The sequence below is a fragment of the Colletotrichum navitas genome (assembly GCF_030913465.1).
Source record: "Colletotrichum navitas strain CBS 125086 chromosome Unknown LY79scaffold_170, whole genome shotgun sequence".
Classification (NCBI taxonomy): domain Eukaryota; kingdom Fungi; phylum Ascomycota; class Sordariomycetes; order Glomerellales; family Glomerellaceae; genus Colletotrichum; species Colletotrichum navitas.
In genome coordinates this window covers 1-53,918 of record NW_026850716.1, presented here as the reverse complement: position 1 = coordinate 53,918, position 53,918 = coordinate 1, and the positions used below count along the sequence as shown (strand labels likewise).

Genomic DNA, 53,918 nt, shown 5'->3' with positions numbered 1-53,918 from the left:
GTTAAAAAACCTAATTCTTTCTAGTTCTAATATAGGTCTTTATATATTACTACCTTATATATATAGTAAAGTAGAAGTATATAAGTAAGAAGAAAGTATAAAAACAATAGTAAGGTAGAAGTGCATAAGTAAAAAGAAAGTATAAAAATAATAGTAAGGTAAGAGTACATAAGTAAAAAGAAAGTATAAAAATAATAGTAAAGTAGGAGTACATAAGTAAGAAAAAAGTATAAAAACACTAGGATCTTATAAGCCTTTTCTATTTAAGTAAGCAACTTATTAGGCCTACTAATTACTACTTTAGGAGATATATAAGTTTTATAATAATTATAAAATTTTAAGTTTTTTATTTTTTTTTTAAAAATATATATATAATATAAGGTTAAAGTTAATATATATAGTAATACTAAAATAATAATTATATTTTAGTAAAGTATAGTACTTTTTTATATTAAGACTTATATTCTTTATTTACTTTAAATATCTTATAATATAATATTTTAAATATTTATATATTATAATATACTTTATATAGCTTATAACTATATAGTATAGTTATAAGCTATATAATTCTATAAGGTTATAAGTTATAAGTTATAAAAAGATTAAGTAAAAGTAGTTTATAATAGTATAGTATATATAATAAAACTATGTATATAACTATATAGTATAGTTATAAATTATATAATTTTATAAGGTTATACCTTAAAAGTTATAAAAAACTTAAGGATAATTAGTTTATAGTAGTATAAAATATATAATATAACTATATATAGTTTATATTATTGTTAGTAACACCAAGGGATAGGTTAATATAGTTAACTATATATATTAGTAGTAATTAATAAATAATAGGGGTAACTATAGTTCTCTATTATATATAAAGAAAAAAAGGATAATTATTATAGGTTAGTTAGTTAAATAACTAACTTATTACCTATAAATCCTTAGAGAATCTATAGCTAAATATCTAAGGATTTACTAGTAATAAGTCATTAGGGTTAACCTAATAACTCTAATATTTATCTATAATAGTTAATATTATAACACTAGTAACTTTCTATAGTGCTAGAAATCCCCTATTATTTATATCTAAAAGAATAGCTAAAAAACATAATAAAAATAAAAAGCTAAAATTAATACTTTTTGCTTATATAGTCTATTATATACAAGAAACCTATTATTTATTTATTATATCTTTAACTACCTATTACTAACTAGCTTTTCTAATATATTATTTAGTAATAACTTTATAAATTTATCTACTAGGTTATTACTACTATAAATCTATTATATCTTAAAAATCTTATAGCGTTTATATAACTAGTAAAGGGCTATAATATCTATTATAAGTTACTTCTCCTTTATAGTACTAAGCTTTATAAGGCACTTATAAAGTAAGTATAAGTTAGTGTAAAGTATTATAAGTATTTATAGTAGCTTAAGGTAGTTAGTAATTATTATAAAAGTAGTACTAATTATATAGGTAACGTTAGTACTAGTAACTATCCTATAGACCTTAGAGGTAAGTATACTATATATAACTCTTTTATACTTTATTAAACTAAAGTAAATAATATTACTAGTTAACTTAAAGCTTTTACTATTAGTAGTAGGTTACTTAATAATTTATTTATTAGTAAAACTATATAAAGCTAAGTTAAAAGTAAAGTTATAGTTATTTATAAATAAGCTATTAATAAATATAAAGAGCTTAGTAGTTATAAGGTTAATAGTAAGAATTATAGGCTATAGTTAAGGTTATTAATTTACTATTTAATTTAGTAGTTTAAAGCTTTAATCCTTTCTACTATAGGTAATTAGTGTTAGACAGTAACTAAATAGTTAAAGTAGGCTTTAGGTTAATAAATAAAAGTAATATATATACTATAGTATATTATAGATATAATCTTACTAAGCAGTAGGTAATTTCTTGTTAATAAGTTAAAGCTTTTTACCTTAGCCTTTTTAATAAAGAGTAAGCTTATATTAGTAGTAATAGATAATATACTACTATTAAAGATAATAAAGTTATTAGCTATAAGTAACTACTTAGGTTTTACTATAAAAGTAGCCTTCTTAAGCTTCTTCTCTTTATAAGTAAAGAATTTACTATCTATAAGGCTAATTATATTATCTATTTATAGACTAATTAATCTAAAGTTACTATTATTAGGTAATAATATTAATAGGCAAAGGTTAAAAGTTAATAAATCTATCTAGAGATTCTCTTTATAATAGTAGTTATAAGTTACCTACTAGTAGGTTTCTGCCTCTATAATACTATATAATAGCTTAGTTACTATTATTATTATATTTACTAGGTAAAATAGTAAATTTATATAGGCAAGTAGATAAAAATAATATAATTTAGTAGTATTACTAATTAAGTATACGCTTAGGTAATATTATATAACTAAAGGAGAAATCTATATTAAAGTAGTAAAGGGTAAAAGTAAAGATTAATTACTAGGCTATTTACTAGATAGTAAGTAACTATATAAGAATTATTTCTTTACTATTATCTATATAACCTTAGATAATAAGCTATAATTTCTTATAAAGCTACTTATTTTTACCTTTTACTTTATAGACTATATATAATTTAAATATATAGGTGTTACTATAGGATTTTTATTATAGGTAATAATATAAAATATACTATAGTTAACAAGGGCTTTTACTTTTACCTTATTAAATTCTTTAAAGGGTTTACTAGGTATAGTAATAATCCCTTTCTTATATAGCTTAATAGTAAATATATATCTACTTCCTCTTTTATAGTTAAGAATACTATAGTTATAGTAGAGTATATTTTATAAAGAATATAAGTATTAGGCTCTTTTATAAGTAACTATAGTATTATTATAGTAGTTTATTATTAATAGTAATAGTATTATATACTTCCTCTTTAGTGTTAAGTATCTATATAAGGTCTTTTATACTTATATAATATATATAGGATTATTTTCTACTTATATAGAGTAGCTAGTAGGTTTATTTAGTGTAAGAGGTCTAGTTAACCTTTCTCTATATAGTAAGGTTTTACTATAGTAATCCTAAAGTTATATAGGCTATAAGGTAAATTAATAGTATAAGTAGTACTATTATTATAATAAGGTAAAATAGGCCTTACTAGCTATATTTTTTATACTATATATAAATAAAGGATTAAAGGGTAAAGTAATAGTATTAGTTAAATCTAGGCTATTATATATAGTAGTACTTTATATACCTATTATTTATATAGATCTAGTGTACTATATTATTACTTTCTTAATTACTTTAGTGTACTATATAGTAGTTATAGTAGGTAGTAACTTATTAGTTATTTAAGGGTATACACTAAAAACAAAGAGAGTTAGGATAAGGCTGTCTAGGCTAGTAGTATTATTAATTACTTTAATAGTAAGTAAAGGTAACTTTAGGTTTAGTGCTAGTTTTTTATAAATAATCTTATAGGTATAGTAAAAGGGTATATAATAGTACTTAACTTTACTAATACTATAATAGGCTTTAATAAGTACTTTTTTTACTTTAATAGATAACCTATAGGCAGTATATTTAAACTTACTAAAGTAAAAATTTAGGCTAACGTTAGTTATTATTTAATTAAGTAAGCTAAGATATATATTAATTTAGTATATCTATAGTGCTTTTATATATACTCTATAGTAATAGATTATAAGAATCTTACTATATTAAACGCTATTACTATATTAACTATATAAAGTACTAGTTTATTACTATTAAATATATTATATTAATAAAGATCTTATAGTTAAACTTATTATTATTATATAGTATAAACTTAAAGTAACTAAAGGCTTTAGAGTATAATTAGTAGTAGTAGTAGTACTTATTAATAGCTTTAATTAATAAGAGAGAGGTGTTTTCTTTAGTATATTTAAGTAACTTATAAAGTTACTAAATAGTTAGGTAGCTAAATTACTAGTAGATTTAGTATAATTTATTATCTATTAGGTGTTACCTAGTAATACTCTTCTCTAGTAGTTATAGAAGTATCTATAGGTAGCTAAATTAGTAAATAATAAGTATAACGTTATTACCTTAGATTAGCTAGTTAGTAAGGTTATTAAATTTTACACTATAATAGTCTATATCCTTTAAGTAAAAGAGAAATAAAGTATTAGTAGTTATTATATAAAAAACAAGGTTACTAAGTAGTATAAGTATATTAATTACCCCTAGGGATTTAAAGTAATTACTACTACTAAAGTAAATACTTACTTTATTTACTTAGGTAGTATTTATAGGTATTTTTTTACCTAAGTAATACTAAAGAGTAAGGTATTACTTATAGCTAGTAGTTAATTTCTTAGCTACACTAGTGTTAAGTATAATACTATAAAAAGTTACTACTAAATAGTGCTTATTAAGTATAAATATTTTATTAGTTTTTATAGTCTTACTAAGTAATAGCTTCTTTAGTAGGTTCTTATAAGTAAGTGCATAGGTAGTTACCTAGTTATATAACTTAGAGAATATAGTTAGGCTATTAATTAATAGTTATATAAAAAAAGTAGTAAAAGTAAAGAATACTATATTTATATAGTTATTATTATTACTAATAGGTTATTTATTACTATTACTTGCTTCTTAAAGATAACTTATATTATAACCTCTATAGTTAAGAAGAAAGTAGTTAAAGTAGCTAGTAAAGCTTATATAAAGTAGGTGCTTTTATACTAGTTAAATAAAGATTACTACTTTTCTTTAGTATATTTAGTTAACTAATAACTAGGCTTACTATAGATAAAGTACTTCTTAGTTAATTTATTACTATACTAGTTTTTACTATAGTAGTTACTTTATAAAGAACCTTATATTTACTATAGATTAGTATAATTATTATAGCTACTATTATACTTATAGTTAACCTAAAATTACTTATCCTTTATAGTAGATTTATCTATAAGGTATTATATAGGTAGCTTATAGTAAAGTAAAGTATTTACTACTCTATTATATAGTTATATATAGAGGCTATAGAATATAGCTAGTAGGTTAAAGAAGCTATAGTATACTTAGGTATACTATAGTAATAAGTAATAAGGTATTTATAATAATCTTTATCCTTAGGTAGGCTATTATAAGTAGTTACCTTAACTAGCTTAGTAACCCTTTTAATAAGTAACTTAAGGATCTTAAGCTTATTTTTACTATAGTTTTTATAGGTAATTAAGTTAAATAATATATAGTAAAGCTTAGTAATATAGGCTAAGTATACCTTATTACCTTTAAATTATTCTTTAAGCTTTATTATTAGAGCATTAAAATTACTTACTTATTAGTAAAAGGTAAAAGTATAATACTTTTATAGTTTACCTTAGAGTATTACTTAAATTACTACTCTATAGTAGTTTTATATTATACTTACTTAGATATAAAGGTTATAGAATAATAGTAATTTTAAGTTAATAGTCTTATACTAGCTACTAGTGTACTTTATAGCCTAGTTATTAGAGTATATCTTTATAAAGTTACTTATTTACTTTAGTATTAGCCCTAATGTTACTATTAGTGTTACTATAGTTAATAAAAGCTCCTGTAGTAGTATAGTAGTTATTATATATAGGCTATTAATTTTAGCTATTATATAGGGTTTTAGTATTAATAAAGGTAGTAGTAAAGTAAAGGTTAAGTTATTATAAGAAGTCTAATAGGTAATTACTAGTAATAGGTGTATTTTAGCTAGTTTTTTACTATATAGGATTATATTATAACCTTAGATATTCTTAATAAAATTAAGGTCTTTAAGGTATAGTTTAAAGTTATATAATAATCTTTTAATAATAGTAATTATCTTATTAGTCTAGTAGGCACCTTCCTCTTGTTAAAGAGTATTAAATATATATTAAGTAATTAATAGGTGTTTACTATAGTTAACCTATACACTATAATTAATAAGGAAGTTATATAGGCTTATTAGGACCTTCTAGTTAATTACCTTAAAGTTATTTATAGACTATTTACTAAAATCCTTATAGGTATAGTAAAGTAATTTACTACTAATATAGTTATAGTACTTATAATAACTAATATAAAATATAGTAATAGTATTAAGCGTAAAAGCTTATTACTTACTTATAAGGTTAGTTAGTAACTTCTTAATATAGTCTTTTTCTTATTACTATAAAAGGATATACTATATAAGGTTAATAAGTATAGTAAATATATTATTAATTACTACTACTTACTACCTTACGTTAAGTAGTATATTATACTTACTATAAACTTCTTCTTATTACCTTATAAGTAAAGGTATAGTAACCTATAAGCCTTACTTACTTATAAGCTTATTATATTTACTTATCTTAGCTTAGGTCTTCTGCTTATAGGCGTAGTGTTATTTACTATTGCCCTCTATTAGCCTAATAACCTCTTAAACATAGGTGTTTCTTTTAGTAGACTAGAAGGTATATATATTTATTAGAGGGATTACTACTAGTAGTATAGATAGCTAGAGAAAAATACACTCTTATAGGTAAATAACTTAGGGAAAAATAATAGGCTATTATATTAGCTACTTATTAACACTATTAGTTAGTAGAAGGAGAAGAAATAATAGGCTATTATATTAGTAACTTATTAATACTATTAGTTAGTAAAAGAAGTATATATATAGGAAAAAGAAGTTAGTAAGCTAAAGAGCTTATAATAAATAGGATATAGTAAATAATTACTAGTTAGCTATAGGTATATAAAGTAAGGGGTTTTTTATAGTTAAGAGTGCTTCTCTAAAGGTAATAAAGCTTATATAATAGACGTAAATTAATAAGGTTTTTACTAGTTAAGGGGACTAGTTATAGATCTATTAATTAACCTATTATAATAGGTAATTAGTATAAACTATTATAGTAAGGGTATTTATAAAGGTATTTTCTAGTACTTGCCTACTCTAGGCGTATAAATAATTAACTAGTAATAATTACCTCTTCTTATAGTCCTTACTAATCTATAGTTTAGACAGTAAAGTTAACCTATATAGTTAATAGTAAAGTTAACTACTAATTAGTGTTAGTAATACTAAGGGATAGGTTAATATAGTTAATAATATATATTAGTAGTAATTAATAAATAATAGGGGGTAACTATAGTTCTCTATTATATGTAAAGAAAAGAAAGAAAACTATTATAGGTTAGTTAGTTAAATAACTAACTTATTAGCTATAAATCCTTAGAGAATCTTATAGCTAAATATCTAAGGATTTGCTAGCAATAAGTCATTAGGGTTAATCTAATAACTCTAATATTTATCTGCAATAGTCAACATTACAACAGTAACTTCTAGTCTTTTATTTAGTATATACTATAGCTATAAGATATTATCTATATATAGCTACTACTATTATACTATATAACCTTTTATAGGCTTATTCTTAAAAATACTACTTCTTCTTATAAATATCTTAAGTAGAATATTTATTAGCTTTATTTAACTAGTGCCTTTACTTTACTTATTAGCTTAGTAATACTACTATTAATTATCTATATTAGCTTATTTTAGATCTATAAATTATCTTATAAGTTAAATAATCTATTTTATATACCTATAATTAAGAAAAAGAAATATAAAATAAAAAGAGAGGTTAAAAATTAAAAAGAAATATATATATACTTAATAAATCTTAGTGTATTTTTACTACTTTAAGAAAGGCTTTTAAGGTCTATTTTATTTTTTATAAATTAGTCTATAAGAGTATATAGCTACTATATCTTTTACTAGTTCTACTATTAATTAAGTAGAAGTATTACTAAATATTAATAATATATTATATTTATATTTTTATTAACTATAAATTTATTATAACTATATAAGAGAGCCTATCTATAGTCTAGTATAAAAAACCTATACTAAAGAAGTAGATTTACTTTTAGGCACTATTAAGAAAGGGTAAAGTATCTAGGCTACCTAATAAAGGAAAAAAGAAATAGTAAAATATAAAAAAACTACCTACACTATAATAACATCTAATAATAATAATATATATATTAATTAATAGGTCTTATAATTCTTAGACCTAATCTATAAAGAAATTAAAATAATAGTATAAATTAACAAAGTAATTATAAAAAAAGTATATTCTTACTAAATAAATAAAAGTATAGTAATAACTTGTAGTATATTTCTATATAGAGTATTAAGGCTAATAATAACAACTATATATTAATATTATTATATCCCTTCTAATCCCCTCTTAGGTCTATGAATCCCTTTTTTAATAGGTAGGTCACAGGTGGCCTTTTTATTAATCTATCCCTTAAGTTAACTACCACATGATTCCTAGGACTATACTACCTAACCCTACTACACTAGCCTATACTAGACTAACTTATTTAGCTAAATCTACTATACTTTTAGCTACTACTATTACTAACCCTTACTTTAATAACTTTACTTTTTTATTTTTCTTTATACTTCTTTATATTAGTTATTTTACCTCTTTATATATTATAGCTACTACTATTAAAGCTACTATTAATTAAAGCCCTTAAATAATAATAACAAAGCTACTAGCTATAGCCTTACTATAAGTATAGTACTAGATTCCCTTTAAGATCTATACTTTTCTATTATATATATACTAATAACTATAGTTAATAATATTACTATTAACTTTATAATAAAACATTATATCTTAGAATACTTTTTCTTACTATTTACTAGACTATAAGCCCTTATTACTACTATACTTATTACCTTTATTAATTTTACTATTACTACTATTATTAATAACTATCTTTTTATTACCTTTTCTACTTATAAGTAAATAGTCTATATTACTAGTAGTACTAACTTTCCTTTTAGCTATAAAGTTTTATACTACTATTATTACTTTTTAGTTTTATACACCCTTGTAATACTAACAATAGGGATTACTTTAGTTACTAAGGATAGGACCTAAACACCTAGAGGGATTAATTCTAAGATTACCTACTACTAACCCTACAAGAGATTATAAACAACAGAAGGAGTATTAATTAAGGTTAACATAGACATAAACAGACTTTATATATAGGCTTATTTAAGACTAGGGTAAACACTTAATAAGGAGGTATATTACATAGTTATAAGACCTATTTATAGCTTAGCTAGGGCGTAATAAACTAGGTGTATATAAATACAGTACATGCTATATTCTTAGCCTGAGGTGATATGCATGTGCAGTCTCGATTTTGTGAACTTAATTATGTCCGATTGGCTCAACATATATACCGCACGACATTTAGGTGCCTGTTTCTTAGGTATCTTTCCAAAGATACTGGCCTAACTCTAGCCGCAAGCTCAATCTTGCTAGGAATCAACATTAAGATCTGTCAGCCATTCTACAGCTGCGTGCGAATTTAGTATTCTCTTCACACTATTCGAGATTTGGGCGCTCAAGACGATAGTGGAGCTGAGCGGACCATGGCTATCTCGGAAAGGACTTTGATGGTCGTGTATATATGACAGAAGTAAGGACTTGGGCGTCCCCTTATGAGTCTCTTAGAATCAGGTTATACGAAGGTTTCAGACAGCGCCCGCCAAAATCAAAACAACCCCAACAAATGTAAAAGTCTCCACCACAGCAAGAATTGCATTGATAGAAAATGCCGCTCTTCTAGATGTCGAAAGTGCAGATGGCGCACCATCTAGATGGCGTATCATGAGATGCCCAGTCTGCCTCCACAGTCCCTTCATGGTGACCTGATGATAGGTCTTTGTCCCTTTGACAAGCAACTAAAAGCTTGACAATTTCGGAGTGGCCACGTTGTCCAGCCCACCAGAGCGATCTCTTGCCGAAAGAGTCCTGACTATCAGTCTTGATTGATTCTCTCGACAACAACAACTTGACAATGCTTGTATGGCCTTTTCTAGAGACCGCTGAAAGAGGTAATATGCTGTAATAGTTCTCTGCCATAACATCAGCTCCCTTGTCGAGAAGCAGCTTGACCACGTCGATATGGCCATTCTCTAACGCCGAGTCTATTGACGTCCACCCATCGTTGCTGCCGATACTCGCATCCGCCCCGTTCTATGACAAAAGTTTATGATTTGATGTATAGGCTAAAGACTATTATTAAATAGCTATGGTAGAAAAAGGGGTAGTAGCACGCATGTAAGCCGCGTCACGGTTTTTATAACGCAAAGATTAAATTAACCACGTAGACTCTGTAGATTAAATATGGAAGAGGGCTAAATAATTTACTCTACTTTAACTGTAACTTTCCTGCTTGATGAACTAGCGCTTCTACCATCTTGCCCAACAGAAATATTAACCATATGCCCGCGGATGTTAACTCTTTTAACAGTTCCTGCTGGAACTTCCTCCCAACCAATTCTCACGCCTTTGTAATAAATAGTGACCTCTGTGGCCACGATGCCAATAGCTTGCATTGCAAGAAGGACAATTGTAATAAGGCTGGTACATATAATGGCGGTTGTTCTGTTTATATAGTTAGTAACATTTTTATTACAATAGATTAATGCAAGGGGGTTTACTACCTTTAGATAGCAATAGAATAATAAGATATGTTTAGGATATAATTAAGTAGTGTGTTTTAGATTAGATTATAGAAAGAAAATAGTTGTCTCTGTTCTAGAAAAATTAGCTATATTTATATATTTCTAGATAGCAGGAATTATAATTAATTATATAAGTTTATAGCAATATAAAATTATAATTACATATTATGCGTATAACTACCTTGCTCTACATAAAAAGTATCCCTACATCTAGACTACTCTTACTACCTATTATTACTATTTTTACTACTTATTTCCTTAGGCTTACTGCTTACCTATATTATATAACTAACTAGACAACGCATAACTACTTAAATTAGTAAAAGCTCTAGGGAATCTCAGAAACTAAAAAGGGTTTAATTTCTATTGTAATGTAATATTACTATATTTTATTATAGGAATTGATACGGACGCTCCGTCCTTACGGACACTCCGTCCTTGTGGACGCTCCGCTATTTGCCCTTCTGATTGGTCTAAAAAATTCTTGTTAGTGTAACTATATTCTGCTAGGCCCACAGGAGGTAGCCTATCGCAGCCCATTAAGGCAGCCCATCACAGCCCATTAAGGCAGCCCATCGCAGCCCATTAAGGCAGCCCATCGCAGCCCATTAAGGCAGCCTATCGCAGCCCATTAAGGCAGCCCATCGCAGCAGCCCATTGCAGCCCATCGCGGCAGCCCAAGGGGGTCCTTTTTGCGGCCGTGAAGAGTGCCCCTTGAAGAGCTAGGTATAGGTGTTAGTGCAATTGCCCTCACCGCCTTTGTAGGGATGTACTGTTTTTTTAGACCAATTAGAAGAGCAAATAGTAGAGCGTCTATAAGGACAGAGCATCTGTATTAATTCCAGGAGCATCCCTATTAATTCCCTTTATTATTAAGTAGAGACCTAAATTATTAGAAAGAATAGTACTACATGTAATAGGTATATTTAACCAGATAGTCAGGTATTACTCTACAACAGGGGCTTAGACAGATAGCTAGCAAGGGGGTGAAAATGGCTGACATAAGCGCAACGCATCTAAATTAATTAATTTCTATAGGCAAAGTTAATACTTAATATATAACCTATTAGCCTTAATTACTGCCTTATATTAATCTAGTATAGTTATAAGAAGGTTAAATAAGAAGTCCTCTAGAAGAGCCTCTTAGGCCTCTTTTACCTATATACAAAGGGTATTATATAATAGGTTCTTATTATTACCTACTAGCTCTTAGATATAGTCCTTTATTTAGTCTTAATATATCTTAATTAGGTTAAAGTTAGGTAAAAAAGGTAGCTAATAGATAACCTAGATACCTTAGTTATAGAGGTCTTATAGGGTCTCCTCTGCTAAGTGTACTAGAGTACTATCTTATATAAAGATAAGGTTATTACTAAATTATTACTAGTATAGATAGATTTATCTATAGATAATAAGAATAGTCTACTGTTAATAGGACTTAGCCTTAATACTGCCCTAATTCTTCTCCTAGAAGATGCCTAGCCCTTTTTAATCCCTAGAGAAATATCCCTAGAATATCTAACCCTACTTACATTAATACCTCTTAATAATATAAGTTAGATCTTACTCTTTACTAGACTAACAGGTTATATAGATCTTTATATAGTAACCACTAGTTACCTATATTTTATCTATCTATAGAACCTTTTTCTAGTCCTTAAGGCTCTAATAGAGGTACTCTTAGGCCTAAGTAAGATATTGTTGTTAGTTAACTTTAGAGATAAGGGGTTTTTGCTGTGTAGTCTATTGCCTAAAGCTAAGCCACTAAAGAGCTACTTAAATTACATAAGCACTAAATTTAGAGAAAAAAAGGTATATAGATAGGCATAAAAAGGAGGCCTAGTAGCCCTCCTTTAAAGAGGTAATGTACTTAATAAGCTGCTCTTCTTGTTAGGTTATTATAACCCTTAGCTGGCCTAACTAGTAGGCAACAGCTGCTACTAGGGCCTAGATTACTATATAGACTTAGTGCTTTAAAAATCTAGTAATATTAGCTATCTTTGGCTATAATAGCTTTACGTTAGTATAAAGGGTGTATATCTGTTGCTAATTAGCCTTTATAAGGTGCTTTGTGTTACTGCTAGCTAGCTAGACTATATTAGTAATATAGGTAGGTTAGTTAGTTAGTTAGGTTATTACAAGAGGAAAAAAAAAAGGAGAAAAAATTACTACTAGTAATAGGTGGATTAGTTAGATAGATATAGGACCTCTAATTGGCTAGTTAAGTGGGTATATGCTGCCCCATAGGTACTTGCCTAGGGGGTTAAACTTTAGCCTAACACCGTAGTAGAAGCCACAGATAATATTAGTTCTAGACTTACTCCCTGGTTACAGTTAACTGCCGTGCAGGCGATCAGGTATCTAAGAAAATAAAGTTTGAGTCCAAGATACCTAACCCTAAGGATATAGTTAGCGACAGCTAGACATATATATTACGAGTTTATAGGAACCTTAGGCTCTTGCTATTGAATTATGCCAATAGAGTTAATAACGTATATTAATAGGAGCTCTGCTGCCCTATATTACTTCTTAGGTAACCTACAGGAAATGTTTACTGCTCTTAATATTATAGATTATTAAATAACTTACATTATAACCCTTCCTGTCTTCTGTCGCAGCAAGGTCCTTGCCCTTATTATTGCCTAACGAATTAGCCACGACGTTACTTTTAGCAAGGCCGCCTATAACTAACTTTAAACTATAGCACTGTTAACGCTGTTGACTATGCGCCTGTGTCTGTCCTTCACTTCGCCAGTTAATCTAAGCAATCTGGCGATCACCACTGACAGATGTTTACTGATCTACTCCTCTAAGTTTATAGCCTCCTGCTATATAGCAAATAATAAAGCACTAGGCATTAAAATTAGCAAGGACAGCTTTAGTAATAAGGACAACTAATAGAACGCTTTAGCGTTAGTGTTAGTAGAAGTAGTAGCCTATGTTAACAACTAAAGGGTTACACGCTAACAACATAGAATAGGCAAAGCGTACACTGAACCCACGTTATTACTACAGCAGAAGTTATTACATAGGACATCTTAGCTGCCTATGGCTTCTAGATGCTACTAAGCAACCCCTTTATGTACACTATCTCTAGATTACATATAACGCGTAGGCTAGCAGCTACAGTAGAGCTAGAATCAGTATTAAGTCAGTAATTTACATCTTTAGCCTTAATCTAAGGGGACTTTTGTAATAGACTTCTGCTATACCTACTACAACACAGTAAGTTGCCTTAAGACTAAGATAATTATTAGTGTTAGCGTTAACTAAACACTACAGCTATTATAAGTCTTAGGCATTAGCTAGCCTCTTAACCTCTTAGGTGTAAACCTCTGATTTTCTTACTAAATTAAGTAATTAAACTAGCTAATAGGTGTTTAAAAATACAAGGAGTCACTTTCCAACCAAGCGATCATAACCCTCTTTTCTAGTTACGCATAATAGACTATTGGTATTTACCCCCTATATTCGTCACTTGCCACCCGATACGTACGGTTAACCGTATCACAACTAACCCTTGTGATCCCAACACTGATCAGTGGTTAAATATCACCATCTGGTTGAATATCACCACTGGAGTAGTCTTCTTCACTGAAATCACTACTCGGCGAAGATACCGCAGATCAGCAAGGTTTCAACAAAAGAGACGAGAAGAACCAAAGTCCACCGGATTTCACGCTACTTTCGCAACCCTCCTCGTGCTAATCGCCGACGACGACGTAGTCCGCTGAAAAACAGCCTACCGACTTCAGAATCGCCGGTCGTTCAGTGGCAGAATAACGGCACCCCTCGTGCTGCGGTGAAATTCTTAAGCCTAGAAACACGACCAACTCGTGGACCTCGTCGCTTTACGAGAGGTCATACTCGACTGCGGAAAACACACCAATCCGCACGCCAAAACACTATTGAAACGCGACCATGACTCGCGGCGAAGAAGAGCCCTCTATACGCGGCGAGACGATTGAATACCGCGACGAAGAAGAGGAATCCACAACTGAAAGCATTAGAAGACACGAGCTCAGGGAAGCTGTTCAAAGAACATACGTTAAGATACCCGCGGGATACGAGAAGTTCATTAACCCACGGATATGGACAATATATTCGCTCGAACAAGTGCCTGTGGATATCGAACGTATTGACGCGCTAAACACGGTTATTTGCGGTAGAATCGCAGAATATACTGCCGATAATAAATATGGCCAACAACTATGGTCCGACCTCGCTGAGGACTTTGACGAGTGGACTGGTGAAGACTTCGAAAATGCCGACAAGGGACTAATAAAGAAGTTCCGAGACTTCCTCGTCACTAATGGGGTCTACGTCAACAAGACCCAGAGGGGAACAGTAGCTTCGCGTGTGTATAACGCCATCAAGCAAGAGGAATACGACGTGTGGGACGAGAAAAGGATAGCAGATGTGATCAAGATGAATCAAGCCTTCCGCGAGCGCATGAACAACAAGGACTTCGCGGAGAATGTTACCGACTCATACGTGTGTACCTTCAAGATACCCATGAAAACCCCGCCGTCGAGCGAGGAAAGCGCAGTGGCAGCAGTAAACAACCCAGCAGAAGCGAGGTCTTCCTTGAACACGAGGCAATCTTCCTATAATAACCCGGATTTCGTTACTTCAACCGCACGAGACAGCCACCAATATACAAGGCAAAGAGAAACGACTATTCCGCCTGTTCAGTCGCTCGAGGTGCGAAGGACCGTTACGCCAGGGGAGTTACCTAACGTCAATGGTCTAACCCCGCGTCAGTTGACCGACCTTATCAAGCTTTATAGCGACGATACAGAGTCAAAGTACGGTGGAAACGCGTATGACACTATCGACTTAAAGTTGCCAGTCTTTTACGACCTTTGCGCGAGCGTCGGAATTACAAACAATTAATACGGGACCGCAATCAAAGTGATGCTTACCTTGGAACCACGGGAGTATTACTCTACTACCCTGCGTAAATACACTAACGATTTTGACGCTCTGATAGCTGGAATCAAGTCGAGATTTGAAGGCGAAGAAGTCCACTGGGCTTGGGCAACTGAGCTACGCCGACTTACTTTTGAGTCAATTAAGCGCTAGAACAGCGGCAAAAATAAACTGGAGATACTTAACCTCCTTATCGTGAAGATCGTCAAGCTGGTAAAAGCAGCAAAGCGCCACGGACTGCCGGAGGACGAGGAATACTGGGACGCACTTATTGACTGCTGCCAAGGCATTCCGGAGTGCGCTGTGGCCCTCCTTAACCTGCCCACGACTTTCAACGCACTCTGCGCGCAACTACGCAGCGGCGTAGGGATATGATAAGTATCCGTGAGAAGAAATCACAATTTGTCAGCGAAGACCACGATGACCCCGGAGACCAATACTGGGTTGACTGTAAATACAATGGTCAACGGAATCCACGGCCACAAGTGCGCTGGGACAACCAAGGGGCAACCTGAGATAACCCCCGAGAACGGAGTACCTTTACGACGAAGAAGTGCTTTGTCTGTGGAAAACCCGGATGCTGGTCTAATAAACACCTGGACCACGAGAGGCAGAAGTCTTTTTAGAGGTACAAAAGCCAGTATTTCACAGAGACTTCGCCAGGGTTTGAACAATTTCTCGCGGAATACGAAGGGGACCACGGCCTAGATGGGAAAGACGAGGATAATGACAATGCGGCCAAAGACCACTTTAAAGACAATATCTTCTTTACATCAACAGCATTTTACGGAAAGAATACGATCAACGGCCGAGATGTCTTTACGCAACTGTGTAACCAGGCTACTTATTATGCGCTAACAAAAGAAGACTTGTGCGAAATCAGCGGATCAAACGTGAAAGCTAACGAAGGCGACGACATATTTACCTTCGAAGACCGCTATTCTGCAACAACTTTCTAAGGGATAATGCCGGATACTGGAGCAGCCTGTGTATTAATAGCTGGCTAACGACAAGTCGCTGTACTCTGTAAGCACCTATGAGCTAAAATACTGCTAGATATGGCTTGCGCAGGAGAAGCGAGTATTTGATTTGGAAGCGGCGAACACTATGAGTCTCTTGGAGCTGTGAAGATACTTACCCCGTTAGGTAAGCTTATGTTCTACGTTATGACCTTAGATATACTGTTTCTTTTTTGCCTAAAAGATATGGATTACTATGGAATACGCTTTGATAACCTTAAGAATGTGCTTATCTAAGGTAAAAACATTGTGCTAGTAATATGTAAATAGGGTCACGCGTGGATGCTCCTAGAGAAACCTAAGCGTAGCGTAGTATAATACTACCTTACTGATGTTGAACTCTGTTAAATACACTGATGGTTTGGCTACCTATTAGTAAATTGCCTCTACAAGGTGTTGTAACGCGCTGGCTAGGGGATGGAGATCTTGAATATTGAGGAGATTACTAAGTTTTGCTGTTATTGCTAGCTGAATTTGAAGGCCCCTGGAAGATTTAAGTTTACCTTTAGAGACGACCACGAGTTTAACTATGAGATCTATGTTGACGTGGTGTATCTTAATAGTAATTAGCCTACGTTATATGTTGTAGATAACGTAACAGCGTTTAATGCTGCGTGATTCCTTTGCTTAGTTACTGCGGAACACACCTTTGAGGTACTACGGATGTGCTGGATAGACGTGTATCTCGGCCCACTAGACTGGATAATAACTAACGCTGGATTGAACTTCCACGCCGCGGAATTTAAATGCGCTGCTTGAGCGCTTTTTATTGAGGTAAAAGAGGTTCTGATTGAGGCCTATAATAGCGTTGGGAAGGTTGAATGCTACTACGCTGTATTACGCTAAGCATATGCGATTATTTGCGCAGAGACCGGTGTTGAACCCGAGGTCGCTCTGCAACTGGCAGTAAAAGCAATTAATAATACTGCTGGCCCTGACAGTCTTGTGCCTATGCTCCTTGTTTTCGGAGTATATCTGCGTATATTAGACAATTTACCTCCCTTACTGTTAATAACCTAGTAAGCTGAGGGTATAAAAAAGGCTATGGAAGAAGTACGCTAGATTTACGCAAAGAGGCAGGTTAATGACGCGCTTGTAACGCGTAATGGCCTAGATACAATGATGACTGCAGCCTTACTATTGTAATCCCTTGTTTAAGTTTGGCGTGAGAAAAGCGGCTAGCAAGGCCCTTTCTGTATTATTGTGAACGATGGCACTACTTGCACGGTAGATTTACTATAAGGCCTGTGCAACTTCTGCGTCACTGTAGTGAAGCCATTCTACTAGAGCGACGAAGTTGAAGAAAGTGTACTGGCTGTGTTAACTGCTGAGGAACCTGTTGAGCCTGTTGATGAACCCGCCGCGCCTGCTGAAGAAGCTTGTGAGAGTATTACTGTCGCGCCGGAGAATCCCCCGCGACGACTGCGTGGCCAACCACGGAAAAACCTGATCACCACGTTCTTTGCCAAGGTTTTTCTTAATCTAACCGGTGATAGTTTCTTGACTGTAAAAGAAGAAACTAACTATAAGCTTGCTATAGAATTATGTAAGAAGGGCGTAATTATAACCCCTGGAAAGCTATTTGAATGATCTAACAGCGATGAGATTGATGGTCTCGCTGAGAGAGGCGTATTTTATATTGTGAATTATAATGAGAAAGATTACACTAGAATATAGATCTTTAAATTAAGGCTTATATATAAAGTTAAAGGAAAAAATAAGACACCTTATAAGATATTACGCCTAGTTATCTAAGGTTATATAGATAATAGGAAAAGCATAATACTTACGTAATCCCCTATAATATAATAGATAGCCTAGTGTATTATCCTTGTAATTACACTGTCTTTACTGTGTAATAGATATATCCTTTAGTTATAAGATATTACGTAAGTGTATATATAATCTATAACTAACCTTAACTATGTAATTCTTGCCTATCTACCTGTTAAAATACACTACCTTTACCCTATAGATGCTATTATAAAGGTAATAAAGCTATTATATAGAGTACTAGAGGCTAGAACCTATTAGTAGGTAATATATAACAACTACTATAGAAAGAATCTCTAGATAAATACATTAACTTTTGACCTCTGCTTACTGATATCTAGAAAAAATAATAAGAACTTTGTGCTTATTAGTATATAGATTAATAATACTATTAGTCTTATAGATAAAGCTTTTTCTGACTACAAAGAAACTGCTTTAAAAGACGTAACCTTTATAGTAAAGCCTAAGTAGTTCTTGACTATTAAGTAACCGCTGACCTTTAACGGTGGTGTGTTATTTCTTAATAATAACAGTAAAATAACCTTCTATTAAAAGGGTTAAGGAAAGCAACTTAAGCCTGTTAATACTGCTTTGCTGTAAGTGCACTAGTAATACGTGGAGTAATGCGCATAAGGAGCGTATATTGCCTTAATTTACTAGCCTAAAGCGTGCTTTAACTATTCTGTTGCTGTATAACACTAGTTGCCTATAGACAAAGATATTAAAGCCCTTAACTGCTAAATTATATAGTAGATAAAGAATCTTAAGTGTGGCCTTTAATTTTTGCTACTTAACCTTAAAAATATAAAACTCTTTGTCTTTATAGATAGATTATTTACTAATAACGCTAACCTTACTTTATAACTTAGCTTTATTATTATCCTTGTAAATAAAGAAAGTAATAACTATATAACTATAAGGTAGACCCCTAATAACACTGGTGTATTTACTATAACTAGAAATATTATCTATTTTAGCTTTATAAAGTGTAAAAAGGTTACTTAAAGTATACTTACCAGTGAGATATATACTATAGTCGCTGGCGCAGATATTATGTACATAATTAGAACTATACTTGCACTTATTACTGAGCGACTTGCGATTTTACTGATCCTTATGGTTATTTACACTGATTTGTACTTGCTTTACAAGTGTCTTATAAAACTTGGTACCACCAAGGAGAAGCGACTTATGATAGATATTATGGCCCTTTGCTAGTTGTACGAGCGCCGCGAAATACACGAAATATGATGGATTTACGGCAGCGATAACCCTGCTGATAGCTTCACGAAGTTGTCACTAAATAGCGCGCTAGAAGCGCTTGTTAGTGACGGGAAGGTAAAGATATAGATAAATAGATAGGTATTACGTACGTGAAAGGATACGTTACGCCTAGATAGATAGGCTTAGGTACGGCTTGTGTTTACTGTTTTTCGTCACTTTTTTATATTTGTTTTGTTGATCTTATTATTAGTGTATTTATGCTGTTTGATGGCGCTTTCTACTGCAAGAGAAAGTTGCTAGTGTTGTGATATTAATTGCCCAGAGATATTGGCTGTTACGCCGATATCTTGGCGGTAGAAGCACGGATGTTCTGCCGGTGAATTCCTCTGGAATTCACGGGTATTTAATTACTTTTTAACTAAGTGATTATAACCCTCTTTTCTAGTTATATATAATAGACTATTAGTATTTACTTTCTATATTTGTTACTTGTTACCTAATAAGTACAGTTAACTGTATTATAACTAACCCTTGTGATCCTAATAACTTCCCTAATAATAATAATAATATATAGTTATACTACTATTTATTATACTTAGGTATAAGTAAATAGATATATTTAAAGATATTCCTTTTAAGATCTCCTTTTTTAGAATTTCATTAAAAAATAAAGAAGAATTCCTTATTCTACTTATCTAGAGATTCTCTATACTATTAGCTAGAAAATAGCTAGAGACTCTCTAGCTAATTATTAGTCTATATACTAGAGAAACCTTAAGGAATTGCCTAACTAATACCTATTAATTCCTTAGGTAATTCTCCCTAAAATAACCAGTATAAGAGAAATCATTATTCTAGTAAATACTAGTATTTTATTAATTTATTATATAACAATCTATTATAAAATAGAATATTAAGGCTAGCTAGAAATAGGCTAAGTTATAGCTAGTCTCTATATATTACCCTCTATCTAACCCCTTATTATCTAAGGTATTATCTAAAGTATTATCTAGCTAATAAAAAGAGAAAAAAGGTAACTAGTAGTAAGATAAAGTTATATCTATTACCCTATAGTTAACTCCTTATAAGTCTACTAATCTATAATATTAGTTATATTAATTAACCTAGCTAGCTAAGAATAAGCTAGATACCTATACTCCTTATTACCTATCTAAAAAGATATAAAAAAGCTATAATAAGTAGGTATCTAGAGTAGCCCCTCTAGAGCAGTAAGTCTATTATCTATAAGCCTATCTAGATACCCAGTAGTTATATAAGAGGAAAGAGGTCCTATTATTACCTAATAGCACTTTTACTACTATATAGTATATCTAGTAAGCAGAAAATCCGGAATCCAGCTAAATAGATAATCTAGATAAATCCAGTATATCTAAATTATCTAGTAAGGCTGAAAGTTGTATATAGGTAGGCAGCAGACTAAGTGAAATAAGTAGTAATAGTAGTAGTAATAGTAGTAGTAATAGTAGCCTAGATATGGGGGTGGCCCAGAAGTAGGGTGGGTGGGTTAATAGAAATACCGAATGGCCATTCCAACAGCCCGGGGATCATCGTCAGGTAAGCTAAGAATGTCCTTGATGGCAGCCTGCAAGCAGTTAGCTAGATGCTTAACTTCGAGAACCAAGAGACTATAATCAACTTGAGACGCTGAGGCTCGACACTTTGCAGCAAAGTAATCGGACCTGGGGCACACAATGGCTTTATGAACTCGGTACTCAGCATCGCGACTTGCAATTATGAGATCCGAGTATTCTGCATCTTCATATAGGCTACGTTCAATAGTCAGCGTGATCATACATGTTAAAACACATACTAGATTACTGACATTTTCAAAGATGCTCTGAGCTCTTTCACAGGGTCAAGGGCAGGGGTCCGTGAACCGGTCTTGGTGCTTGACATTTTGAATGATTGTTGAATATTGACTACGGAATTGGATATTGTGCCGTCTGGCCAAGTAAAACAGACGGTGCTGAGTCCAGTATTTATGCTTCGATGCGACGCTTGAGCCTCCGTGATTTTGTCGCTGCGACAGCTCGACGCAGCCTGATCGAGCCCACCATGTTTCGACAAAGGTGGTACGGATCCGGAGATAGACCAATCGTGGAAAGTCAGGCGAGACTGTGTCGCGATGAGGCGGGCCTAACGTCTCCTTCAACCAATATGCTCGCCTTGAAAAGCACTTTGCAGGCCAGGAAAAGCGCCCGATGCACGTACTTGATTACTGCAATACGATACAGCTGTATCTCGCAGCCTCATTGTAGACACCTCTATTCTTTCTAGCTGCAATGAGGCAACCATTGCCGTTGGAGCCCAAGATGCTGGGCTGCACGACATGACCGGTAACAGCGTTGCATGAATACCTGAGAAGTGGGATAGCCAGTCAATAAGCCCTAAGTTGTGCCTCGACATAGGGTAGCAGCCGAAAACCAATGAACACAAAGAGTCAGCACACCCTTCTCCCTGAGAATGCGGGGAGAACCGTCATCAGTCCATAAACCGAGCATAATGATAACCACCAGCCGTCGTGTTTGCTAGGGACATTCATTGACTAAGATACTAAGGCCCGCTTAGTGGTAGAAGGAGGATTGTGACATCACAGTGACATACGTGTCCTAATATAGGCTCATCTAGACCCCCGAGGATTCTTCACATTTGGGCAGCCTCTCTAGTTATATAGCTACCTCAAGCGGTTACATAAACTTGGAGAAGAAACAAGAAATACCGAGACAGTGTACCATAGACACTCGCGAGATTGATAAAACGCTAATTGCCAAGGGGTATGGCAGCCGCTTTGACGGCCGCTGGAAGGGGTATAGTCTGCTAGTAGAAACAGGGATCTAGATGTAGTAAAAGCAGGGGTTAGTTATGTACATCAGCAGCAAGTTAGGTAGCAAAGGCCAGTAAATAGACTTATAGTTAGCATTAGATTTTCTTTTACCTCTCTACCTAGCTCTAGATTTCCTATGGCCTTATTAAACTATTTCTAATAGGTTACTAGACGTCTTTGCTTATAGATATATACTCTTTACTATTATTATTTATATTAACGTTAAGTATCTCTTTTTAAGTTATTTTCTCCTTAATATAGGCGTTATAGTTAAAGTTATTTTAACTACTTTATAATATCTTCTTATTTAGTATATCCTTAATCTAAATCTTGTTATTATTACTTTTATCTAGGTTACTACTAATCTTACACTAAAGAAAGGATTACTAGACTATTTTACCCCTTTTAGCTAGGTAATAGGCAGCTATTATAATAGTATAGGTAACTATAATATATTTTATTAATATAGACTACTTAATAAGTTAAATAGGTTAAATAAGTTAAATAAGTTAAATAGGTTAAATAGGTTAAATAGGCTAGCTAGGCTAGTAGGTAGTAGCTTACTCTATTTACTATATATACTTGTCTATTACTTTAGATAACTACTGCTTAAAGGGCTTATTAATAGTAGTATCTAAAGGTTAAAAAAGGAAAGTTATACCTAGTAGTATAAGGCTAGGCGTAATATAATAAAAGTAAAGTTATAATAGTATAAAAGGGGTTTTATAAAAGGTTATAATATTTATAACTAATAGGTATTTTTACTTTATTATAAAAAGAAAAAATTTATCTATTAGCTATTACCTAAGAAGATACTTATTATTATAAGCTATATTATTATATTTAACTATTACTTCTTTACTATATAAGTTACCTTTATATACCTCTATTTAGCTACTAAGGCTAATAGGCTTATTATAAAAAATAAGCTTTAGTAGTAGCTATTAGACCTTATTAGTAAAGATATAGAGGATAAGAGTAGCTTACTGCTTACTTTAGCTACTATAATTAGTCTTACTAGCTATAGTATAGGCCCCTTAGGCTACCTAAGTTAAGTTATTAAGGTACTTAAAAGGGATAAGGGTCTTATTAAAGTTAATAATATAGTTAGGTAGAAATTAGAGGCTACTAATAAGTAGTTACTACTAAGTAAGTAAAGGCTAGCTAATTTATTAGTTAAAGTAAAAGAAGTTAGTAATAATAGTAAAGTATTTAGTAAGTAGCTTTAAGGCTTACTTTATAAGCTAGTAGTATAAAATATCTTATTAAATAAGGAAGTAGCTAAATTAGCCTATAGAGAATTAAAAGAGATAAGTATAGGTAGATAGGTTACTAGCTATAAAGATATTAAGGTATTTAGTAGTAAAAAGAGCTTAGGCCTCTTACTTAAACTATCTAGTAGTAATAACTTTATTATAGGCTTATTATTACTAAAAGTAGCTATATAGTTTAGCTTTTATCTTTAGCTACTTTAGTTAGTAAATATAGAGGCTTATACTAGTAATTATATCTTATTATTAATACTACTTAGATATTATTAGGAAAAGGATTTTAAAGTAGGCAGTAGCCTCTTAAAAGGTTAGGTAGCAAAGGCTATTAGCTAGGTCTAGGGGGGTATTATTAGCCTATTACTGTTACTATTACTATAATAGATTAATTAAGTAGTAGTAGTACTTAAGGTAGGTTAATACCTCTGTTTTCTTTTACTAAGAATAAGACCTTTTAACTTATTAGATTACTTTTTTTAATATATATTATTAGCTAATAATAGGCATAGGCTTTTTACCTATTTTCTTATGTAACAGTGGTGTATTTGGGTTGACTTTGCCTAGCGGTAGGCAGTTGGGCATTGTGAAAATCGTAGTAGGTTAATGGGTTGGTTGGATGGGTTGGATGGGTTAGATGGGCTAGATAGGCTAGCTGGCAAGAAGGTAGGTGGGTTAACTATTTGACCGCTTTCTATTTAGAGCTTAGCGCAGTGGATATACACTAGCTAGATTTAGCTAGCTTATTGCCTGTAGTAGTTAGCCTTGTAATTAGCGCTTTATTAATCTCGCGAGTGTCTACGGTAGTATTAAGTTCTATAGTTCCCTAGAACTTATTTTTATTTAGTGGAGTATGGAGCTTCTAATTACAGATTAGCCTATAAAAAGACCTTGTGGAGAATACGAAGTCGCTTAATATACTATCTCCTAGGTAATAGTATTAGCTAATAGGCTCCTCTATATAAACATTGAAGTTAGTTTTATGAGTATAGCTTTTTTTAGTACCCACGGGCCACCTGTCCCTATTTCCCCTGTCTTACTACTTTCTATTATATGTACTGCCCCTGTGGTGTACCTAGTCTTACCGCCCTGCTTGCTGTTTATAATAATCCTACTAGATTAAATAAAAACGAAAATCTCTAGTCTATTATATATATTCTATAGTCATTCAACTTAATTTCCTACTCTATAGAAATAACTTAATTCTTATCTCCTAAAAAATGAAGTTCTTTTCATTTCTTATACTTTCTTCTTTATCCATTACTAGTGTTACAGCTGGTGGTCACTTCTATTGCCGGTATGTAACTTCTTACTTATATTTACTTCAGCTAACAATAGTGCAGTTGCTTGAATGGTCTCTCTTACGCTGCGAGCGCTACACGAGAGACTTGTGCCGAGATTGAAGGTGCCTATATGGTTAGCCGTAGTGGTATTAACGAATGTAAACTTTCGAGGTTGTTACCGCGCCAAACTTTATTCAAAAGAGTGAGTCACATGAAAAAACAGTTCAAGTAATTTACTAAGTGTTTTAAAGCTTTGTGAAGGCCATGATTACGCTACTCATGGAGAGTGTCAGTGGCGGAAATAGATAGCAGAGTAATATAGACAGGGATAGAGTAATTGTATACTGGAACACAGACAGTAATTGCGATTCTTTTCATATTTGACGCCATAGCGGTAAGGTCGCAGCAGTTGCCTGACTAAAACCCGCCGGTGGTTTCTTATCGCCTCTAGAATAAGCATACTCCAGCCACATGTCATGCTTGTGGGTTTCTGCATAACATGTGCTGCGGATGAGCAATACTATTTAGACTCTGATAAGTAGCAACGGTGACCTGGCTAGTAGTAGGGAATGGAGGTGCTCAAGCTAGCCTTTACGTTCATTAGGAAATATGTGACGAAGAGATTTACCTGTGACACAATAAGCTCGGGAAACAGCAATGCCCAATAAGTCACACTCCGATACAGTCACGAGTGACAGAAGATCAGACGCCAACCCAGGGACGACAGCGATAGTGACGTTCAGAGCGTTGGTTCGTAAGGGAAGATTCTTATAAATTGCTAGTCAATTGCGGTGAAGCAAGCAGGGTGCCTTTCAATACTGCTATAATAAAGAAAAGGAATGAGGAATTGGGAAAGATATCAGGGGAACATCGTCTCAGCGGTATGTCATATTGTCTTTCAGATAATTGAAATGGATACAATTGTCCCATTTCTCAAAAAAGAAAAAATAAAAAAATAAAATAAAAGCCGGATTCCGTGATTTCGGTGCGTTTGAAATGCATTGCGCTGGCTTTGTTAAGTTAGCGAGGCTAAATCACAAGTTGATTGCTGAAGAGCTATGGCAGTCTGTCCTTGAGCGTATCCAAGTGCATGCTATATGCAAGTCGGTCGTGATATATCCCTTGTGATGATTCCCTTGATCTTGTTGGTCCTAATCACTTTGCACACTCCAGTGATCGATCAGTGGATCCTGGTGATCGCTCGGTGGGTCCTGCAGAGTGATTAGCTTATGGAATCGTCACGTGGCCTGTACCATAGTTCGTCCGTGTCCGGGGAGGTCATCCGTCCCATTGTCCTTTTGCCTATACCAAGGCTGTGCCGCCTGCGTTTTCCCGCTGGCCGGTGGGGCTACCTTGCCTGTAACTTGTTGGGTCGTAACATGTAGCTCCCTAGGTCTCTTCTTTCTATCTCTAGTTCTTCAGGTCTCTGGTTCTCTACTACTCTATTCCTCTTGTTCCCTAGTCCTCTCCCTATTTACTTCTCTAGTTCTCTCCTTCTTTCTCTAGTGCTCTACTTCCCTGTTTCTCTACGTCCCTAATCCACTGAATACAACAAGCTATAGTATAGCTGGTTAAAATACTCTACTAAAAAGATGTAGAGACACTGAAGACAGAGGGTATAGCTGGTTATCTAGACAGATATTAGTAAGCTATACTCTTGTTTTTAGTAAAAGCCTATAAAAGTAGGATAAATAGAAAGTGTAGATAAGACTAACTATATACCTATACTATACTAATTAAGAAGAACATCTATGCTTATGCTTTTAGAGTTTTTATCTAGGGAAATATTCTAATGTAGTTAAGAAGAGAGTATATATAGGCTACCTAAAGGTAATTATATAATCTAACTAATATAACTATAGACTAGCTTATATAATATAGTATTCTATATTATAGTATAGTAATATCTATTTATTTACTTTTATAATTTAGGGGGTAGTTTAGGGATATAAAAACTAATAATAGTATAAGAATAATAATAAAATAGAACTATTTATTTATAATCTAATATTCTCTATTATTATTTATAAGATATACTAGTTTATAGTTATTATTAATAAGGTAAAGACTTATCTTTATATAAGATACTAATTTCTCCTAGCTACTAGGTATAGAGAGGTTATATAGGCTATCTAGGTATACTTAGCTATTATTTATAACTAAGAGGGTATTATAGTGCTTTTACTACTAGAACTAATAACTAAGCTTATTAAGTATTTTACTTTACTAAAGTATAATAGGCTTAAGTATATAATATATAGCTATATTTACTACTAGCTATAGGTTATATAGTAGTACTACTATAATAAGTATAAGTAAGTAAATAACTAAAAGAAGAGAAGTAATATAAGAAGAAAGGCTTTTAAGCTAAGGAATCTACTATAGAGAAAAAGGGTCTTATACTAGCACTTTTTCTTATTATAGGCTAGCTACTACTAGTTTTAGGTTAGCTAGACAGAGGAGGTAGACAAGGGTACCTAGCCTAGGCTAATAAAGACATTAGTATATAATATTATTATATAGATCTACTAAGAAGAGGCTAAATAAGTTAGTTCTTAAACAGAGGATATTATTTATAGTATAGATAATAAATAGGATATTAGAATAAGGCAGGATTTTAGGTTTTTCCTTAGGTAGTTTTTATACTTGTTTTTCTAGCTAGTAGAGCCTTAATTATCCTAATTAGGACATTAAATACTAATTAAGATAAATAAGATAAATAGGATATAGAATTTAATACTTATAAGTTAACCTTTACCTTTAATTATAACTTTATTACTATAGTAATAGAACTAATTCTAGACATTATTTTAATCTTATATGCTTAATTAGGCCTTTATAGCCTAGTTAAGCTCTTTACCTTCTTATATAATAATATAACTAAATATTAAGACCTTTTATATATAGTTCTATACTACTTAGTAATAATAGTATTACTAACTAAGTTTAGCTACTAATTAATAATAAATATTTAATTAATATAGCTTAGCCCTAATTAGACTAAGGTTTATTAATTAATACTACTATCTTCTTAGATAAAGGTTAGTAAGTCAACTTTATGTTTATAGGTGTTTAGAGTACACTAGTAACAAGGCCTTTAGGTATAGTTATTTAGATTAGTTATATATATACTAGCTATCTTACTACCTTATATATTAACTTTTTTACTTAGTCTTAATAGTGCCTTGTAGTAGAATTAAACTACTAATCTTCTTATTAATAGTAAAATAGTAACCTCTCTTTTATAATAAAATAATAACTAAATAATAAAAACTAATATAAAAATAATAAGAACTAACTAAACTAAGAAAAAAAGAATAAAACTAACCTAATTAAATATATAGATATATATTTAACCTTAAAAAAGACCTAACTAAATAAAAGATAAAGAAAGTAAGAATTAGTAATATTTACTAGTAGTATAAAAGATAAGACTAAGAATCTTATACACTAGTCTTCTTTTCTCCTTAATTAAGGAAAGCTACTTACTATTATAAGAGATAGTAAAGAATAAAGTTAATAAGAACTAGACTTAACTATAAAAGTACTAAGTATAGTAACTATATTACTAAGAAACTACCTTTTTAGACTAAGTTATAATACTTTAATAACTTTTATACTAAATAAATCTCTCTTTATTATATAATTTTATAGGACTATTAGCCTAATTAGGCTAAAACTAATCTTTACCTATAAAGAATAGTGTTTTATAATTAATAGGACTATAATAAAGAAGTATATATAGGCCTTTAGCCTTAATCTTAGCCTTACTTATACTATAATTTACTAGAAGATATAGAAGTAAGTAAAGCTTTATACTTAAACGGTATTATATAATACTTTTATTACCTTAATTAAAGCTATATCTTTTTAAAAATAATAATATTAGCTTTTAGTAATACCTAATACTTACTTTTCTTATAAAGACTTTTTCTTAGTTATATATTATTATTTTTTAGTTACTAAGATACTTTATACTTCTTTATTAGTCTTTATTTTTAACTTTAACTTAAATATATCTAATTAGACTATTCTTAGCCTTAGTAAGTCCTTTTAAGAATACTATAAGACCTAGGTATTTAACTTTAATTTAGACCTAGGATAAGTAAAAGACTTTAGTACTATAGCCTTTTTAAGAATATAAAAAAAAAAGAAAAAAAAGGTAGCCTAGTTTAACTACTTTAATTAGGCTAATAAGACTTCTTTAATAACTATTAGTTAAATACTTCTTAAAGAATAGTATATTTTTACTACTTATAACTATTATACTTAGTAAAATATAATAACTAAGCTAGTTACTTTTACTACTACTAACTAAGAACACCTTTAATATAGTGCTAGAAGTCTATATAGTTCTTAGCCTTATATATTTATTAAAATATTACCTTTTAGTTCCCTAGAAGCATCTACCTTTAATAGCTATAATATTACTTACTTCTTAAATAAGTATAAGGCTTTAATAAGATTAGCTAGTTACCTAGATTAAGAAAAGGTAACTACTTTACTATAATACTTACCTAAAGAACACTAAGTAACTATTAAAAGTAAAGCTAGTACCTATACCTAGGCTTAGTTAAATAAATACCTTTTAAAACCCTATAGCTTACTTAATAAAGAATTTATTTTTTAACCTAACTACTATATTAAGGATCTACTATAAGGCCCTTTAATTAAGAGTAATAACTTAACTATAATAGTAAAGCTATTCTAGAAAGTAAAAAGTATTTAAAAAAAGGCCTATACTTAAGTAAAGCTAGTTATATTTACTTAAAAGCTAATTAAACTATTTATAAAATAATATACCTAGGAGATAACTTAAATAGTAGCTTTATAAATATATATAACCTTTACTAATCTCTTTAAAAAAGAAAACTTTAGCTTCTTTAAAAAGTATATATTAGCCTAGATTAAATAAAAGATAAAATACTAATACTACTATAGTAATTCTAATACTATAACTATTAGTACACTTATTATAGCCTAGGCTAGTGTTCTTAAGCAGAGAGTTTAAAAAAAATACAAAATACAATATAATACAAAAATACAATACAAATACAATACAATACAATACAAATACAATACATGTATTTGTATTGTATTGTATAGGAAAGACAATACATGTATTTGTATTTGTATTATATTGTATCTGTATTGTATTTTGTATAATATACAACTATACAATATAAAAAATAAAAATAATTAAAAATTAGTAAATTAATTATATATAGTACTATTAACCTTCTTTTATAGTATAGTATTATTTATATATTTTATTTAAAATATAGTATACTTAAAAACTAAGATATAGTAAAGTTTATTAAGTATTATTTATAAGTATTTACTACTAGTACTATATAAGTAATATAGATAAAAGAACTATATATTACTTAAAGTATAATATATTAATATACTATAACTATACTAAAGTTACTATTAATAACTAACTATATAATAACTAACTATATAATAACTAACTATATAATAACTAACTATATAATAACTAACTATATAATAACTAACTATATTATAACTAACTATATAATAACTAACTATATAATAAATAGCTTTTAATACCTAACTATATAATAAATAGCTTTTAATACCTAGCTATATAATAACTAACTATATAATAAATAGCTTTTAATACCTAACTATATAATAACTAACTATATAATAACTAGCTATATAATAAATAGCTTTTAATAGCTAACTATATAAAAAATAACTTTTAATAACTAACTATATAATAACTAACTATATAATAACTAACTATATAATAACTAACTATATAATAACTAACTATATAATAACTAACTATATAAAATTAATAAATAGCTTTTAATACCTAGCTATATAATAACTAACTATATAATAACTAACTATATAATAACTAACTATATAATAAATAGCTCTTAGTAACTAGAATCCTCTTCTATCTCTTCTACTTCTTCAAAATCTTCTATTTCTTTATCTTTTACTTCTTCTTCTATAATACTCCCTTCTTCTTCAGATAAGTATTCAAAGCCTATATCAAATAAACTACTATATATCTTAGGTATATAAAAAGAGCTATCTAAGCCCTCTAAATTACTAGATTATTGCCAGCCTTTTAAAAGCATTAATTTTTTTCTAGTATTATTTGTTAAATTAGTTCTTCTTTTAGTAATAATATTACTAGACTGGTTAAAACTACTTTCTACTGCAGCAGAAGTAGGAGGTATAGCTAAGTATTTTCTTGCTAATATAGATAAAATAGGAAATTTCTCTATATTATTCTTCTACTACTCTAAAGAATTTGCCTAAATAATAGTTAGTATATACTATATAATATTATATTAAATTATTTTAAAAATATATAGTTATAGTCTATAAATAAATCTTTTATAGTTTTTAAAACTAGTTAAATATATTAAAAGTCTTACTTACTTTGTTTCCTATAGGGATAAAGAATAATAATTTTCTAATTCATTTTCTCTTATTTTAGCTGCTTATTGTTTACTTTATATAGGTAAAAATCCTTAAATTCCTTAGGCTTAGGCTTAGGAATAGGTATTTTTAATTTATTTTTACCTATAGGTCCTTCTCTAGGCTTAGATAAATCTATAGTAAATCTATCTCTTTTTTACTAGTACTACTAGTAGGAAGATTAGAAGAAGAATTAGAGTTATAGTTATTATCCTTAATTTTAATAGTTTTATTTAAACTAGGAATATATAACTCTTCTTTATTATTTTTTCTAGATCTTTAATAATCTTTTGTTTTAGCCTAAAATATAGAAATAATAAATTAGTATATTATAACTATAAGTATATTAAAGGTAAATATAATAACTAGAAGTATATTAATATAGTTATTATAGTTAAGTTACTTACTTATTATATTCTTCTTTAAGATCTCTTTTACTTTTACCTCTAGCAAGAAGGTAAATAAGCCTTTAAATAAGTATTATTAAAAAACTGTTGTATATTCTACTTAGGTTCTAAAATAGAACCTAAAATATAAGGCTTAAATTTAGGATAATTAGCATGTGTAATAGGTAAAGAAAAATAAGTATTAAGCTTATTTTTTCCTTTTTCTATAGCATCTATAAAGTGCTTAGCATAAGGGTCTTGTGGTTTATTACTCTATAAAATATATTAGTAAGTTTAGTAAAATTAAATTAATATTTAATAATTATCTTTAATAATAAACTTAAAGATATTTATAGTAGTTTATTATATTAATATAAAAGATTAATAACTTACTAAGTCTCCTACTATAGGCTTTTGCTGTTCTTTATAGTAATTTAACTCCCTTTCTAAAGTTAAATTAATATTAGTAACCTAAAATAATAGCTTATCTATAGTAGTAAAGGTTTAATATTACATTTGTATAGTAGGGGCATAAAAAGCTTCTAATAAATCCTTAATATGCTGTAGTTGTAACTAGTTTCTTGGAATTATAGCTTTAAATATAGGGTTTTTAGTACTAGACCCTAGGGTAATTAAGGCTGGCTTTAATTCTAAAGCAGTACTAATCATTATATATACAGAATTCCATCTAGTATCATTACCTATTAAATTATTAGTTTATATTAAATATAATAATATTAATATAATTTATAACTTATTTTATAAACTTACAAAGAGGTATTTTAGTTCTATTATAGTTATAAGGTATAGTAGGATCTTTAAGCTCTTTATTATACTTAATAGCTTGTAAAAACTCTTTATATAAGCTAGTATTATTTTTAAGTAATATAGCTATTCTTTTAATAGCGCCTATAATACCTAATATTATAGAGATAATAATTAGTATTTATTAAATTATTATTATTATTAATAAGTTATTATTAAAAAAGTAATAGACTTACTAGTATTTGCCTTTAAGACTTTTTCTTTTTCTGTAGTATTTAATTCTTTAATTTCTCTATTATAATCGTTAATAATAGCAATATTCTTAAACTCTTTAATAATAGTATCTTCAGTAGAAGTATTAATAAAGGTATTAACAATATCTTTAGCAACAATATTAAATACATATGCAGCACACCTAATATCAAATATATTATTATTATAAGATAACTTATAATTATTAATAATATTAGATAAAAAGTATTATTATTATAGCATTATCTCTAGTAAAGCTATAATAAGTTAGTTACTAGTTTATTATTTATATATAATTTAATAATTTAATACTTACCTTATAACTCTACTAAAAGGAATATTATAACCTTCTATAATATTAGACTTAAATACTTTACTAAGATATACACAGTATGTGCACTATCTAGAGCCTCAAAGCCTATCAATATTATTAGTATATATACTCTTAATATAATATATTAGTAATTAAATAATAAAAAGTTAAATACCTAGGATTTTATAGTCTAATATAAAGTCACTATTAATAAAGGTACCTATAACGCCTAGGTAGCTCTTAGAGTCTATAGAAGTCTATATATCTAGTTGTAAAGATATATAACATAGTTATTAAAGTGATTACTTAAGTAAAATAATATAGTATCTTTAGTAGTATTAAATAAAGTATTAATACTACTTATTACTTTACTATAGTATAACTTAGGACTATTACTATAATATAATAAATATAGTTAGTTAAATACTATTATAAGCTATAGAATATTATTTTTAAAATTAACTTACGGATTAAAATATTCTAATAAATTATTAAAGTCATTAGAAGTAATAATATAAAAAGGTAAGTTATTATTAATTAAAAACTTAATACAGTTAATAACTGCTGTCTCTGGTTCAAAAATAGTATTTAAAAGCCAAGGTCTTTTAAAGTTACTATTTATAGAAGTATTACTTATAAAGTTATTAATATTTGCTTGACTTATTCCGTAATTTCTACTATTAATCCAGTTTTTAACTATAGAGAGTTAAAGAGTTAGTTAATATCTTTAAAAGAATAATATCTAATAAATAAAATAATATATATATATATATATAACTTACTAGATATTTTAGAAGGATCTCCTTCTTCTTCTTCTTTAATAATTATATTAGGATGTTTTTGTTTATAATGTACTTGGCCTTAGCTAGCTTGAAATCTTTTAGCCTTAGTTTTAAAGCTAAAGTTACAGTTAGGCATATTACATTTACATATAATTTCCCTAGGTCTACTATAGTTAATAGTACTTAAATTATAAGTAAATAGCTTATTTACTATAATATAAGAATTAGTAGGCTTAATAGTATAAGTAAGACTATTCTCTGATGTGTCTATATATTGATTTTTTTTTCCTTTTATTTTATTAGTTAAAGAGTTTGCTGTAACTTAAGAAGAAGCTTCGCTATCTGTTATATTAGAAGAGCTCTCGTGAAAAGAATAAGAATCGTTAGATGCTACCATTTTTTTTTAGATATATTTAATAATAAAATATAAAATATAGTTTTATAGGTTTTAATAAGTTATTTTAAAGTAATAGTTATAATATAATATAGTAAGTAGTCTTTCTTAAGGTTATATTTATATATTATATTATAGGTAATATAGTATATAGTGTTATAAGTTAAGTAAAATATAGTTAATAGTAAAGATAAAATAAAGAATTAGAAAGAGAGAAAAAGATAGTATATATAGTTATTTTATTATAATTATTTACTATATATTAAAGTATATAACTAAGAAAGTATAACTATAAGATATAACTATAAGATAAAACTATAACTATAACTATAAAGTATAACTATAAACTATAATTATAAAGTATAAGTATAAAGTATAACTATAAGCTATAAGTAAAAACTATAACTTATAAACTATTACTTATAGTCTATAAGTATAAAGTATAACTATAAACTATAATCTATAAGATATAATTATAAACTATAATTATTAAGTATAACTATAAAGTATAACTATAAAGTATAACTATAAAGTATAACTATAAACTAAAACTATAGAATATAATTATAAGATATAACTATAAACTATATAAATAAACTTATAAGTATAAATATTATTAGTATAGTATATAAATATAAAGTTTATAGCTTTTTAAAGATACTTATAATTTAAAATTATAAGTTACTTATTAGATTATTTATATTATATATTATTTATATAAGATCTTCTTAAGTATTAATATTATATACTCTATATAACTTTTAGACTTTTTTCTAGGGTACTTCTTTTTAGATTATTTACTTTTACTTAACTAATCTTTTACTTATATATAATATAGTATAGTATTATTAATATCTTTTTAATTATTATATAACTACTTACTATAACTATAAGACCTTTTCTAGGGTACTTTTTTTAGAATATTTACTTTTACTTAATTAACTTTTTACTTATATAGTATAGTATTCTTAATATCTTTTTAAGTATAATATAACTATTTACTATAACTTATAAGTATAAGACCTTTTCTAGGGTACTTTTTCTTAAGATGTTTACTTTTCTTTTACTAACCTTTTACTTATATAGTATAATATTCTTAATATCTTTTTAAGTATTATATAACTACTTACTATAACTATAAGACCTTTTCTAGAGTACTTTTCTTTTAAAAATATCTACTTTTTCTAAACTAGCTTATTGTTTATATAAAGTAATATTCTTAATATTCTTTTAATTATTATATAACTACTTACTATAACTATAAGACCTTTTTAGGGTAATTTCTTAACTTATACTACTTACTTATAACTATTTAATTAGATAATAAGTTTAAATATCTAAGTAAAATATTTAAGAAAAATATATAGTATATATATCTATATACTAACTATATACTAGGCCTATTTTCTAGAACACTTTCCTCCTTTCCGCTTAAACCAACGCATATAGGATACATAAGACCTCTTAGACTTATAAGAAGTCTTACAAAAAGAACAAGTATACTTCTTTAATACCCCCTATAATAACTAATTAATATATATATATATAAATACTATAATAATTATTACTTACTAACTGAGGTATAAAAGAAGGCTAAAAGCTTTCTTCTAGAGCTGGAAGCTGGGTAGAAGGGGTTAAAGTATCTTCTTGGGGGGTAAAAGAAGATAGAATATCTTCTAGATACTCTATAAATTCAGAAAAAAGGTCAATAGGGGTAAGAGTAGTATTATTAGAAAGCTCTTGAGGAGGAGAATCTAGTAGTACCTCTTGAGGAGAGATATAACTAGGAGGGGCTTAAGAAAGACCTTGAGGAAAGTGCTGAGCTATTATTTGAATAATAACTTGTTAAGCAGTAAGGTCTATTGCTAGTAAACTAGCTAAAGGAGTAAAAGAATCCATTATATCTAATATATAGAGAAAGGTATAATTTCTTATTCTAAGGACTATCTAAAATAAAAGGAGGATTTAAGGAGTATATATAGATATTCTTCTTCTTCTTTTTCTTCTTTTTTCCTTAGAATTCTTAGAAATAAAAGGGGATAAATATTTACCCTTAGTCTAGTTAAAAAACCTGATTTTTTCTGGTTCTAATGCAGGTCTTTATGTATTACTACCTCGTATATGTAGTAAGGTAGGAGTGCATAAGTAAGAAGAAAGTATAAAAACAATAGTAAGGTAGGAGTGCATAAGTAAGAAAAAAGTATAAAAACACTAGGATTTTATAAGCCTTTCCTATTTAAGTAAGTAACTTATTAGCCCTACTAATTACTACTTTAGGAAATATATAAGTTTTATAATAATTATAAGATTTTAAGTTTTTTATCTTTTTTTTTAAAAATAATATATATAATATAAGGTTTAAGTTAATATATATAGTAATACTAAAATAATAATTATATTTTAGTAAAGTATAGTACTTTTTTATATTAAGACTTATATTCTTTATTTACTTTAAATATCTTATAATATAATATTTTAAATATTTATATATTATAATATACTTTATATAGCTTATAACTATATAGTATAGTTATAAGCTATATAATTCTATAAGGTTATAAGTTATAAGTTATAAAAAGATTAAGTAAAAGTAGTTTATAGTAGTATAGTATATATAATAAAACTATATATATAACTATATAGTATAGTTATAAATTATATAATTTTATAAGGTTATACCTTAAAAGTTATAAAAAACTTAAGTATAATTAGTTTATAGTAGTATAAAATATATAATATAACTATATATAGTTTATATTATACTTTAGATTATATACTTTATAAAGTTGCTTTATAGAATTATTCTATAAAGTAAAACTTATAAGAATTATATATAATATTTATATATAATAATACTATATAATAATACTTAGTAAAGTATTTTTAAAATATAAATATCTTAATATCTATATTCTTAAGATTTATATCTTTTTATTTTTTTAATATCTTATTATATTATTAAGTATTACCTTATTATCTATAGATTATATTTATTAGTTATTATTCCAAATATAGTCCTTTATAAATAACCTTTTTCTTAAGCTATATTATATTTATTATTAATAAAATACTAAATATATCCTTTATAGTAAGTACTTTAATATTTAAGAAGAATATAATTAGTTTATTTCTTTTAGCTAACTTTACTTACTTAGATGGAATCCTCTTTACCTCTTAGTATATTTTATTATCAGAAATACCTAGACTTTAATAATAAAGTTAACTACTATAATACCTTAAATCTTATAGTAAATAATAATACTAGTAGTAGTGTTATAGATATAGTTAACTTAATAGAAGATTCTAGTAGTTATATTTCTTCTATCTATAATATATTATTAGAAGACTTAGAAAAAGAAGAAACTAAACAACAAGATTTACAAGACCAACAGAATATTAATACTTTAGAGATATTTAATCCTTATACTATACTATATAATATTATAATACAAGATAAAGATAGTATTATAAGTAATTCTTTAAAGCTACTATTATTTAAAGTATTTAATAATAAAATAAATAGTATTACTAATAATACTTATAAGGAATTTAAAGTAAGTAACTTATTAGTTTTTAAAATTATATATAATTAAAGATAAATTATAACTTATACTAATATATTATATAATAGAATCTTATTAGTAATACTATAGAGTATAGTATTAGTTATAATTATTATAACTGGGAAGAAAGTAGTATAAATAGTGTTTTAAATTATAATATTAAAGAAGTAAAAGAATACTATATTACTAATATTATTCTAAATACTTTTTATAGTAATAATATTAGAAATCTTAGTATTAATAACTAAGTAACTAAGAGTAAATAATAATATAACTACTTTAAAATATATATAATATATATAAAGAAGTAATAGTATTAGTATTAATAAAATATTTTTTTTAATATATAGATATATATATAAACCTACTAATATATTTTTACTTATATATTATTAGACTACTATATAAATATATATAAAAAGAATTAATCTTGTATTTTTTGTTTGTATTTTGTATAATATACAAAATATAATACATGTATTTGTATTTGTATTATATCGTGTATAGGAAAAAATACAATACAAATACATGTATTGTATCGTACTAGAAAAAAAATACAAATACATGTATTGTATTTGTATCGAATTTGTATTGTATTTTTTTAATACTCTGTTCTTAAGACTAAGACTAGGTCTAATTAAGGTAATACAGTAGTTAAAGGTATACTAGAAGCTACTAATGTCTATATTTCTACTAATCTAGTTATAAAGCTTTCTTAGAAGCTTAAAGCCTTAGTAATAATAATTAAAGGTAATATTAAAGGTTAAAATATAATTAGTTACCTACTAGTAGCTACCTAGAACTATAATATAGCTAGAACTAATAGTTAACTAAGGCTTTAGTCCTTTACACTTACTTTGCCTAACGTTAAGGACTCCTAGAGATAACACTAGAAATAGTTATTAAATCTAGTTACTATTAGGGAAGACTATTAAACTTAACTTAGAAACCTTAAAAAAAGAATATTTAGTTATAATTAGAGTAATTGGTTAGTGCTAACAAAGTATTCCCTATAGTTAATATATAATCTTTAGGTTCTATTAAGTTTAAAGTACAATATAGTATAATATACCTTGGTTTATAGTGCAGTAGTTTACCTAGTAGTTATATTTAAATATAAAATAGAGATATAGGAACTAGTAGACCCTTTTAATAGTAATAACGCGTTTATATAAACATAGAAGACATAACACTTAGTAAGTCTAAAAGTTACTATTAAAATATATAAGTAATAAGTTATATAAATAATTCCTATAAAGGGCTATTAAAAGCAAAGAGGCCGTAGTAGTTAGGCTTTTTATAAAAACCTAAGATATTTAATTAAAGTTTTATATTATTATTACTCTATTATATAGAGAAAATTATCTTAATATAGTTATTAGTATTAGTTATAATAGAATCCTAAAAGTTAATTAGTTAAAAGTGTCTTACAGAGAATATAATATTTACACCTAAGTCTAATATTATTCTTTTAAGCTAGCGTTTAACGTTAATAAAGAGGAACTATTCTTCTATAAGTTTAGCCCTAGGTAATCTATATATTAGTAGCTTTAGAAAGTAAGTTAAACCTAAGGAATTACTTATTATAAGTAGTTATATATTTAATATCTTAATAATTTTTCTTATAGATTTTACTATACTAGATAAATTAATATTATATATTATAATTATATTTCTATAGTAGTTTTAATCTTATTTAAGAACTTACTTAGTAAAGAGGAATCTATATTAATATATTAGTTATATTACCTTTCTTTTATATTTACTTTATATATCTTACTAGTAAGCTTTTACCTTCCTATAATTATATAAATAAGAGTAGTATATACTAGCTTATAATAGTTAATCCCTATACCTTAGGAAAAATTATTTATTTAAGTTAATATTACTTAGCTATAATCTATACTAATTAATAGAAGGTAATACTTATATTAAATTAGTTAAGAAATAATAAGATAGACCTACTATAAGATATTTTACTTAGCAACTAGTAACTACTTATACTTTATATTTTATATTTACTAACTAGCTATATTTTATAAATAGGTTAAATAGTTAGTTAGGTTATATATAGTATTCCTTTATTTATTAGCATTAGTAGTAATATATTTTTAGTAAAGAATATATACTATAGTACTAATATATACTAGTTACTTAATAAAGTTATTTAAGCTTATACTACAGAGGTTCTACCCTTAACAAGAAAAAGAAAATAGCATTAGACCTTTTTTTTAATAAAAAATAAGCTTAGTATAAGCACTAGATTACTAGCTATAAAGGGCTTTAATTACCCCTATAAAAGTATAACTTATCTTTATATAGGCAGGCTATATTTAGCTTTAAATTTATAATAAACTAGATAGCTAAGTAATTTAGTTAGCTACCTATATTATATATACTTTACTAGTGCTAACTATAATATATAAAAAGTTATTATTAAGTAAATATACTAAATATTAAAGTATAGTAATTTTTTCCTCTTACTATATAAGGGCTTTAGTTATTACTTAGTGTTAATATCTTAGGTAGTTATATATTATATAACTAAAGGATTTAGTAGGCTATTAAGTAATTATAAAATAAAGAAAAAAGTAAATATAAGGTTATAATATTTATAGTAATTATTACTATATCTTATTAATTTATATATTTCTTTATTTATAATATTACTTATTCTAGAATCTCTATAATTAATAAGTAAATAAGTTAAGGTATTAACTAAGCTAGAATTCTATTATAAACCTTATATCTACTACTAATTAGTGTTATAGCTATAGTTACTACTCTACCTATAGCTAATTTAGCCTTAGTTATATCTTATTATTTACTTATCCCTAAGATTATTTATCTCTAGCCTATTATAAAGGGAATTAATAGGGACGCTCCCAGAATTGATATGGACGCTCCGGCCTTACGGACGCTCCGCCATTTACTGTTCTGATTGGTCTAAAAAAACAGTACATCCCCACAAAGGCGGTAAAGGCAATTGCACTAACACAGCTCTTCCACCATTCTATTCTACTATTAACTAATTAACCTACACAGTTATAGGAAACAGGCTCTATAAGGGGGTCTTTTCACAGCCATAGGAAATAGACTCCACAAGAAGGGCCCTCTTCACGGCCGTGAAAAGAGCCCCCTTATTAAGCCTGCTTCACAGCCGTAAAAAGAGCCCCCCTATTAAGCCTACTTCCCACGGCTATGAAGGTTAGCCCTCTTGCTAGGCCTGCTTCCTACGGCCGTGAAGGTTGCCCCTCTTGCTAGGCCTATTTCCTACGGCCGTGAAAACAACCCCCCTATTAAGCCTACTTCCCACAGCCATAAAGGTTAGCCCTCTTACTAGGCCTATTTCCTATTTACCCTAAGAAAAGTAACCCTTTTTATATTTAAAATACCTACTACCTAGCTACTTTCTTATAATATAGCTATAAGGATTTATTATTACTACTAACTATTTCCTACTAACTCTATGTCCTCTAAACACTAGGCTAAAGTAGCTATCTACTTATATAATTCCCTGTTGTCCTTCTGCTACTAAGAACACTAGACTAGCTTCTTGTTTATTACTAAGATAAGGTTAAAATCTAGCTTTAACTTAGTTAACTTCTCTCTTATATAGACCTAGCTACTATTAACTTATTCCTGCTTTTAGATAGGCAACCTTACTTTTTACTACTTATACTTTAGCTTATACTAGGGGTATAGGTTTATCTAGTTAAGTAGCCTTCTCTAGGTAAAGCTAGTTATAATAGGACAGGCTACACTATATTCTTTAGCCTACTGCAGAGGGATACTATAATCTTTAGATTAAGGATCTAGTAGTATAGATTAGAAGAAGACGTCTCTTAAAGACACTACTAGGGGTATACCTTTTACTTACTAAATATTATTAAATTAAGTATCTTTATAAAGATCTTATAGTAGTATAGGATACTAAGCTTAGTTAAAACAGTATAGTCTAGACTATATTCTCTAATAAGGGCTAAGAATAGTCTTTTACTAAAAGGTATTACCTTTTTTATTAGCTAGTATTACTTTCTAATTAGCGCTAGATATTTTAAGGAAAGTATTATCTAAAGTTTACTAAAGAGCTTAAAGTAAGTACCTATATACTCCTAGCTTCTAAAGACTTTATTCTTAGCATAAGCTTACTTAAAGTATAACTCTTAGTTACTAATTATATCTTATATAATATTAATAAGTTAATATAAGTAACTAAGACTATTTAGGAGATAGTCCTTAATATTATTATTACTTAACTTTATACTAGACGTAATATAAACACTAAAGTTCTAGTATTTTTAGATAAAGCAGTAAGCCTACTATACTCTTAGGGGTAAGTATATTATATAAATATACTAGAGGATAAGGTATTAGTTAATAAACTCTTTATAAAGCTTAGTCTAGGCTTTCTTAAAGGCGTACTTAGTCTTAGCAAAAACAACTAGCTTCTATATTATAAGGACCCTATAATATATATAAGGGGGTAGCTTATCTACTAGTATATTAATATAAGCCTAGTCCTTATTACTAAGCTAGGCTATTACTTATATTATTAGCTAATAGGCCTTATTATTAGACCTACTACTGTTACTACTATAGGTGTAGTCCTTAAGCTACTTCTACTTAGCCTTAAGTATAATATTAAAGTTAATATAGTAAATATAGAGTTATTACTAGACGCTAAGGAACTACTTATTTAGTGTAGCCTTTATCTATTTATTATAGTCTATAATAATAACAGTAAAGTAATAGACTAAGTGTTAGTCTATAAGTTAGTAAATACTTACTAAGAGAAACTAGAAACCCTTTAGCCTCTTGTTATTAATAAGGCTAAATACAGCGTTATAAATAGACCTAAGGCAGGTCTATTCAGTAGCCTAGAAAAGTAGGAGTTTAAAATAATTAGTGTTATAGGTGTTATTAAAACTAATCACTTTAGGGAATTACTTCTATATTTAAAGGCAGTAAGAAAAGGTCTAGATAAGGCTAACAAGGTAGTCTAGCTTATTATCTACCTACTTTACTATATATAGGATACCTTACTTATTAAATAGCTTAATTAAAGCTATAGTTAGTAAATACCTATCTAACTTCTCTTAGTTTATATAAGCTTTAGTGTTATAGATATCTTATTAAGTAAACAAGGAATCTAAGAACTACTCTTAAATAACAGTATATACATTATATACCTAGATACTAACTTATTAGCTTATTATATTAATTACATCTATTATAGGCTAAGTAAGCCTATAATAAGAAGAATATACAGAGGCTTTAAGGCTAAGGCTATAGTTATACTAACTATACTAAGTTTCTAGATAATAATATAATAGCTACTTGCCCTCCTCTTAGGCCTCTATAATAATCTACTATTAATAACTATATTTCTAAGATATACACTATTAAATACTATTACCCCTTAGTAGTTTAGGGTTACTAAACTAATTATATTAAAGGTAGTATTACCTAAGACAGCTATAGACTTTCCTCTTATTATACTTTATAATACTAAATCTATTAGCTTTTATAAAGGTATTAACTTAATTAAAGATAGCCTTAAAGGTTTATTCTAGATCACTAAGTATTAGTAGGTTTAGGATATTTAGTATAAAAAGAGAGAAGGATTAGTTACTTAAGGTATAGTATAAGGCTACAGTTTAAAAAGACACTTTACTTTAAGGGGAAGATCATTATTAAGGTAGTAAATAGGGTAGTAGATTAGCTTAAGGACCCTATTATTCTTGCTATTAACAGGTATACTCTTGTTATTAAAGGAGTACTATTATTAGCTATTAATTAGTCCTAATAACCTATTAAACAAGGTTAAAGGCACTATTAAACTACTATACAGTAGGATAAAGAGGTTACTAAGACTATTTATTATAAGAGAGAAGGCTACACTCTAAAGAAAGCTAAAAGAGAATAGTCTACTAAGTTTTTATTATCCCCTTAGGGAAATAGTAAGTAAGGTAGAATGTTAGCTTTATACTAGGGTAATATAGTTTATAGTATAAAAGAGGTCGTATGTCTTATAGTAAGCTTAATAAGAGCTTAGCTAGAAGGTTACACTGCCCCTTAGGATCACTAGCTCTATAGAACTAGCTAACGCTAGGACAGCTGCTTTCAGAGGAAGGAGATAATAGTAGGTAGCCAAATAATAGTAGTAGGTTATAATTAGTTACAGGTTGCTCTCTTAAGACATAACCTATAGTAAGAGGGTAAACTAGTTATATATTATACCTTAGACTACGTTATAAAGCTATTATAAATAAATAGTATAAAGAAAATTAAGGTTAAATAAATTAACCTTATTATAAGGAGGGACAAGAAAGGGAGAGCTACCTTCTGTAGGTCTAGCAGAATTTAGTTGCACTAACAAAATTTTTTTTAGCCAATCAGAAGGGCAAATAGCAGAGCATCCATAAGGCCAGAGCGTCCATATCAATTCTAGGAGCGTCCTTATCAATTCCCATTATAAATTAAAGTATTTATAATATTACTATATAGCTATATATAGAGGCTATTAAACCTAGTTTATAAGTTAATAATAGTAATTATATATTTAAGAATCCTATAGTAATAAATAATAAGGTATTTATAATAATCCTTATCTATAGGTAGTCTATTCTATATAGTTACCTTAACTAGCTTAGTTACTTTTTTAATAAGTAGCTTAAGAATCTTAAGCTTACTTTTATTATAGTTATTATAGGTAATAAACGTAAATAATATATAATAAAGCTTAGTAATATAAGCTAAGTGTACTTTATTACCTTTAAATTATTATTTAAGATCTACTATAAGGGTAATTATTAGTAACACTAAGGGATAGGTTAATATAGTTAACTATATATTTTAGTAGTAATTAATAAATAATAGGGGTAACTATAGTTCTTTATTATATATAAAGGAAAAAAGGATAATTATTGTAGGTTAGTTAGTTAAATAACTAACTTATTACCTATAAATCCTTAGAGAATCTATAGCTAAATATCTAAGGATTTACTAGTAATAAGTTATTAGGGTTAACCTAATAACTCTAATATTTATCTATAATAGTTAATATTATAACACTAGCAACTTTCTATAGTACTAGAAATCCTCTATTATTTATATCTAAAAGAATAGCTAAAAAACATAATAAAAACAAAAAGCTAAAAAGTATTTAATACTTTTTGCTTATATAGTTTATTATATATAAGAAACCTATTTATTTATCTATATTTTTAAATACCTATTACTAACTAGCTTCTCTAATATATTATTTAGTAATAACTTTATAAATCTATCTACTAGGTTATTACTACTATAAATCTATTATATCTTAAAAATCTTATAGCGTTTATATAACTAGTAAAAGGCTATAATATCTATTATAAGTTACTTCTCTTTTATAGTGCTAAGCTTTATAAAGCACTTATAAAGTAAGTATAAGTTAGTGTAGAGTATTATAGGTATCTATAGTAGCTTAAGGTAGTTAGTAATTATTATAAAAGTAGTACTAATTATATAGATAACGTTAGTACTAGTAATTATCTTATAGACCTTAGAGGTAAGTATACTATATATAACTCTCTTGTACTTTATTAAACTAAAGTAAATAATATTACTAGTTAATTTAAAGCTTTTACTATTAGTAGTAAGTTACTTAATAATTTATTTATTAACAAGAACTATAATAAAGCTAAGTTAAGAGATAAATTTATAGTTATTTATAAATAAGCTATTAAGAAATATAAAAAGCTTAGTAATTATAAGGTTAATTAGTAAGAATTATAGGCTATAGTTAAGGTTATTAATTTACTATTTAATTTAGTAGTTTAAAGCTTTAATCTCTTTTACTATAGGTAATTAGTGTTAAGTAGTAACTAAATAGTTAAAGTAGGCTTTAGGTTAATAAATAAAATTAATATATACACTATAGGCGTATTACTAGACATAATCTTACTAGGCAGTAGGTAATTTTTTATTAATAAGTTAAAGCTTTTTACCTTAGCCTTTTTAGTAAAAGGTAAGCTTACTATTAGTAGTAATAGATAATATACTACTGTTAAAGATAATAAAGTTATTAGCTATAAGTAACTACTTAGGTTTTACTATAAAAGTAGCCTTCTTAAGCTTTTTCTCTTTATAAGTAAAGGATTTACTATCTATAAGGCTAATTATATTATTTATTTATATACTAATTAATCTAAAGTTACTATTATTAAGTAATAATATTAATAAGTAAAAGTTAAAGGTTAATAAATCTATCTAGAGATTCTCTCTATAATAGTAGTTATAAGTTACCTACTAGTAGGTTTCTATCTCTATAATACTATATAATAGCTTAGTTACTATTATTATTATATTTACTAAGTAAAGATAGTAAATTTATATAAGTAGGTAAATAAAAATAATATAACTTAGTAGTATTACTAATTAGGTATACACTTAGGTAATATTATATAACTAGAGAAGAAATCTATATTAAAGTAGTAAAAAGGTAAAGGCAAGTATTAATTACTAAGCTATTTACTAGATAATAGGTAACTATATAAGAATTATTTCTTTACTATTATTTATATAGCCTTAGATAATAAGCTATAATTTCTTATAGGGTTACTTATTTTTGCCTTTTACTTTATAGACTATATATAATTTAAATATATAGGTGTTACTATAGGATTTCTTGTTATAGGTAATAATATAAAATACACTATAGTTAATAAAGGCTTTTACCTCTGCCTTATTAGATTCTTTTAAGGGTTTACTAGGCGTAGTAATAATCCTTTTCTTATATAGCTTAATAGTAAGTATATAGTCTACCTTCTCTTTTATAGTTAAAAATACTATAGTTATAGTAAAGTATATTTTTATAAAGAACATAGGTATTAGGTTCTTTTATAAGTAACTATAGTATTATTATAGTAGTTTATTATTAATAATAATAGTATTATATACTTTCTTTTAAGTATTAGGTATCTTTATAAGGTCTTTTTATACTTATATAGTATATATAGGATTATCTTCTACTTATATAAAGTAGCTAGTAGGTTTATTTAGTATAAAGAGGTCTAGTTAACCTTCCTCTATATAGTAAAGTTTTACTATAGTAATCCTAAAGTTATATAGGCTATAAGGTAAATTAATAGTATAAGTAGTACTATTATTAGTAATAAGGTAAAATAGGCCTTACTAGCTATATTTCTTATACTATATATAGATAAAGGATTAAAGGGGTAAAGTAATAGTATTAGTTAAATCTAGGCTATTATATATTATTAACACTTTATATAGCTATTACTTTATATAGATCTAGTGTACTATATTTATTATATTCTTAATAGCTTTAGTATACTATATAGTAGTTATACTAAGTAGTAACTTATTAGTTATTTAAGGGTATACACTAAAAACAAGAAAAGTTAAGATAAGGCTATCTAGGCTAATAGTATTATTAATTATTATAATAGTAAGTTAAAAAGTAACTTTAGGTTTAGTACTAGTTTCTTTATAAATAATCTTATAGGTGTAGTAAAGGGGTATATAATAGTACTTAACTTTACTAATACTATAATAGGCTTTAATAAGTACTTCCTTTACTTTAATAAATAACCTATAGGTAGTATATTTAAACTTACTAAAGTAAAAATTTAGGCTAGCGTTAGTTATTATCTAATTAGGTAGGCTAAGATATATATTAATCTAGTATATCTATAGTACTTCCTATATATACTCTATAGTAATAGATTATAAGAATCTTACTATATTAAACACTATTACTATATTAACTATATAAAGTACTAGTTTATTACTATTAAGATATATTATATTAACAAGGATCTTATAGTTAAACTTATTATTATTATATAGTATAAACTTAAAATAACTAGAGGCTTTAGAGTATAATTAGTAGTAATAGTAGTACTTATTAATAGCTTTAATTAACAAGAGAGAGATATTTTCTTTAGTATATTTAAGTAACTTATAAAGTTACTAAATAAATAAGTAGCTAAATTACTAGTAGATTTAGTATAGTTTACTATCTATTAGGTATTACCTAGTAATACTCTTCTCTAGTAGTTATAGAAGTATTTATAAGTAGCTAAATTAGTAAATAATAGGTATACTATTATTACCTTTACCCTAATATACCCCCTAACTAGCGCTAAAACCCTAACTAGTACTACTATATACCTAAGACACCTTACTAAGTATAAATATATACTATAGACAGTTACTAGATAAATAGTATTATAGATAACTACTTTAGCTACTACTAATAATAGCTACTACTATAGCCTACTACTACTATAGACTACTACTATAGACTACTACTACTATAGATAGCTACTACTACTATAGACTACTACTACTATAAATAGCTACTATTACTATAAACTACTACTATAGACTACTACTACTATAAAATACTACTACTATAAATAGCTACTACTTTTATAGACTACTACTACTATAAATAGCTACTACTATTATAAACTACTACTATAGACTACTATTACTATAGACTACTACTACTATAGACTACTACTACTATAGACTATACTACTATAGATAGCTACTACTACTATAGACTACTACTACTATAGACTACTACTACTATAAATAGCTACTACTACTATAAATAACTACTATAGACTACTACTACTATAGACTACTATACTATAGATAGCTATTACTACTATAAACTACTACTATAGACTACTACTACTATAAAATACTACTACTATAAATAGCTACTACTTTTATAACTACTACTACTATAAATAACTACTACTAATTATAACTACTTTTAATACTTATAATAAAATAGCTATAGAAGTAAAACTTTATATTCTAAGTATACTAGCTCTTTACTTAAAAAGGTCTTATTAGTATTAAAGCCTTAGAGCTAATTACCTAAAAAGGTTATTTACTAAGAAGTAAAATAAGACCTAACTTACTAAAGGTTTTCTAGAAAGACCTATTTCTTAGATAAAATATAAGCCTTACTAGTTTTTTTACTATATACTAGGTCTTTATATTACTATTAGGCACTATATAGTAGTACTTTTAATATTTTTTAGTCTTAACTTAGTATTATTTTATTATCTTTATCTTTATTTTTACCTTAAACCTTATTATAGTTACTTTATATTCCTTAATTCTCTTAAACTTTACTTCCTAGTGTAAACTAATAAGTTAAAAACCTCCTAAAGTATTAGTAAAATACTAAATACTAATAACTAAAGAGTAGGTTCTTAAGGCTACTAGTAAAATATTTTATTACCTTTATAGTATATTATACTATTATATTTATAGTATTACCCCTTTATAATATAAGGTTAAAGATTATAAGATTTTTCCTTATAGACTACTAATCCTCTAGAAAGTACTATACTAGAACTAGTAATATAGCCTTATTACTTTACTTTACTAGTAAGTATAACTACTACTACCTAATATTCTAGTTAACTTTATAGTAAGGTAAAGTATTACTCTTAATTAGCTACCTAACTAAGTCTTAAAGAATTTAGTATAAGAGAGTTTACTCTTAAGGCTTTATATTAAGAATTAAGTAAAAGTAAGTCTTTTTTTTCTATATTCCTAGGCCTTTTCTAGTGCTTCTTATAGTACCTTAATTACTATATTCTTTACTTAGGTATCTTTATAGCTAATAATACTTATAATTAACTATAAGGTATATATAAATAAATTAATATCTAAGTAATTAGTATATTTATAATTTAGAGAATTAATATAAGTACCTATAGCCTTTACTTTTTTATTCTTTATTATCTTAATAAGCTACCTTATAGTATAGCTAATTCTATTTATTAGTAACTATTTAAAAGATATATTAGTAATTTACTTATCTTTCTTATACTATAGTTACTACTAGAGTAGCTATAGTACTTATTAAAAGCCTTAGTTATAATTAAGTAAAGTATAAAACCTCTTAGTATACTACTTAAGTAAAAAAGTAAAAGTAAAGATAAAGTATTAGGTTATCTTAAGCCTAGTAAAAACTTATTTATTTAAAAATAGTTAATATAACCTTTTATTAATAAGTAATACCTAGCTAGGCTAGTATAAAAGTAATAAAGTAAAAAATAATAATTATATATAGTAGTACTACTTAGTACTAGTCCTTTTTTTAAGAGGACTATAATTAACTATTAGTATTATTTATATAACACCTATAAAACACTTTAAGTAATATAAACCTTAATTAAACTACTATAAAAGTAAACTATTAGCCTAAATAGACTAGCTAGGCTAAGTACTATCTTTAACTAAGGCTAACTAATAAAGTATCTATATATAGGATATTTAGTTAGAATTAGCTAATAGGTAACCTATACTCCCTAAGTCCTTTACTAAAGTATAAGGTAAATAAAACCTATATAAGTAAGTCCTAGAAACCCTAAGTACTAGTCCTTTTCCTAAGGGGACTATAGTTAACTATTAGTATTATTTATATAATACTTATAAAACACTTTAAGTAATATAAACCTTAATTAAACTACTATAAAAATAAACTATTAGCCTAAATAGACTAGCTAGGCTAAGTACTATTTTTAACTAAGGCTAACTAATAAAGTATCTATATATAGGATATTTAGTTAGAATTAGCTAATAAGTAACCTATACCTTCTAAGTCCTTTACTAAAGTATAAGGTAAATAAAACCTATATAAGTAAGCCTTAGAAACCTTAAGTACTAGTCTTTTTCTTAAGAAGACTATAGTTAACTATTAGTATTATTTATATAATACTTATAAAATACTTTAAGTAATATAAACCTTAATAAAACTACTATAAAAGTAAACTATTAGCCTAAATAGACTAGCTAGGCTAAGTACTATCTTTAACTAAGGCTAACTAATAAAGTATCTATATATAGGATATTTAGTTAGAATTAGCTAATAAGTAACCTATACCTCCTAAGCCTCTTACTAAAGTATAAGGTAAATAAAACCTATATAAGTAAGCCTTAGAAACTAACTAATAAAGCCTTATTAATATAGTAATAAAGCCTTAAATAAATCTAAATATAATAAAGCCCTAATAACTATAAGTTACCTAAAGCTACTAAAGAAAAAGAAATATATAAGTATAGATATAGTAAACCTATAAAGTTAAGAATAATCTAGAGACAGTAAAAAAAGACTAGTTAAAAAGATAAAAGAATATATAATATATATAACTATACTATTACTAGTATACGTTAGTAGATTCCTATATAGCTAGAATAAAAATAAAGGCTTAGTGTTAGTATAGGTAGTTATAATATAAGAGGTACTAGTTTCCTAAGGTTAACTAATAACCCTTGTTCTATTTATAGTAGTATCTTTATTATTACCTAATACTATATACTTTAGTTATAGGCTACTTAGTAAAGATAGTTATAAGTTAAGAAATAACCTATAGTAGTTATAAAGAGGTTAACTATCCCTATATTACTACTATATAAGTATTATACTAGGCTAAGAAAACCTCTTTATACTTAACCTCTATAGTAAAGAAATAACCTTTTATTCTTAGCACTAGCCTATTAACTTAGGAGTATTATATAGTAGTTATATAGAAGGTTAATTATATTATTATTACTACTATATAAGTCCTTATATAGGTTATTAGAATTTTACTATATCTAGGTTTATTTACACTATATACTGTTTCTCTTAATCCTTAAGACTATTTATTACTTAGGTTATATCCTATAGTAGTTATAAGGGAGGTTAACTATCCTTATATTACTACTATAAGACCTCTTGTTTAGGTCTAGTTTTACCTTAAGGGCTATATATTTAGTCTAAGATATTTATCCTAGGATAAAATAAATTTATTATACTAAGAGAAGTATAAGGTACTTTCTTTTTTAACTTATAAAAGAGTTATACTATATACTACTTACTTTAATTATATTACTATTAAGATTATACTATTTAGCCTAATAAGATATAACTAGTATAATATTATATAGTAAATTAGAATATATAGAAAACCTAGGTTACTAGTCTTCTTAATATAGAAAAAAGACTAAGACCTAGGTTACCTTAATTCTACTTTAATTACTAGCTTAATATTTAATATATATACTATAGTTTATCTTTATTAGGCTTTAGATAAATATATAGCCTATAGGCTAGTTAACTATAAGTCTTTAATAGAATTTAGCCTATTTATATAAGGCTACCTTATATAAGTATTACCTTTATCTAAAACACTACTATATATACCTTATAGGATATAATATATATTATAAACTTTACCTATAGTAAAAACTAGCCTATAGGCTAAAAGTCTTTTTTATAGCTACTACTAGTAGCTATTATAGTATACTTATAAGGCTATATTATTACTAAAATTTATATTAACTAAGCTATATAGTTATAGCCTATAAATAAAACTATTTAGTATAAAGCCTTAATATATTAAACTACTAAGGAATATAGATATCTTTAAGGGCCTATAGCTATTATAGTGCCTTAACACTAAGCTAAGCCTAAAGGCACCTAATTTAAGATTTAGTACTATAAAGAGTAGTTATAATACTATAGTTAAAGCTATTTAGTATTTAATTATAGTTATCTTTATCTAGCTAAAGGCCTTAATATAAAGAATAAAAAGGAATATAGATATCTTTAAAGGCCTATAGCTATTATAGTACCTTAACACTAAGCTAAGCTTAAAGGCGCTTAATCTAGGATTTAGTACTATAAAGAGTAGTTTTAATACTATAGTTATAGTTATTTAGTATTTACTTATAGTTATCTTTATCTAACTAAAGGTCTTAATTTAAGAAATAATAAGTAAATATAGATATCTTTAAAGGCCTATAGCTATTATAGTACTTTAATACTAAGCTAAGCTTAAAAGCACCTAATCTAGGATTTAGTACTATAAAGAGTAGTTCTAATACTATAGTTATAGCTATTTAGTATTTACTTATATTTACCTTTATTTAGCTAAAGGTCTTAATATAGGGAATAATAAGTAAATATAGATATCTTTAAAGGCCTATAGTTATTATAGTGCCTTAACACTAAGCTAAGCTTAAAGGTACCTTATTTAGGATTTAGTACTATAAAAAGTAGTTCTAATACTATAGTTATAGCTATTTAGTATTTACTTATAGTTATCTTTATCTAGCTAAATATCTTAATATAAGGAATAATAAGTAAATATAGATATCTTTAAAGGTCTATAGCTATTATAGTACTTTAATACTAAGCTAAGCTTAAAGGTACTTAATCTAGGATTTAGTACTATAAAGAGTAGTTCTAATACTATAGTTATAGCTATTTAGTATTTACTTATATTTACTTTTATCTAGCTAAAGGTCTTAATATAGAGAATAATAAGTAAATATAGATATCTTTAAAGGCCTATAGCTATTATAGTACTTTAACACTAAGTAAGACCTAAAGGTAACTAACTAAGGTTAAAGTACTATAGAAAGTAGTTTTTATACTAAAGTTATAGCTATTTAGTATTTACTTATAGTTATCTTTACTTATTACTAGTAATACTTTTTATATAAGTATTACTAAGTATTATTAACTTAACTAGTAGTAATAGTAAATATAAAGGCCTTATATTTATACTAGGCTTCTTTAGGCTTATAGACTACCTAAGTAACTACTTCTCTAGAAGTACTAAAGCTTCTATAGTATATTCTTATAACTAAAGAATACTACCTCTATAAGGCTATTTAGAGTATATTAACTAAAAGTTAGGCTTTAGATAATAAAGGACAAGTAAATAGTTTTAGAAAAAGTATAATATAGCTAAAAGGCTACTATAAGAGCTAAAAGGTATACTAAGAGGCTTTTACTATACTTTACTAAGACCTTTAATTACTAAAGTAAGTAATCTTTAGTCTAGTTAAAGGTAATACTTTTAACTAAATATTATAATATAAGAGTATTTAGCCTAGTACTATAAGTAGTCTAATAGCTAAAAATAGCTATAGTCTATAGCCTTTAGACTTAGGTTATATAAAGAGAAGTAGCCTCTTTATTATATTTACTTATACTATTTTACTAAAAACTAGCTAATATAATTATATTCTATATTACTTATACTAACTATATTTAGTTTAATACTACTACTATTTATTTTTAAAACCTATA

General features: G+C 27.6%; 6 protein-coding genes across 6 annotated transcripts; 3 read left to right on the top strand and 3 right to left on the bottom strand.

Moving 5' to 3' along the window:
• Positions 1-9,746: 9,746 nt before the first annotated feature.
• LY79DRAFT_471822 (ankyrin repeat-containing domain protein) lies at positions 9,747-10,037 on the bottom strand (the record flags this gene model as incomplete). Its single annotated transcript, XM_060553212.1, has 1 exon — positions 9,747-10,037. A coding segment is annotated over one exon (291 nt), but the record flags the coding sequence as incomplete, so codon positions are not given.
• A 4,415-nt stretch (positions 10,038-14,452) lies between these two features.
• LY79DRAFT_675009 (uncharacterized protein) lies at positions 14,453-15,427 on the top strand (the record flags this gene model as incomplete). The annotated part of the gene is made up of 2 exons (XM_060564387.1): positions 14,453-15,235; positions 15,296-15,427. The coding sequence occupies 2 exons, from the start codon at positions 14,453-14,455 to the stop codon at positions 15,425-15,427; spliced, it is 915 nt and encodes a 304-aa protein (XP_060407260.1).
• Positions 15,428-20,928: 5,501 nt separating this feature from the next.
• On the bottom strand, positions 20,929-21,437 carry LY79DRAFT_572951 (uncharacterized protein). The gene is made up of 2 exons (XM_060559414.1): positions 21,323-21,437; positions 20,929-21,266 (listed from the first exon to the last, which is right to left on the bottom strand). The coding sequence occupies exons 1-2, from the start codon at positions 21,394-21,396 to the stop codon at positions 21,005-21,007; spliced, it is 336 nt and encodes a 111-aa protein (XP_060407259.1). The 5' UTR covers positions 21,397-21,437; the 3' UTR covers positions 20,929-21,004.
• A 3,189-nt stretch (positions 21,438-24,626) lies between these two features.
• LY79DRAFT_572949 (uncharacterized protein) lies at positions 24,627-25,340 on the top strand. Its single transcript, XM_060559413.1, has 3 exons — positions 24,627-24,886; positions 24,933-25,074; positions 25,124-25,340. Exons 1-3 carry the CDS (start codon positions 24,810-24,812, stop codon positions 25,175-25,177), a joined length of 273 nt encoding a protein of 90 aa, XP_060407258.1. The 5' UTR covers positions 24,627-24,809; the 3' UTR covers positions 25,178-25,340.
• A 629-nt stretch (positions 25,341-25,969) lies between these two features.
• Positions 25,970-29,148, top strand: LY79DRAFT_585061 (uncharacterized protein; the record flags this gene model as incomplete). The annotated part of the gene is made up of 12 exons (XM_060560468.1): positions 25,970-26,076; positions 26,471-26,516; positions 26,805-26,807; positions 26,913-26,933; positions 27,168-27,187; positions 27,297-27,317; positions 27,396-27,419; positions 27,941-27,973; positions 28,096-28,102; positions 28,672-28,673; positions 28,900-28,915; positions 29,146-29,148. 12 exons carry the CDS (start codon positions 25,970-25,972, stop codon positions 29,146-29,148), a joined length of 303 nt encoding a protein of 100 aa, XP_060407257.1.
• A 2,005-nt stretch (positions 29,149-31,153) lies between these two features.
• LY79DRAFT_585060 (uncharacterized protein) lies at positions 31,154-34,232 on the bottom strand (the record flags this gene model as incomplete). The annotated part of the gene is made up of 14 exons (XM_060560467.1): positions 31,154-31,171; positions 31,299-31,306; positions 31,443-31,472; positions 31,745-31,804; position 31,996; positions 32,117-32,194; positions 32,495-32,511; positions 32,725-32,780; positions 33,057-33,090; positions 33,274-33,310; positions 33,426-33,448; positions 33,521-33,533; positions 33,836-33,868; positions 34,230-34,232. The coding sequence occupies 14 exons, from the start codon at positions 34,230-34,232 to the stop codon at positions 31,154-31,156; spliced, it is 411 nt and encodes a 136-aa protein (XP_060407256.1).
• Between the last annotated feature and the right edge of the window lie 19,686 nt (positions 34,233-53,918).

Excerpts from the sequence above, each read along its gene's own strand:
- LY79DRAFT_572951 (XM_060559414.1), bottom strand. The coding sequence starts at position 21,396 with ATGTCAAGCACCAAGACCGGTTCACGGACCCCTGCCCTTGACCCTGTG. Across the intron at positions 21,267-21,322 it reads CTCAGAGCATCTTTGAAAAT|CCTATATGAAGATGCAGAAT; the intron begins GTCAGTAATCTA and ends TATTGAACGTAG.
- LY79DRAFT_572949 (XM_060559413.1), top strand. The coding sequence starts at position 24,810 with ATGAAGTTCTTTTCATTTCTTATACTTTCTTCTTTATCCATTACTAGT. Across the intron at positions 24,887-24,932 it reads GGTGGTCACTTCTATTGCCG|TTGCTTGAATGGTCTCTCTT; the intron begins GTATGTAACTTC and ends ACAATAGTGCAG. Across the intron at positions 25,075-25,123 it reads GCCAAACTTTATTCAAAAGA|CTTTGTGAAGGCCATGATTA; the intron begins GTGAGTCACATG and ends AGTGTTTTAAAG.